Source organism: Archocentrus centrarchus, chromosome 11, assembly GCF_007364275.1.
Source record: "Archocentrus centrarchus isolate MPI-CPG fArcCen1 chromosome 11, fArcCen1, whole genome shotgun sequence".
Taxonomy (NCBI): domain Eukaryota; kingdom Metazoa; phylum Chordata; class Actinopteri; order Cichliformes; family Cichlidae; genus Archocentrus; species Archocentrus centrarchus.
Window position 1 is genome coordinate 4,381,662 of NC_044356.1, and position 72,089 is coordinate 4,453,750.

The 72,089-nt window shown below is 42.4% G+C and overlaps 2 protein-coding genes across 2 annotated transcripts; one reads left to right on the forward strand and one right to left on the reverse strand.

Moving 5' to 3' along the window:
* Positions 1-4,245: 4,245 nt before the first annotated feature.
* Positions 4,246-15,660, reverse strand: LOC115788563 (C3a anaphylatoxin chemotactic receptor-like). Its single transcript, XM_030741634.1, has 3 exons — positions 15,549-15,660; positions 7,015-7,195; positions 4,246-5,561 (listed from the first exon to the last, which is right to left on the reverse strand). Exons 2-3 carry the CDS (start codon positions 7,186-7,188, stop codon positions 4,668-4,670), a joined length of 1,068 nt encoding a protein of 355 aa, XP_030597494.1. The 5' UTR covers positions 7,189-7,195; positions 15,549-15,660; the 3' UTR covers positions 4,246-4,667.
* Positions 15,661-35,136: 19,476 nt separating this feature from the next.
* LOC115788190 (uncharacterized) lies at positions 35,137-36,669 on the forward strand. The gene is made up of 5 exons (XM_030741132.1): positions 35,137-35,340; positions 35,418-35,573; positions 35,655-35,744; positions 36,358-36,417; positions 36,490-36,669. Exons 1-5 carry the CDS (start codon positions 35,194-35,196, stop codon positions 36,667-36,669), a joined length of 633 nt encoding a protein of 210 aa, XP_030596992.1. The 5' UTR covers positions 35,137-35,193.
* The last annotated feature ends 35,420 nt before the right edge of the window (positions 36,670-72,089 follow it).

A 72,089-nucleotide genomic window follows, 5' to 3' on the forward strand; every position in this document is an offset into this window, starting at 1 on the left:
TGTTTATGATGTGCCTACCCAGATGCACGCACGCCTGTGTGCTTATTAGGAGTTAAAGGTTCTTAAAGAAGGGGGAATTTTGAAAATGTATACATTGCATTGCTTGGGATAAGAGTCACATAAATCTGTGATACAATGATGCAAATATGTACTTGATGAAAGGATGTAATGCTGCTTACTTTAATTTATATTTTTACTTGGCATTTATTCACTTTCTGCATTTATTTGGCAGATAGCCATGACTTACTTTTAAAATTAAGGCATCAGTGCCATAGACTTCTATAAGTTCATCCAAAGAAAAGGGTGTAACTCTAGGAACTCATGAGATACTGATGATTTACTCATTCAAGTGAGCCTTTTGTTCATTCATTAATTTGCTAACTCAGATGACAAGTTCACAGTTCCTCCTTTTCACCTTCTTCTTCCTTCCTGCCTCCTGAATGTAATAATGAGCACACAGACAGAGATTTACTGTCCATAACACCGATGAACATGTTAGACACAATAAAACACAGTTTGGGGAAGCAGGTGACTTGTTTCAGCGTGTCTGAGCCAAAGGGGATTTTTGGCCCAGGTGGAAGCCTTTCTTTAACTCAACAGCATCTGAGGAACTCAGCCTGTCATAACTCGATGTGATGAAACCACTGTGGGCACCGCACAGGAAGCCAATGTTACTGTGCAAACGCAGGTGTGTGCGTGTGTGTGATTTCTTGTGTGGGCAGTTACAAGCATTGAAGCAAACTTCTCATAATCTTCTTTTCAGTCTGAATATAAATCTACAATTTTGAAATACAGATATATCTAGAATGTATAAATACCCTCTGTGGCATTAATAAATGGATGATTAATCTTTTAATGTTACAGAGAGAAGGGAGGGTTTTGTTTTTGTTTTTTAGGTTTTACAGTGGTCATTTTTGGAGGAAAACATCTTCTCCAGCAGATTCTACATGAACTTTTCCATCTGTAAGCTGTAAGACTGCAGCTTTTGCTGCTGCCGGCTGCTCTGTTAGCCAACATTAGTGAAACTGTCTTTGAAGGGGTTGTAACTTTGCTGGATACTGAGCGAATAAACTCTGATATGATGTGAGAATGTAATCAAACCATTTATCAGAGGAAAAGTGTGATTTTTAGGACACTCGAGCCCAACATTAGCTAGCATAATGTTAGCTTATAACCAGGTGATGTTGTTTAGCTGGCTCATTGTAAGCTTTTTGGAGTTGGGAAGGTCACATGTCTAATTTGCTGACAATAAGTAATTGCAAAAATGTCAAGAATAAACAAGCATGTTTATACACATTTCTGTGTCTTCAGACAAAATTGTGCTCTGATCCAGCTTTAAATTGCTGCTAAAATCCCAACATATAGTCAAGGATTTGTTAATAAACAGAAGTAAAACATTTTCTGAATTCTTCTCAAAAACATAATTGAACCAACTTAAATCACTGCATTCACCCCAAATTCAGATACTGGCATCAATATACATTTTCCAAATCACTTTACAATTAAACTTCATAATTCATATAATTTTATTCTTAGTTACACATAGGAACTGTGGCTGTGTGTGTTCCTTGTGTGTTTAGAAACTGTAATCTACAATTTCATGCCCAGGTGGCGGTGTGTACATGTACATGTGTATATATAATAAGAAGACATCAAGCACTGTAACATACTGTATGAGTTCTTGTCTTTAATGTTTTCTTCGATGACTGTAGCAGCCAATGAGTATCAAAAGTGGGAACATTGTAATAATGTACATCATGTTATTCTTGTGAAAGCTTCTTCTGAATGACTGTTTTGCAGAAATAATCAGATCACATCCTCTTTCCTTTGTTTTCTATTTCATCTCACATTTTCACTTCTTATATGAAGTTCTGTTTGTAGGTTAAATACTTTGTTTTGTTCCGGTTTAGTCAGTGTGTGTAGGGCTGCGTGTCACTATCGAGGAAGTTGGGCAAAGACAAAATGCCAAGTGGCTCATTTAGAGATTTACTTGAATCACACTGAAATGTGCCACTTTCTTTCAGTTTAAGAGTACGAGCCTGTTCATTAAGAAATGTAACTGAAAGAAGCGACAAATAAATGTTTTCACTTGCACAAGGGGACATTGTACCTCCTTCCAAAACTCCCACAGGGTTCAACACCTTAGAGGAGCCTGAAAACATCTTCTAGTCATAATGAAAAAAGCCAAAGAACAAAGTCAGATGTTAAAGTATTACAGTCTTAATCTATGTTCATGTCACATCATGACCTGACCCACGGATCCCCAAACAAGAACCCAGATACTGGTCAGTTTAACAAAGCCATAAAATATAATGAAAAGTAATGAGTTTCCAAGCTGAACGGTGCTGTTTTTCTCTGTGCCTGTTAGCTTCACTGTGGCCAAAGTTAAGGAAAGCTGATTCGAGGTCTGTGACTCTGCTGCTCTGTGTTAGAGGGAAATATCTCCCTCCACTAACAGCTTTCACATATGTGCTGCCTGCAAAATGTGGCCCTCTGCTTCCTGTGTTTACACTGAGTACTGGAAGGACTGAAATTGGTGGCTGAGCAGTTTATCATAAAAATAAAATATAGAAGAACTGAGTTTTATTTTTCAGTTCAATATAGACTCAGTTATGCTATAACATAAACATGTTGTAGACCTTTGCACAATCACACTCTTCGAACTCACAGTTTATCCCAGGGACAGCACTACTTACAAAGTCATATCATATTTAAATGTTATTTAAAAAGAAAAAACTGTGCACATCTTTGCAGGTTTTATGACATTTTATGGTAGAAATGTCAGAAACATAAGGAACAGTGAGTTCTAGATAAAATATCATATTGTACACAGAGGTATCCAAGTGATGTGTAAGTAGCTTACACAATGCATTCTTCTGAGCTGTGTTTCATGAGCTGGTTGCTAAGTGCTCAGATTCATAATGTTTGTCTCAGCTCACTCTGATGTAACAGACACACACACCGATGGTTCGAAACAAAAACCACAAACCAAGCTGTACAGCTTCCATCTAACCTTCAAAATGACCTCTGACAGAGTGACTGAAGTTTTTACTGGCTTTCTTTTTAATGGTCTCACTTTCCTCTGCTGCCTTTTTATCCCCCCTGCAGTCTTTTTACACTTCCACTTTTCTTCTGTGACTTCAATCACACAAAAACACAACTCAGAACTGTTTAAAGGACATTTTGAATCATATGAACAAATGAAATGTAATTAATTTTCAGTGTATGAACAACAAATTCTCTCTACTGTGCAAAAGCTCTTTTAAGATTAATATTTCCATTATGACTTGCTCATATTGTGGAATTTTTCAGATGCACTTCCTGGAAATAAATGCTGTTTTGAGAAGGAAACAATGTGGTCAGTGGTTTAAAACCTCGAGTGAACAGAGGAGTGTGCCAGGACTTTATTTCCAACTTCAGCTGTTTTAAATCCACAAATCAAGTACAAAGTCACCATTTTTAAAGGTCCATTTTTAATCTGCAGTAATGCAGCTGGGAGCATTTTCAAACACACACACACACACACACACACACACACACACACACACACACACACACACACACACACACACACACACAAAATCCTTTTAAAAAAAACTTTTTAATTAAATACATATTCAATAAAATTTACAGAACATGTGAAACTGTGACACCCTTATTCAGAAGACCACATGGAGACACCATGCAATAAAGGTATTTATGATTAGAGTATATGTTATGTTGTTATGTTGGACCAAAAACTTGAAGAATTATGTTTTAAAACATTCCCAGCACAACTGTATGATCTTGATCATAACTAAATAAAGACTAAAAGAGTTTTGGCATTTAGATTGACAGAGAATTAAGATGAATTTAGATCTTTATCTTTCATATCTTTCCCTCACTTTACTGATAGAAACCATTTCCCAGTAACACTCACCACTCTTTCCCATGATGCTGTTGGCTTTTTTTTTTTTCTACCTTCCCATGAAAAGTTACAGAATATTAACAAGCACTATACACATCAGCAGATAACTATGGGCTCTTTGCTTTGACTTTGCTGTCAGTAAAAAAGAAACAAACAAATATGCCCTTTTAAATAAAAGATCCACATAAACAGAATATTATTGTGTACAAACCAACATGTCCAAACAATGAAATGCCAAAAAAAAAAAAAAAAAACTGCAGTTCTTGCAGTGGCCACAACACTCTATACAGACCACCAACTTTACAGCAGAAATAAACATGTATATATATATACGTATGTAAAATTTGTATTTTTCAAGTTTGAGTTCTCAGTTTCATTTTTTTACTTATTTATTCCACATAAACTTAATCTGGTTAAATTTGATTTGTTAGCTGTGGGTTGTTGGGGCTAATTATACCGTAATATCATAGTAATTTGATATGATGGAGAAATGCCAGTTTGAGATCTAATTTATTCATTTTGTCCTCACCCTCTCTTATGATTAATGAACCCAGCAGTGGGTTTTCAGAGCTCCTTTTTTGTTGAGCCTCTGTTGATCCAGTCATAGGTGAATGTTTATCATTATTATACCCTGAGAACTACTGTTTTGCTCTGAAATACTGGATCTTGTACTGTCATTTAATAATGATAGTATGATATTGTGCTATTCATAGGTTGAAACATGAATGTTCATCTAAGAATCAGGATCAGTGGGAAAAACTTAAACGTCATCTACATCCATTGTTGTCTGGCTCCTTCCTGCCACCACAACAGTGCTGTGCTTCAACCCGGAGCTTTCATCCAAAGAGCGATCATTGGACTGAGTTGTCTGTCCTTCGACATCATCTGCCAGAGCTCTTCTATAAACGCCCATCAGACTCTGTCTGAACCGCCCCCTCACTTCTAGCCCCATGCAGAAGTACAACAGTGGGTTCACGCAGCTGTTAAAGTAGGCAACACCTTTTGCTACAGGGTACCAGATTTTCACTACTGCATTTTTATTGTCCACCATTTTCACCAATAGGAGGCAGTGGTAAGGTGCCCAGCACAGGAAGAAGGCAATGACCAAACTGGCTAGTATACGCAGGGGGCGGGACTTCCCTGACAGACGGGTACGTCGGATGCCCAGGCCAGCCAGGATGTAACAGACGAGAATGACTATGAAGGGAATTATGAAGCCACACAGGAAGCGGATGGAGTAGAGAGCAACTTTGGTGCTGTTGTAGCCCTCCTCCTTCTCCTTCGGGTCCACAGAACACTTACTCAGGTTCTTCTTGTTAAAGTAGACTTGGCGGTGGATGAAGTAGGGAATGCTGAAGAGGATCGCTGCAATCCAGATGCACGCCGCCACCAACCTCGCTGCCCATATGGTGCGTTGGCGCTTTGTGAGGACAGGCTGCCAGATGCAGAGCACTCGATCCAGACTGATGACAGCCAGCAGGAAGACAGAGCAGAACATGTTGGCGTATTTGAAGAAGCCGTTGAACTTGCAGAGAAAGAGGCCAAAAGGCCAGTGGTCAAAGAAGAGCTTCTTAGTGAGAGACAATACTCGTGTGAAGCAGAAGATCAGGTCTGCTATCGCCAGATTCACCAGCCACACATGGGTGACTTTTGGCTGCAGAGAAATAAAATAAAACAACAATGAGAACAGGAAGGCAAAGGAAATGAAATTTATTATTATCATTATTACATGAAGCATTCCAATGGGATCAGACCGCTGAATGGCCATTATCAGTTGCACATTAGAGGAGGGCACTAGTACCTGCCCTCCTCTAACCACAGCCACCCTGTCAGGCCTCCAAGTAGGGATTTGTTGGCCTTGAGCCCAGGAGCCACCCATTACTACTTCTGTCCAGCAGGGTAGAATAAATAGCTCTGAATAGACCCTTTTACTGTTTGTAAACAATGATGACGTAGGCAGCGATGTGCGCATTTTGGAAACAGAGTTATGATGGACTTCAATAACATTTCAGTCTACGAGAAGGGATTATCAATGAAAGATCGTGAAAACTACCTGCAAAAATTAACTTTGCCCATCGTCAGCCGGCTCCAATCCCTGTGGTACGTTAGCAAGTGGCCCAGTACCCAGTGGGCGGATATATACGTGTATTTGGTGGAGAAACCAAGCGAATACACCAGAGAGAAATTATGGGCGTATAAGTCACTGGTTGCTTACAATAATGTTGTTTGTGGCCATGTATCGAAGGCCAAATATCCTGACATGACAGTCTCGGAGTTTTGTGTCTTGAAGGCAGAAGTTCTTCCAAGTCAAAGACAAGGAATCAGGAGCGCTGTGTATGAGGCTCGGGTTGTTCTACTTGCACGACAGCGTGAGTAATTTGTCAAATTGCTTTTCTAACTTGCTAAGAGCTTTCCAGCTGCAGATATTATTGATTTACAATCACAAAAAAATATACTGTTCCAGTCAAAGGTTTGGACACACTCAACCATTCATATGTGAGTCTGCTCAAACTTTTGACTGGCACTGCATATTGTAATCTATAATGCGATTAAATATTAATTTAAAAATCAGGACTCTGAGTCCAGCGATGCCTCACCTGTAAACAGCCACACTACAGTTTAAAAGCCAAATAGCCTACCAGCTAATGCTGTTTACTTTAGATATTAGTATTTATCTAAACCTGACATCTCGGTATAAACAGAGTAGATAAATAACTTTACCTGATCTAATTTGTAAGCAGTGTAGTTGATAAACATTTCCATTATTTTTCATCAATAAGCCCCTCTTTAAACCATCTTACATAAAAAACCATCTTTAGCATAAAAAGTATACATGAGTATATTGGTGTCTTCCATTTATATGCAATCCCTGTGCACAGGAAAATTACACATGGCATTTTCAGAGCTCCCTGCAATGGTTAGAAAAATGGCTTTGGTGACTCCCTGTAACCTGTGAAAAAGTGACATTTCCTTCATGTATCTAAATTACCCAAAACTGTCTTTACTGAAGCTCTCTTGTAGGGAAACGTAAACTATTAAACTGAATTTTGGCAATATTTCTAACAGTTCTCACTGAGCTGAAACATATTATTCACTCTTATTTCCACCTTAAGTTTGAATCCAGCCACCCAGATCACGATGGAGTTTCCAGTGATGCCGAGCACGACGGTCAGTGTGTAGAGGATAATGCTGACGTTGTCCATGATGCCATCAATGTCCACCATAGTTGCCTGGTCATCCTTAGAAGACTGGAGTGTGGGCAGAGAGGTATCGGGAAGCATTGTGTGGCTGGAAAAGAGAGAAATAGAAAAGGGGCAAAATTTCAGGCATGTCACTTATTGTGTAACTCCTGATCTCACAGAGAGTGAGGAAGAAAACACAAGAGTCATATTACTTGACTTTGTATTAAAATAAAAGTTTATTGAAGCATATATATATATATATATATATATATATATATATATATATATATATATATATATATATATATTAGGGGTGGGACTCGATTAAAAAAATTAATCGAATTAATTACAAGCTTTGTAATTAATTAATCGAAATTAATCGCATTTTAATGGCATTTCAATATTTGACATGATAAATATTAATTTAAGTTTAGTTGATGAATGAATCAATATACATGAGCTTAAACTTCAAAATGTTGTTTATTTTCCCACCAGTCTACTACACAGACCAACGAAGGGTGGAAGTGCTCCTGTGATAAGCAAACTCCTGAAATTAAAGTTAAGCATCATAACTGGATAGTTTTATTCAACATTAATGTCTCACTTGTTATAGTTGGAAATTAATCATTAGCTCAGCTGTATTCCTTGATGCTGAAATGTGTTATGCTTGTTTTAACAGCTTATTTTGAATTAAAGACTTAAAATTAAACCACAAAAAGGAGAAAAAGTTCGTTCTCTGTTTAACAGCTGCTTTTACACAGCTGTGCTTCACACTCACGGTTGCTAGGCGACATGAGCTACGCAGAGGTGAGGGCAGCTGATATGAAGGCTAGCCGCTCACTTCCGGCCTTTGTGGTGTTCGTGGGCTGCGAAAGACGTGGGCCGGGTCCTTCGCAGGATGCGGCCCCTAATTTGGACATTGTGCGTCGATATAATCTGTATGCCGGGAACTCGCCTCTGAGTTGAAAAATGCATTTTGAGTTGAGGAACTCTGAGGTCACCAACTCTGAGTGTTCTATTTCAGTGCAAGGAACCTCTGTGAGGGTCTCACAGCTGCATTACTGTCCAAAGTCACACAGTTAAAAATGGAGACTGTAGATTTTATTCTGAGCTTATAGCTGAGCTGATAATAAGTTGATGATGTAATCACTGTCTCCATTCTTAAATCGGTAACTTCACGTTAAAAACGAAAAGTAAAAAATTAACTTCTAATCAGGATTTCAGTGTAAACTTCTTCACATTTGCTCTGATCTGAACTTTGCGAGCAGCTTTATCATTGAGGAAATGTCAGTCAGCTGTTTCGGGTGCAGCGGGAAGGGAGGAGTCAACAAAAAACTCAGTTTGTTGAAGAAATCCTGCCACCAAGCTCTGGCTCTGTTACCCCAGTCACTGACTCAGAGTTTACTGTAAGTTAAATATGGAACAGAAACCCAGAGTTTCCCTCATCTCAGGGTTAACAAACTCAGAGCTGTTAGCTGGAATAAGACTCTGTTCTGATTAATATGAGCATGCACAATTGTAATGTTTTATAAAAGCAGAATATGAGCCACATGTCAAATGTGACAGCTTGCAGATTACCTTCTGCCTGTTAGAAGGAAATGTTCAGCACTGGCCAGTTTCATTTGCTCCATAGTACAGAATATCTGCACAACCATATAAAATATGTCACTTGTTTTCCAAAGTCCATTATTCATCTGTAAGTGAAATGTTTCAGAAGCATACTTTATTTCCTTCCTGAAAGTTATTGGTTAATTACTAGAAGCTGGTCTGTACAGTATGTGCACTAAAGCAATGAGGTTTTGCAAACTCTGTTGTTCTTATGCAACAGTACTTAAACCAGCATATTTAACATCACGTGCAAGAAAAAAAAATCATGTGACATACTCAAAAATCCAGAAATGGTACCACGGTGGGACTGTTTCTGCCGACCTAAGCCTTTGAAGTAGGATGCGACCTACAGACAACTTCCTACATAAAAACACTACTGCAACCTTATGTTACCATTGGTAGCTGTCTGAGGTGTTGAGATCACGGTTTGTTCGCTGTTCCCTCATCCAAGCTCTAAAAAACATTTTATTACTATTATTGTTTTTAGCAGTGGTTATAGAATGGAACTATTGAGGCTTAGATATTAAGATCATATCATTATTTTCATGATACTCCAGGTATATCAGCACAGTTTTTACAAGTATCACAGTTACTTTTTTCAACAACACCCATGTTTGGAAGTGACTCCAGGAAAAAAAGGTCTGGTTGCCTAAGTTTTTTCATAAATGAATAGAATCCCTAAAGACCAGTCAGTTTAGATAAGTTTGCTTTAGATAAGTTCAGCTGTGGTGAAAATACACACAAAACAATCAAACTGTGTTGGCCAAAACCAGCACAAAGCTATGCAGTGCAGCATAGAGGACACAGATCTCCACAAAGGCTCAGCTGACAAAGTAAGATATGTGCAAGGAGGTAGTATCTCATGAATAAAGAGTAATCTTACCAGTGGAAGCAAATAGTAATGAGCTTCAAAGCAAAAGAGACTGACCGTCGAGCACAAAGGTGTTTTCTGCTATTTAAAGAAGCAAATTTGCTGCAGTCAAAGAGGAAATAAACACGGCACTGCAGTGGCTGCGCAGCCTCATGCAACCATAGATAAGAAAATAGAAACAAAACCAGAGAAAGTCCCAGTGATCGATATGATATACAGACGGCTCCCCAGACATCGTTCTTTGGACATCTTTGCAGTGTTCAAATGAAGGTAATGCATGAAACCACTTTATTGTGACTGCTAACCAGTTGACCTGCAGCTTATAGCTGTGTCCTCACTCATACCACAGTCACTGAAGACTTGTGCTCAAGCTAATCTGAAGGTCACATGAAGGTTGGAGGTCTGTAGTGATTGCCTCTGCAGAAAGTTGGTGACCTCTGTGCACTATGACCCTCAGCATCCTCTGACCCCACTCTGTGATTTTACGTGACCTACCACTTCATGTTCCCCCCTGAGTTAGTTCATTCTTGTTAGTTCATTTCATGTCTTCCTGTCTTGCCTGTCTTTTGTCAAGACATTTGTTGTGGACTTTGTGTCTGTTTGGATTTATTTTCAGTGGCTTTACATTTTTCATATTTTTTTGAATGCCTGCATCAGCCTCAGTGAAAGAGCACACCTTTTGTTATTCCATCTGCTTGTGTCCTGCATTGGCTCCATATCTTGACAACTAACAACTGACACAACCAGCAGTTTTAGAATTCACATAATTTGAGAAGTGTTTTTGTTACCAGCCACTGAGATACGCGTGTGTGTGTGTGTGTGTGTGTGTGTGTGTGTGTGTGTGTGTGTGTGTGTGTGTGTGTGTGTGTGTGTGTGTGTGTGTGTGTGTGTTTGTGTGTGTGTGTGTGTGTGTGTGTGTGTTTCTTTTTTGGTGGCTGTGGTGTGTTTACCACCACTGAGCATCTGTTCTGTGATGTTCAGTCATTAAGGTCTTAAATGTTCTGCAGAGGTTCAGCAGAAAGGAGCACAATCGTTTTAATGCAGCACTTTCAGTTAAAGGTGAAATATGTATCTTATATTTCTATTTAAATTAACACTCTCACCAGAACCTTTTAAAGGCTGCTGACACATGCCGGAGTGACGACCTCTGACTTTTTTAAATCACACCTTTCCTCTTCCAGGTGACACACATTTGATGTGGTTTATCAGTATGAAAGACAACACTCAGCCACAGACGTCACAAATGAAAGAGATGAAAAAAGCTCTGAAGGTCGTTTCCTTCACGTTTACGTTCTCTGACACGCAGACAGAGGCAGCTCTACAGTAAACAAACTGCAGACTGAAACTGACTGCATCGAATCATTTATGTGCAAAACTGCAGAAATAAGATCAAACATCGGGAGTGAAAAATCCTCTTTTGGCTTTCAGATTCACTTTGCTTACATTTGCTACATGGACATGCTGCTTTTATTTATGGTTAGATAATAAAATGATTTCATATAGTTAGAGTAAACCCTGTGTAATGAGTGTTTGGGAATGAAAATCACAGGTCATCTGTTCTGCTTGTTGTAAACCTTTAGGGTTTTTCTTTTTCTTTTTTATTCATTTATAGTAATTAAGCTGATTTTGTTTTCATTGTGCCATGATATCCATGATACCGCTGTTTCTCTCAGCAGGACATCTCTGAGAGGACTTTGGCTAATAGATAACACCCAGTTTACAGAAGCCGATGAAGTGAATGATGCCTGTTTCCATTAAACTGCTTCAGTTTCAGGCACAAGGCTGTAGTGTTTTAAACAGTAATTAAGACAAAAATCTCCCCAAAGATGCAAATTTCACATGTGCAAAGCTAAATTAATCACATCATTACATTTATCGTGGAGAATATGTAATGCTCATTATTCTTGTTTTAATTCACTCTGCATGGAAAAGTGTCTCACAGCCACGTGACGACTATCAAAGCGTTCAGCTTGGGTCCAGAGACAGAAAGGTTACTCGGTTGTTTGATCACTTATTCTGCTTCTGCTTTAGCAGCGTGAGCTGCCATCACACTAAGTACAGGCAGACTTGTGGTCTCATCAGGAAACCACAGATTTCGGTGCCTTTTCTCTACTGCCAACAACTTTAAAACACAGTGGGACAGGCATATAGGCAATGACACGTGGGCAATCTAAATATCATGTTTGACCTTTGACCTCAGTTTTATATTTCACACCTGCCTTTCTGTCAAGTTGAACCCGAGAGAGAGAATGTATACTGTAGAATAATATTATATAATAAGCTCAAGTTATTCATGTCCAGTTATTTACAAATCAGCACCTATTATCCATCAGCTGCTCCCACATAATGTTTGTGTAATCAAAGTAAACAAATGTCGTGCTGCCCTCAGCTGGTTTTTACTGCGCTTCAAACACATGAGAAAACAATATATAAAAATATAACTGTATTCTTTGAAGCTGCGGGGGTGGAGGTTTGAGCTCTCAGAGTGCTTCTTGTTATGATGGCGGTGTTCCAGTGCAGCCTGAAGCTTATTTTGTTAACTGATAATTATGCAACAGCTCCTCCATGTTGGGAAGTAATACAAAAATAACACCAGTGTAATGAATTGCTTTTTGGCGATGTGAGTGTGAATGGTTGCCCTGCAGTAGACTCATTTGTTGCACAGGGACAGGCTCCATCACTTCTCCCACCTGCTTTGGATACATTTAAGATAATTGTTTTGATTTCTGATAAAATCAGCTCACTGTGATCATACAGAGTGCTGCAAGCTGGTGGAGTTGCCTTTGAGTCTTTTTTTTTTAGCATTTTAAATAAGGACTTCTTGCGTGTCATAGTCCCTCCTTTTGGTTTTAAATTTGCTCATCTATTGTGACCTACATTTGATCACAATATGTGAGTTTTTTGACATATTTGTGGTTATTTTATAAGGAAGTGCAAAAGTATGGCACTGTTTCATGAGCCTGCTGCTGCTCTTTAAACAGCAGCTCACCACAAAACCTTTCAGATCTGAGTCCTGCTCTACCTCAGAAAGCCACAGGCTGCTGTGTGAGCTGCTCTGCATCACCCTGAGCCGCATGTGTCACTGCACTGGAAACTCATCTGGTTAAAAAGAAAAAATAAGGTTTGAAGCCAGTATGGTTACTACTTTTAACCAGACAGGCAATTAAATGGAAAGATATTTGCTATTTAATATTTCTTCTTCTTCTTCTAACCTTTATTTATACAGGTAATCCCATTGAGACTCAGTGTCTCATTTGCAAGAGAGACCTGTTTCCAAAACATACTAAATTTACAACAATAAAATAATACAATAAATAGTAAATAAAATGCCAAATGTTTACATGGTCATACAAAACAAGAACAGGGTCCCAGTGATGATGTAACAAAATCCTTTACAAGTAGTTTAAAGTCAGTGGGTGAGATCATTTGTGAGAGCTGCAGGTCCTTCTGTAGTCGTTCCATGAAGATGGAGCAGAAAAGGAGAAAGCCTTTTTTCCAAGCTCTGTACAAACTGATGGAACAATAATAAGTTTCTGAGAACGCAGATTGTGACTACTTTGTTTACATAGCATGTAGTTTGATAAATAGGAAGGGACTAAACCAAAAACAGATTTATAGATAAAATGAAACCAAAGAACCATCCTGCGTGAGGTCAATGAGGACCAGTTGACCAGTGAATGTAAGGTACAGTGGTGTGTTAGGGGTTTACAACCAGTTATGAATCTTAATGCCCCGTGATAAACTGAGACCAGCTGGCGGAGAGAACGAACAGGGGCATTCATAGAAATGATGTCACCATAGTCCAGGTGGGGTAAAAAAGTGGCAGCAACAAGTCTTTTCCTTGCAGCAAAAGGGAAACATGGTCTGTTTCTGTACAAGAACCCCAATTTCAGCCTCAGTTTCTTTAACAGATAGTCAATATGTGACTTGAAGCAAAGACTATTATCAGTCACAATACCTAAGTATTTATAAGAGGTCACGGTTTCAATAATAGTACCCTGCATTGATACAAGAGAGGGAAGAACTGCTGGCACCCTCTTTCTGTTTGAGAACAACATGACCTTGGTTTTCTCTGTGTTTAAAACCAACCTGAGCTGAAAGAGCTGCGACTGAATACTGTTAAAAGCCAACTGCAAATTTTCAAAAACCTTGTCAATGGTACGAGCACAGCGATAAATAATTGTGTCGTCTGCTTAAAATGGGTAGACGCATTTAGATTTTGTCCCACACCATTGAGATAAATGGTAAATAATGTAGGTCCTAAGACGGAACCCTGCGGAACTCCATTGGTGACATTTAAAAAATCCAGAAGAGGAACCATTAAACTGCACACACTGCTTATGATCAGAAAGGTCATTAGAAAACCAACCAACTGCTTGATCTGAAAGACCTATTTCCAACAACCTCTGGCATAGGATGCCATGGTCAACAGTGTCGAAGGCCTTTGATAGATCAATAAAAAATAAAGAGCAGCACAGTATTCTTTTGCATCCGGTGCTTCATAAATGTCGTTGAGAACTTTTAATGAAGCAGTTACAGTACTGTGCAGTTTCCGAAAACCTGATTGAAAGGGTGATAAAATATTATTTTAGTATTATTTTAGTATTTAGTGTTTCCTGTGCTGAGCTGTTTTGACATTATCACACCAACAGATTTTGTTCTGAGCAGCTCACAGCTTTGCAAAAACACCAAAAACATGTTGCTCAATATCTCAGTTTAACATACTGTATAACATTAATTTAACTTGAATCTGTGGTTTGTTGGGGTCAGGATCACATATACAATATATGGACCCAATATATCTTAGCTGGCATTTCTTCTTTTTAGTGGTATTTCTGAATAGTGCTCTACATGTACAAAAAAAAAATAACTATGAGATTTTCTAAGAGGTAATCCACGTGCATGAAAACATAACTGCTGTTTCTGTTCCTTATGTCTAAAACACCAGCGTCTTCCCCATCATGATGGAAGTGCTAAAAACTGCAGTTCCTCAAATGGCCATTTGGAGCTGGATTCAAACGCGAGTCAGTCACCAGAGATGTTAAAATGCACTTAATAGGGCACCTGGGTGGCTTAGTGGTGAAGCCGGCAACCACATGCACATGCCACGTTGCAGTGCAGGCGGTGCGGGCTCGAGTCCCGGCCCGTCACCAATTTGCCTGCATATCTTTCCCTCATTTCCTGTCTCTCTCCACTGTTGATAAAAGCTGCTGTGGCCAAAAATGAAAAAAAAAAAATGCACTTAATAAATGGGCACACTGTTTACAGCAGGGGTGGGCAATTCTTTTTCCCAAAGGGTCACACGGGAAACTAGGCTGGTTACAGAGGGCCGCGCCAACGAGCTTCTAAAGAGATCAAATTAATACTGAGCAGAACTGAGTTCAGCTTATTGCCTCTTGAAGCATTTGTCATGCTTGAGTCCCTTCAGAGTACTCTAGCACCCCCCCCACAGTCCACAGACATGTGTTAACTGACAATTTCATATTGACTGTCAGTGGGAATGGTTCTCTGTCTATTCCTGTGATAGACTGGCGACCTGTCCGGGGTGTATCCCTCCTCCTCCTCCCCAATGACAGCTGGATAAGTGGTTATGAAAATAATGGATACATTAATCAAAAATGTTCTGCCTATAAAAACTGCAGAATCAAAAGCATGATTACATTTTTTTTAATCATTTTCTTTATGGGTTGTGGTCTTTATCATAACTTCTTTCTGAAGGTGATTTTTTTCCTATCTTAACCAAACGTTTTAGTGTACTCTCAACCACAACCACCTCCCTGATATGACTTCAATCAAATGCATGCAACTCAAGCTCTTCTCTGATTAAGAAAAGTCTGCAGTGAGCATCAGGTCTGGGCCTCAAAGAGGACTTTGGGGTCAAAACACAAACTGTTAAACTTTGTAGTGATTCACACACAAACACTTAGTGGGAACAGCTAACTCTGAGAAATCTAACCAAGAAACAGTTGTGATTTCTTACCTGCAGATACTGAAGTGATATCACAGAGCTGAGGAGGGCCTCGTCAGTCTTAGAGGTCAGAAGCAGAAATGAAGACACAGCCTCTGATATCTGTCTGTCGCTCTCTCAAGTGGTTTAGTTTGAATCATGTTCATCACACACGCAGACTTCCTCTCTTTCTTATGTCATGTGTCTTCCTTTCTGCATATAGCTGCTTCTCTTTTTCTTACAATCCCACCCTCACTTCGCCTCTGTTTGTCAAACACACACACACACACACACACACACACACACACACACACACACACACACACACACACACACACACACACACACACACACACACACACACACGTACAACTTAATCGGACTTTAGAGCGATTGCTTTCCTCTTCAGCACATTCGGCCAATCAGATTTATCCAAATGGGTTGATTGACCTTGTGTTGTTACAGCAGAGGGATTCATGCACTGTTGTACATGTTGGAGCAGTCCCACGGATTTAAATATATGTCCAAATTTGGAGTAGACATGGTTTAAACTGAGCTGCAGCCTCGACTTCTGTCACAGACTGGTCACAGCTGTTTCCAGGAAATGCTGCATCTTTGGCTCAGATCAAGCATCCAGTAATAGAAAGTAATGAGAAAAATTAAGAAGACCACAGAGATGTGGCTGAGCTACTGATGCAACTCACTTCTCTGAAGTAATAAAACACAGAAAGAAATGAAAGTGATGGAGATTTTATTATAACCAGAATGTAATCAAGCTGAAGTAACAAGACGAACATAAAGACAAAGATGTGGCAAATTTACAATATTAAATACTTAAAAGTAAAACTTTAATGACAATAAATATAAAAAATAATTTTTTATGAGTTCAATCAGGAAATCATTTCTCTGCTGCATCACTGCAGGAACAGGGCCACAGAGAACAACATCACTGATGGTGTGTAAATAATGTCTGGATCAGTCCAAAATAAAGCACTTCAGTAGGTGGAAACCAAAGAACTTTAATGGACAATAAAAGCATGATGAGGGAAGTAAACACTGAAAGCCACATGAGAGAGTAAGCCTCAAAATAAGGAAGGAAGTAAATGGAAAAAAAGTCACCCAGACAGCAGACACTGAAAAAGAAACAAATTAAAAAAGGAAGAACTGAGGACTACAACGAGGATTACAACAAAGTCCAAAGACCAATGTTTAAAGATCATAACTATACCTGCAAATGTTCATATCTATGTCAAAACATAGATATAATAATTTCAGACTGTCAGCCTGCTAAACTATAATAAATAACCTAATTATTGCAGACCATTTCATTTTTTAAAGCAGAGAATGTAACTCACTGATCCACATTTTTAAACTACTCAAAATAATTTCTTATTTCTTGATAATTTTTTCTTGGTGGACATTTTTTGTGTATAATCCTGAATATTTTTTGCTGCTGGTTTCTACAGACTTCAGAAGATCTTTGGGTGAAGAGTGCTGTTAAGTTCTTTGGAATAAGTGCAGAGTTTGAAGCTCCATTCAGTTACATTTAATGAACCACTTTGAGTATTTCTGCAGTTTCCGCTGCGTTTGAGAAATATCTGCATGTGCAATCACTTCCTGTTTTTTTTTTTTTTTTCTGGCTGTCCCTTGAGCCAATCTGGTCACACTAGAGGTCATGACACCCATAGTGTGTCAAAATGTCAGCCAGAAATATAGTGTGAGCAGAGGTTTTGAAACAACAGTTCAAATTTCCTTTAAATGCATCCAGTTCAGACTTCATGCATCTGTGTGAAAAACAAAGCACACCAAGTTTGTAGAACCACCTTTAGCAGCAATAACCTGAAACATTTGTTTCCCGTATGACTTTATCAGTCTGTCGCATTATTGTGGAGGAATTTTTGCCCTTTTTCATTACAACACTGCTTCAGTTCATTGTGGATTGTGAAGGATTGTGGGTATCTGTTCATTCACAGCTCGAATAATGTCGCAGTGCTGCATTTCAATCAGGTGTAGTGATGGGAATTCGCCTCTTTTCAGAGAGCCGTCTCTTTCGGCTCCCAATTAACTCCTTAGATTTTAATTAAAAAAAGGTGTAAAATGAATTACTAATGTAAAAACACACATTAGGCCTATATCAAATGTTTCTTCATATATTCAACATATAATCGAGTGCTCCAAATACAGGTTATAAAACAAAAGATTGAAAATCAGAAACACAAAGGGCCTTTGAGGAGTTGATCCTGTTTCTCCTGCCTGATGACCTGCCCTGTTTTGTTCTTCTAATTGCACTGAGGGATGAACAATTCATATATGCCTGTGCAGGTTGTTTGTGGAGCCTGCTTGATATTAAATTTAAAATTTGCAGTCTACACTCTGTCTATCAGAATAATCTATTAACGCCAGGCGACCGCTGCTGAATTGTAGGTTTCCTGACCTTACAAGCCGCAAACAGCTGATTAAGACGGAGCATCTCACCACAGAGTCAGCTGGTCAAAGGAACTTGATCAGCTGGCTTTTTACCGTAACTCCGCAGCTATCGAAAAACTTCAAACGGTTCCTGAAATCTCAGAAATTACACTTCACAGTCATGTAGTGATATTACGGTATTTGTTGCCGGAAGTCTGCAAACGCAGCACTTTTGAAGTACGCTGTGTCTGCTTCGACATGTTTGGAGGTATAAGGTTAAAATGTGTCCAGTCTTTACTACGTTTTCCGTCACTCATTTTTCTCACCGTTCCCACGTGTACCCTCTATGTAACGCACAACTTCCTTTAGCTCTAAACTGTCATTTTACAGGAGCCCCTCCCTCCCTGGTGTTTGTTTACTCACTGTGCAGTGTGTCCGTGGACCCTCCCCTCCCGCTCAGTGTAGATGATCATATACCATTCATACCATTCATCTTAACCAATCACGTGCGGCTTCCACCAAAAAAAAAAAAAAAAGAAATGAACTTAAGGAAAAAAGAAACAGCTCACTACCAGGAGCCAGCTCCCATCGTTCACTTAAAAGAGCCAGATCGTTTGCAACCGACCCATCACTAATCAGGTGAAGGTCTGGGCTGCAGCACCTTCATACTGTTTCAGCCATTCTGTTGTAGATTTGATGCTGTGCTCGGTATCATAAGCCAGTCTGGGCTGAGCTTTGGCTTTCAGACAGATGGACTCACATATGATTCTAGAATATATGGAATATACAGAGGACTTCATGACCAATTCGAGGACTGCAAAGTGCCCAGGTCCTGTGGCTGTAAAACAAATGTAGCGCTGTGATTTTGGCCAAACATTTTCAGAAGTCTGTGGTTTGTTCAGATGCAGCTTTGCAGACCTAAGCTGTGTGGTCATGTCCAGGCTTTCCCCTGATAATCCTTTCAAACAGTCTTCTTCTAACTGTGCTGTCATAAACTGTCACATTTAACATGCTAACTGAGGTCTGTACAGTCTGGATTTTTTGCACTGTCTGACCTCGAGATTCATTTTGCTCACACTATCTGATGATCAGTGAATCAAGTCCATTTGATTAGCAGCTCCCGCTGACCCTCTTAATAAACACAGTAGGGGTGTACTCAGTTTTTACTGGATGGACTAGCTCTTATCTGAGTCTGAGCACTCAAAGCGCTTATACAACACATTTACCCATGCACACCCATTCATATTAGCACTTCCATGATTAACTAAGCTAAGTGCTTTAATTATCTAACATTCACACACATTCACACTCCAACGGTTGCATCGGAGAGCAACTTGGGGTTAAGTATCTTGCCCAAGGATACATTGGCATGCGCTGACCTTCCAATTAGTAGGTGACCTGCTCTACCTCCTGAGCTATAACCACCCCATGTTCACATGGGGACAGTATGTGTGTGAATGTTAGATAGAAAGAACTTGGCCACAGAAAGATGTGGGTATAAAGCACTTTGTGTGCTCAGAGTAGGAAAGCACTGTATAAGAACCATTTAACAGTTCAGAGCCTCTTTTCTTAAATTTTTAATCTCCTGATGCTCCAGTGAGCGGCAGGTCAGTCCAGTTTATCAATTTGTTGTAAAATGTGTAAATTGTGTGGTTTGCTTTTGCTTTACTAAAATAACTGAAGTCTTCTCAGAAAAAGAGATTGTCTGGAGGCAGTATACGTTACTGCACCAGGCTGAAGATCAAAGCCTGACAATCATGGTTTCAGTCTTATCTGAATTTACTATATTTGCATTTGTGTAAAAGATAAAACACACAAACTGCCTGCAGATTTACACTGAAAACACAAACTGAACTATTTGCCCACCTAGTCTTCACAAAGTGACCCTCTTGAAGCTTCTATAGAAGCTTATTTTATACCACAGGATTTTTTTTGTTTCTTTTTCAACATTTCTTAACTTCACTGTCTCAGGATTTTTGAAAGCTGTTGCTGCATCAAATTCAAAATGAGCTTACAATTATTAAGTAATGAAAACATTGATCCTTCCACAGAATCCTACTGTTTATATACAGAACCTCAGCTGTACAAACAGCAGATCTAAACATCTGAGGATCAGACTGAGTTTAGGGGTAATGACCTCTGTGTGTGTGTGTGTGTGTGTGTGTGTGTGTGTGTGTGTGTGTGTGTGTGTGTGTGTGTGTGTGTGTGTGTGTGTGTGTGTGTGTGTGTGTGTGCGCTTGTGTGGTCTATCCCAGCTAGGGTGAGAGGCAGGGTACACCCTGTACAGGTTGCCAGCCTGTCGCAGGGCTAACACAGAGACAGACAACCATTTAGAATCACCAGTTAGTCTAACCCCAGTAACTGCATGTCTTTGAACTGTGGGAGAAAACCTACGCATACACAAGGAGAACTACTATGGGGAACATTTGTGGTACAGTGAAACATATACTGCATTAAGTTTCTTACATTGGAGGCTGAGTTTTGACAGCTCATCTGCAAGACCACAATACCATTTGCTGTTAGATCCTCTTATTTTGTAAATTCCTGAAAAGTGGAAGATGGTTATTTATGTACAAACTTCCATCCATTTATTTTATTCTGCTTATCTGGGGCTGGGCCAGACTACCCTCTCCCCAGCCACCTCCACCAGCTCATCCAGAGGGACCCCAATGTTTACACAGGCCAGCCAAGAGATATGATCTCTCCAGCATATCCTGGGTCTACCCCGGGTCTGCCCAGAACACCTCACGCAAGAGGCGCCCAGGAGGGATCCTAGTCTGAGCCACCTCAACTGGTTCCTCTCGATGTGGAGGAGCAGTGGCTCTAGTCTGAGAGCACCCCTCCTGAATGGCCGCACTCCTCACCCTATCTCTAAGAGAGTGGCCAGCCACCCTTTGGAGGAAGCTCATTTCTGCCAGTTGTATTCGCAATCTTCTTTCGGACACTACCCAAAGCTCATGACCGTAGGTGAGGGTAGGAACATAGATCGACCGGTAAATCAACAGCTTCGCTTTTCCGCTCATCTCCCTCTTCACCACGACAGACCAGTGCAGAGTCCACATTACAGCACACGTGGTCCCGATCCCTCTGTTGATCTCCCATTACGCTCTCCCGTCACTCATGAACAAGACCCTGAGATACTTGAACTTCTCCACTTGGGGCAAGAATTCATTCCTGAGCTGAAGCTAGCACTCCACCTTTTTCTGGCTGAGGACCATGGCCTCAGACTTAGGGGTGTTGATTCTCATACCAGCCGCTTCACACTTGGCTGTGAACCGTTCCACTGCGAGCTGGAGGCCACCACCTGATGAAGCCAGCAGGACTGCATCATCAGCAGAGACAAGATTCTTTAGCCACCAAGGAAGAAGCCTTCCGCCACATGGCTACGCCTCAAAATCCTGTCCATAGAAATTATGAACAGAATCGGCGACAAAGGGCAGCCCTGACGGAGTCCAACACCCACAGGAAATGAGTCTGACATATTACCATCTATATGGACCAAGCTCTCACTGCAGTTGTACAGGGACTGAATGGCCCATAACAATGGTCCAGACACCCCATACTCCCACAGGACCTCCCACAGGATACCCCGAGGGACGCGGTCAAATGCCTTCTCCAAGTTGCCTTCGCCAATCAGAGGTCATTAAAATTAATATTGACTCGGTGTGTAACTTTGCAAAACAATGTCGGATTCTGTAGTTTTCTCTGGGCCCCTCCCCACTCAGACCAGGAGCGACATGTTTAGCCGCATGTTCTCCTTGAATCGCTGGCTGTCTGAGTGGTGTCCAAAAAATGACGTGGGCTTCATAGATAATTGGCAAAGTTTCTGGGGAAAACCTGGTCTTGTTAGGAGAGACGGCATCCATCCCACTTTGGATGGAGCAGCTCTCATTTCTAGAAATCTGGCCAAATTTATTAACCCTCCTAAAAACTGACTACCCAGGGTTGAGACCAGGAAGCAGAGTTGCAGTCTTACACGCCTCTCTGCAGCTTCTCTCCTCCTGCCATCCCCCCAAAACCCCATCCCCATAGAGTCGGTGCCTGCTCCCAGACCACCAAAAACCAAAGCTAAAATCAGCAAAAAGCTATTTAAGCATAAAAATTCAAAAACAATAAATAATACAGCTTCATCAACTGCACCAAAGAAGAAAACAATTAAATGTCATCTGAATAGTTTTAGTTTTAGTCTAGTTTTAGTCAACAAATTATCATAAGAATATAGTCGACTAAATCTACAGTCGATTTAGTCGACTAAAATATAAAGGGTGTAAAATGTAAATGCTTTTTCTGCAGTTCCCTTGAATTAGTCATTATACACACTTACACAACATTAAACATTTATTAAAAGTTACACTGAAAAAATGGGAAAAGGGGGGTTGTTCATTTTGTAAAACAAATTTATGTTAAAGTATTATGTTTTTATTGTGCTGTTTCCCTAAACATGATTCAATCATGAAACATCCTTGTAAATAGTCTTGTTGTTAGATGGACATGTTTCAATCATGACCACATTACATGAAATAGTTGCAATGTATGGAAAAGCTCCTCCTACTTTTTTGATACTAAATTACCCCTCCCAATCCTTTGCCCGGGAAAAGCAATTATACTGCAGAAGAAGAAGGCCCGATTTTATCAGTGCTGCTTGGAGCTTTAAGGAGGCAAGGTGAGTCTTGTTTTTTTCATTGTTTTAATTTTATAGTTTATAGTATGTAGACTATTAAAGTCGATGCTGTGTTTACAGCGAAAGGTGCACCCCACCACACCACACGCTAACGAATAAACGTGTGGTGTGGTGCACCCCACCACACGTTTATTCGTTAGCGTTAGCATGTAAGCTAGGCTATGGCTAGACTCTATATTAGCGTTACATGGCGCCTCACAATTAATTTCAAGAATGCCTAATTCACTTTTATCATTCCGCCCTGCTTTGACCCACCTTGTGTGTGTGTAAATCAGTTGTATCTGAATTTAAGCAGTGCTTTAAGTTGGTTGGTAATCACCATTACTATACCAGCACTTTAAATATGCCATACTGGGACTTTTTTCCCACCGTGGAGGTTGCACCCACACGTGCTCGCTCTGGCCCATCACGGTGTGCTCTTGTCGCATGAAGATGAACGATTAACACATGGTAGATTGCGCCCTCTTTTAATTTCCTATAGAATAAATAAGTGCAAATATTTTTTTGTTCCAGGTGCTCTGCTAGAATAATGCAATGAATGGCAAGCTTGCCTGTTTCAAAGGCTCTGTAGTGTATGGTACGTATGAGTAGCTGGTTTTAAAAAAGTCAAACACAATAATTTTCTTTAATGAATAGGAAAACAAATGGATTTATACTGGTTTGTGACTCAATTAGCTATCATTAACGCACATTTTAACTAGTTTTGTTCTGTTTATTAAAGAAGAAAGGTAAACACCACCTTAGATTAAACTTTAGTTTAGCCTCTTTTTGAGAACAATGTTAATTTGTAACAACAACAAGCCTTTAATGATTCTTCATTGTTTTTCTCTCTCTCCACAGTGGCAGTGTAAGGGGTGCCGGGTAGAAGTATCAAGTAGGTCTGAACTTCTAAGACACTACAAAGTTAAACATCCTCACTTTGGGCGCACTGCTAGATTTCCATGTACATACTTTTCTTGTCCATGCACATTTAAAACATGGAATGCATTAATTTGCCACCAAAGTAGACTACACAGAAATGTAACACAAAAAAATCACTCAACTTTTACCTGTCAACTTTGTGATTGTAAGAATTTGGCAAACGAAATAGAATATTTTAGTCACATCAACACACATTTAAAAAAACACGAAAATGTAAAATGTATGTTTAATGGTTGTAGTTTCCAAACATGCATTTATGGTACTTTTAAGTCTCACAAAAGTCGCCATGACACCCCACACACACTTGAGGATTTTATTCCAGGTGTTGTAAAAAGCACTCGTTTAGCTACACCTTCATTTCCAGAAATATCTGATTTCCAGGAGGAGGATCAATGTGTAGAAGGTGCTCAGTGTGTGGAAGTGGACACGTTTGACACACAAGAGGGAAAAAGGCTACCTAAAGACCACACTGAGCAGCAACTAGCCACAGCTTTATTACAGCTGGAGTTTTTGGTACAAGTGCCAGGTATTGCAGTTGATGAGTTTTTACAGGAACTTAATTATTTACTCAACTCTGCCTCAGTTCCCACTGGTGTTGTAAGAGATATACTTGAGCGTCATAAGGTCCAATTTACAGATGATTTAGTTAAGGATATTATATCAGCTCTGTTGGGGCAGTCTGCCTCCTCTACACTACTAATGCCAGATTATTGAATTGGGACCCGCAGCAGGTGATCGGTCAGAACCACACGGATGTCTTGCTCGCTTTATTTTGCTTTATTTCCACCACCAAGACAGTTACAGCTGTTCTTAGCTCCACCAGGTTGTGGTCGCATAGGGTCAGTAGTATGGGTCTGCGGGGGTGCAGGTGTGTGGGTATTTGTGTGGTCTGCAACAAGAACCACCAAAACAGGTTTAACTATATGAAAATTACATCATAACAAATGCACATGTGAGTACACCCCGCAGCCTTACAATCTAAACATAACAAATCACATATGTAACAGGTTTAACACAGCAACCATAGCTCAGTAAATAACCTTACTCCCCAGACTTAACATATAATGCACATAACTAGTAGGTATACTCTTTACAACGATCCAGTGGCACCCTCTGCTGGTCTCTGAAGTGAACACAAACATGACCGCTTACAGTCGCACTCGGAGTGGCATTCACTCTGCTAATTACTCTGATTAATGCGCGGCACGGGTGCGTCTCGCGATCACATAAAACGTAGGGAATCTCCGTATAATTACCCCTCTAAACCAGCCACCAGCCCAGTCTAACAGATAACAATACTATACAACACAATATAATACAATACAACCTTAACATGCTGCGCCGGAAATAACGCGCTCCTTGGGCTAGCAGTTAGCAACATCACGGCAGTCCAGGGCGTAGATGCTACACCATCTTAAGCTATTACTCCCAACCCCAGTCCTTACTTGAAATAGACGCACACAGTCCACTGGCCGCTGCACCAATCTCCCTCTGGGTTGACAGTCGATATTCTTCACCCGTTCCGCTCGTAGCCGGCGCAGCTGAACTACCGCGTCCTGTGTAGCTCATGCGCAGGCGGCTCTCAATCCCTCCGCCGTCAGCAGGAAGAGAGCGAGCCAGGTCTCCTGATACTTCCCGTGCTGAATCTCCCCCAGAACAGCCTTTTTTACAGCCGCCCCCAGATTTCGGAAGGAAATCTGTACATCCAAAAAAAAAAGGCCTCCACCGTTCTCCTTGTCAAAGGGTAATATCTATTCCGGGATAGCTGGGAGCTGGATGAGCCGGGCAACAGGGCGAGTGTAGGTCTTATCCCCCACCCTCACTTCCGCTGACCGCACTTTCCCATCACGTCCAGGCGTGACACCGATTACTTTACCCACCGGCCACAGGGCACGTGGGAATTGAGGATCCACAACGAGAACCGTCTTGCCAGGCTGCAAGTTTGGATTCTCTGTATTCCACTTCTGCCGGACTTGAAGACCAGGCAGATAGAAACTGATAAAATGTTTCCAGAAATGATCGACCAGCAGCTGGCTATGGCGCCAACGTTTACTACTCAGGCGCTCTGAGGAAGGGTACACCACCTGCGGGAGCGAAGCGTCCCGACGTCCGACTAACAAGGTATTAGGTGTGACCGGGTCTGGGTCTGCGATGTCTGTTGAAGTGTAGCCTAAGGGTTTGGAGTTAAGGATTCCTTCAATCTCCACTAACAGAGTCCTCAATACCTCTTCAGTGACCGACTGGGCTCCCAGGGTTACTTGAAGCGCTTGCTTCACAGATCGTATCTCACGTTCCCAGCAGCCCCCGAAGTGGGGTGCATTAGGCGGGTTGAACCTCCACCGTATCTGCTGAGGGCCCAGCTGGGTCTGGAGGTCTGGTGCGAGGGCCATGAAAGCCTCCTGCAGTTCTCGATTGCTCCCTCTAAAATTGGTTCCTTGGTCGGAGAGTAGCTCGAAAGGTTTGCCTCTTCTGGCTATGAAACGTCTTAATGCCATCAGGAAGGCGTCTGTATCCAGGTGCGAGAGCAGATCAATATGTACCGCCCTGGTGGTCAGGCATTTAAACAGAACCCCCCAGCGCTTCTCAGTCCTCCTACCGATCTTCACCAAGTAGGGCCCGAAGCAATCAACTCCTGTAGAGTAGAAGGCCGGCTGATACAAGCGAAGTCTCGAGGGGGGCAGGTCAGCCATTCTAGGGACTTGTGGCTTGGCCCTCCATTTCTGACACTCAGAGCACTTCCGTTGGAGATGCCGGATGGCCTCCCTGCCTCCTGGGATCCAATATTTACGACGAATCTCAGCGAAGACTCGCTCCGGTCCTGGATGATGCAATCGTTGGTCATAGTCCTGGATCAGCAAACGGGTGATCGGATGTTTGGCATCCAGTACAACTGGATGCACCGCATCTGGCTCTAGCTGACTACTGTGGCGAAGACGACCCCCTACCCGGATGAGCTGGTCACCAGTTTCAAATTCAGGGGCCAGGGTAATCAGGCGGCTGTTCTTAGCAACCGGCTTACCGGCTTGCAGTTGGGCGTAATCCGTGGGGAAGCAATCCAGCTGCACCTGATGTAGCAAGGATTGCTGAGCTTGGTGGTAATCCTCAGCCGTGGCGCTGGTCAAGGCCGCCCCGTGGAGGCTCTGAATAGCCGTGGCGAGCAGCTCTCTGAAGGTAGAGAACTGGGTTGCTTCAGGCAGGAGACCCCCCCCGGTAGTAAGACCGCAGAAAATCGTTCTTTTGCGTTCCTCGCATTCCTCTGCACTAATCTGAAGAGGCGGAGTTGCCGGCCATACATCCGGGCTACTCCCCAGAAACCCCGGCCCCCGAGCCCACCGACTCTCGGGTGTTAGGGTGGGAAGAGGTTTCCCACGGGTTATATCATCAGCAGGGTTGGAGGCCGACTCTACATACCTCCACGTGTCTCCCTTCGTGAGATCCTGAATTTCGGCCACACGTGTGCCGACGAACACCTTGTACCTGCACGACTCTGACTGAAGCCAGGTTAGGACTGTGGTCGAGTCCGTCCACAGTACCACTCGTTGTACAGGGAACGTGAGCTCAGTCTTGAGGAGCTGGGCCACTTGGGCTCCTGTCAAGGCCGCACATAGTTCTAGACGCGGGATCGATTGCTGCTTCCTGGGAGCAACTCTAGATCTAGCAGTGACAAAGGCTACCTCCACCCCCTGCCCGGGCCTCTCCGACCGGAGGTAGGCTACCGAGCCATAGGCTTGTTCGGAGGCGTCGCAGAACACATGTATCTCCCGCTGACAGTCCATGGTGTCTAATGGTGGACTAGTGTAACACCTGGGAAGGGTTATATTCGGTAAATGCAACAACTCCTTCTCCCACCCTCGCCATGCAGCAATCAGGTGCTCGGGAAGCTCGGGATCGTCCCAGTCTCGCTTCTTCTCCCACAAATGCTGGACGATGACCTTGGCCCTGGTTGTGTAGGGTACAAGGTACCCAAGGGGGTCATATTGGCTCGCTAGCACTCGGTAAATGTAGCGCAGCGTTATGCAATCTGGCCTCGTCAGGGATGCCCGATGTTTGAAGGACAGGATGTCCTGATGGCAGTTCCACTGCAGGCCTAGGGCGGACTCAGCCTGGCCGGGGTGCCCTTGGGCTATCCATCTCTCGGCACCTGCTGATCTCAGCTCCGCTGGGATGTGACGGATGGTGTCCGGATGCGTACTAGCCCATTGGCGCAGCTCGAAGCCCCCCTCAACCAGAAGAGACTGCAACTGTTGGATAATAGACCTCGCCTGGTCCACTGAGGCCACACTATGTAGACAGTTGTCCACATAGAAGTTCCTCAGTACCACGTCCCTCACTGGATCACCGGGCCGCGTGTGATCGGTAACGTGCCTCTGCAGGGCGTAGATTGCACAGCAGGGGCTACAGGTCGTACCGAAGGGAAGCACGGCCCATTGATATACCGTGGGCGGTTCATCCCGTTTGAGGTCTCTCCACACAAAGCGGAGTAAAGGTTGATCTGCTGGTAAGAGTCTAACCTGATGAAACATGCCCTTTATGTCACTGCTAAAGGCCACGCTGTGTTCTCTGAAACGTAGGAGAACAGCGAGTAGGGTAGGGCCGAGTGCTGGGCCAGGAAGCAGAAGCTCATTCAGATCGACCCCTTTGAATTGGAAAGAGCAGTTGAAAACCACTCGATGCTTGCCATTGTGCTCAACCAGGTGATGCGGGATGTACCAACTGTTAACAGTCTGGCCCTGGTCAAGTGGTAGCTTGACGACATAACCGGCCTGCACGAGTCGTTGGATCTCGGCGTTGTAGACTCGGGCTATGTCAGGGTTCTTAGCCAAACGCCTCTCAGTACTCCTGAGCTGAGGCAACACCGCCTCCTTAGGTGCCCACAGGTTCGGGAAGTTTTGGACGCGCAGTAGAGGGGTAGCATAACGGTAAATGCCGTTCACCTCGACCCGCACAGTCCCTTGTTCCAAACTGCTAAGAGCCTCCTGATCCTGTCGCGACCTCATACTAGCCTTCTCATTTCGCCATGGCAGCACATCCAACTGCCACAGTTTCTCGACATGCTGCTGAATGTCGGCTGGTGGGGCTCTATAACTGGTGAACAGGCAATGCTGCTCACGAAGATACGCCTTGATATTATTGGTTGGCCCCTGTAGTGTCCACCCGAGGCGAGTGCGGACTGCCACAGGTGCCCCGGGGGGCCCCAGGACTACCGACTCAACTGGGGTCACCAGGTGGGGGTAGTCTGAGCCAATCAGCAGCAATGGGACAATATCTTTGAATGATGGGATAGGAACCCCTTTCAGATACCGGTACTTGCGCTTCAACGCCTTAACCGGATAGGTGTGCTGCCCTAGGCCCAGCTTCGGTGCCGTGAAGGCCCCTTCTATGCGGTACACCTTATCTGGACAGCCCACTGGTGAGATGGAGAACGCGACCGATGCTCCTGTAAGCACATGCTGCTCCTGTCTCACCGTCCGCAAGGGCAGGTCCTCGGGCTGGCCCTGGAGCCCCAGTTGCTGTACAGCGGGGTCCAGCAGTAAGGTGCGCTCTGACCCGTCGTCAAGCACCGCGTAAGTCTCCATGGTTTGAGTGCCATGCCGCAAAATGACCTTGGTGACTTTAAGTAACACGCGGCTCCCCTGCGGGGGTTTGCCGATGTAGAACACCTCCTCTACCGCTGGGGTAGGTGTGGCCTCACTGGCCTCAGCCGCCCCAATGTCTGACCTCTTATCGCCTCCGTCCCTTTTCCCACTGGCTGGTGCATTAAGATAATGCAGGGCGAGGAGATGCCTATTATTACAGGACTTACAGAGCATCTTCAGGTTGCAGTCTGAGGCTCTGTGCTCCCTACCACACCTCCAGCAACGGTTATTCTCTTGTATCCAACTACGCTTCTGCGCTGTGCTCAGATACTTAAAGTTTGAGCAGTTATTCAGCGAATGCTTGTCATTGTCGCAGAATGGGCAGAATTTCTTCGCACTCTGGCCTAGCCCTTTAGCGGCACCTCCCTCGGTTTTGGTTTCGGTACCTACCATGAGAATGGAAGCCTTGGTAGGTAGCCTCGTAGCAGGCCGGAGGTCTTTGGGCCTGGCATCAATATCTTTCTTGGGGCGGTATTGTGCGATATCATCTTGGATCTGGAGCTCATACTCTAACCAGTGAGCCAGATCCCGAAGCGTGGGGATCGGGATCCGCAGAGGGTGTATATACCGTCTGAACCCAGATCTGAGCTCGTGCGGTAACTTACCCAGCAGGCGGGTGACATGTGAACCACAGTCCAGCTCCACCCATCCTTTCTGCCCCAGCTGCTCTAACATGCTCACCAGCGAGCGGACATTCAAGGCAAACAACCTAAAGGATTTAATGTCCCCACTTAGGATGCTGGGCCCATCCATGAGCTCCGCGATGCGCTGCAGAGGAAGCTGGTGCGCCTGCCCATACTGCCGATTCAAGGCGGCCATAGTGTCCGTGAAGGGGTAATCCGAATTGGTATAGGAATCTGCGACTAGCAGTGCCTCTTCCAATTTCAGATGGTCAACTAATATCTGGAACTTAAAGCGTTCCGAAGCTCCCTCTGGCAGCAGGTTCTCCAGAGCCATTCGGAGTCTCGCAAACTCCCTAGGGTTCGGGCGGCTGAAATCTGGGATGGTAGGCGCCGGCCTCCTATACACGCTCTCTCGCCCACCCGGTGGGCCCATGTATTGGAAGCTGGATTGGTGCCGTTCCAGTCCATGACCCGGACCCCACCCCCGTTCAGGGCTGTAGCCCCGTCTCTGCTCGGGGGAGTCCCTGCGCCACCATTCCTGGCCATCGCTGGTGTAATACTCCCCTCCTGTCCTGGGTACCCTACGTGAAGCGTAGGGCCCCACGCGCCCTGGGTCAGACGGAAAGTCGTGTCTCCCCCAATATTGGTCGGGACCTCTGACCGCATGCTGTGGATATGATACGGCCCCACTAAGAAAACCCTCTGGAGAGCCTGGCCGCAAGGCTGTGGCTCTAAAGCCGGAACCTGTACTGTGCAGTGTCCCCTGGGGAGCCCCCTGCCGATACCCCTCCACCAAGCCGTGGTGCTCAAGCTTGACCCTGAGCTGCTCGTTTTGGAGTCTCAGCTTCTCCACCGATGCTAGAAGGCTGTCCCTCTCCAGTTCGAGATCATGACGTTCTCTCCTCCCCTGCTCTGGGCTATGGGGTTCCTGGCTAATCGGGGAGGCCGAGCGTGTGAAGTATCTGCTGTGGTGGTCTCCATCTCCCAATTTATCCTGCGTTGAGGAAGGAGTCTCCATGCCTGGTGGTGGCCCCGATCTGGCTGGGAACCCAGATCGGTCATCGTTGTCCGGATATGCGGGGAGGGATTGTTGCCTCCTGACACACATACCCACTTCGTCTTCCTGTGCTGTAGACATCCTTATCTGCTGTAGACTCCTCATCCGGCTCGAAGGACCACTTTGTTGGGGCAGTCTGCCTCCTCTACACTACTAATGCCAGATTATTGAATTGGGACCCGCAGCAGGTGATCGGTCAGAACCACACGGATGTCTTGCTCGCTTTATTTTGCTTTATTTCCACCACCAAGACAGTTACAGCTGTTCTTAGCTCCACCAGGTTGTGGTCGCATAGGGTCAGTAGTATGGGTCTGCGGGGGTGCAGGTGTGTGGGTATTTGTGTGGTCTGCAACAAGAACCACCAAAACAGGTTTAACTATATGAAAATTACATCATAACAAATGCACATGTGAGTACACCCCGCAGCCTTACAATCTAAACATAACAAATCACATATGTAACAGGTTTAACACAGCAACCATAGCTCAGTAAATAACCTTACTCCCCAGACTTAACATATAATGCACATAACTAGTAGGTATACTCTTTACAACGATCCAGTGGCACCCTCTGCTGGTCTCTGAAGTGAACACAAACATGACCGCTTACAGTCGCACTCGGAGTGGCATTCACTCTGCTAATTACTCTGATTAATGCGCGGCACGGGTGCGTCCCGCGATCACATAAAACGTAGGGAATCTCCGTATAATTACCCCTCTAAACCAGCCACCAGCCCAGTCTAACAGATAACAATACTATACAACACAATATAATACAATACAACCTTAACATGCTGCGCCGGAAATAACGCGCTCCTTGGGCTAGCAGTTAGCAACATCACGGCAGTCCAGGGCGTAGATGCTACACCATCTTAAGCTATTACTCCCAACCCCAGTCCTTACTTGAAATAGACGCACACAGTCCACTGGCCGCTGCACCAATCTCCCTCTGGGTTGACAGTCGATATTCTTCACCCGTTCCGCTCGTAGCCGGCGCAGCTGAACTACCGCGTCCTGTGTAGCTCATGCGCAGGCGGCTCTCAATCCCTCCGCCGTCAGCAGGAAGAGAGCGAGCCAGGTCTCCTGATACTTCCCGTGCTGAATCTCCCCCGGAACAGCCTTTTTTACAAGCTCTTTGTGCATCCAATCCAGTTTGCAGAGCCATTGAAAAAGGGGGATCTCTTAGCACTGTGCATAGAAGGTTAAAATACTACAGAGAAAAAATTTGTGTTGTTGAACCAGTCACTTACCTTCTTGATAATAAAAAAGCAACCTTTCAGTATGTTCCAATATTAAAATTATTACAACAAATTTTAAATTGCCAAGCTATTCTAGATAAGGTTATTTCAAATCATAGAGGGAAGCGTGAGTTTATTGTTGACTCCTCCTATGAATTTAAATCTCCAGAGGATGGCAAATATTTAATTGAAAACGGGTTATTGAATGCAGATGAAATCAAGATTTCTATTCGCCTGTATGTGGATGAATTTGAGATTTGCAACCCTTTAGGCACTTCTAGAAAAAAGCAAAAACTCTGTGGTGTTTATTGGGTTTTGGGTAACCTGCCACCAGGATCTCATTCAGCTTTGTCCTCCATTTATCTTGCTGTCCTTTTCAAAAGTGTTGACGCAAAAGTCTATGGTTTTGAGCAAGTGTTACAGCCACTCCTGCAAGATCTTAAAACCTTGGAGACTTATGGTGTGTTTGTCCCTTTGTTGGGCACATCTTTTAAAGGTACAGTTCAGTGTATTGTTTCTGATAACTTAGGTGCGCACACTATCGCAGGCTTTGTTGAAAGTTTTTCAGGTGAGTTCTTTTGTCGATTTTGTACAGCTAAGAGATGTGATGTTGAATCTGACACAGTTGCTTGTGGTGCTTTTAATCTGCGGACTAAAGAACTGCACAATGAACATATAAAAATAGCTCTGGAAACAAATAATCATTGTTTCGGAGTTAAAAGAGAGTGCATTTTTACCAAACACCTCACACATTTCCACGTTCTGACTGGTTTTCCTCCTGATGTAGCTCATGATGCATTAGAGGGTGTTGTGCCAGTGGAGTTGGCTTACTGCTTGTCAGCATTAATTTCAAAAAGTTTTTTACTATTGATAATCTAAATAAAGCAATATTGGCCTTACATACAAGTGGTCAGATAAGACAAATAAACCTCATATTGTGCCACAAAATTTGTCTGCTCGCAAAACTGTGGGGGGAAATGCCCACGAAAATTGGAGTTTGTTGAGGTTTCTCCCTTTTTTGATTGGACATTTAGTACCTGAAAATGAACCTTCATGGTTGGTGTTACTGGATTTAAAAGAGATTATTGAACTTCTTGTTGCCCCAACACATACTGATGAATCCATTTCATATCTTGAAAGCAAGATAACTGAACACAGGCAAAGATACAAAGACTTGTTTCCAGCTGCCAGACTTTTACCAAAGCACCACTTTCTTGAACACTACCCTTATTTAATAAAGTGTTTTGGTCCTTTGGTTACACTCTGGACACTTAGGTTTGAAGCTAAACATAGTTACTTTAAAAAAGTTGTGAAACATACTAGTTGTTTTAAAAACATTCCGCTGACTCTAGCTTCAAGGCACCAATTCATGATAGCATTTCACCTTAACTCGCCCTCCTATGGTAAAACCTCTCTTGATGTACCTAGTGTGTCCTCATTTCCAGTGGATCTTTTGAATCCAAATATTGCTTTGGCTTTAACATCAAAATACCCCGATATAACTGAAGTCGATCTGACTAAGAATGCATCTGTGAATGGCATACAGTACAGCACAGGCATGATAGTTGTTCAGGGGTCAACTAGTGTGTCATTAAAAATGAATTGCTCCTTATTGTGAGAATGCTATGCGGATGGTACACTGACCATTACAGAGCCTTTGAAATAACCCCATCACCAACCAGAGAGACAAAGCTTGTGCATTTAACTGATCTGGGAGACATCTATCCACTGGCAGATTATATTGTTGGAGCAAGCCGAATGGTGACCTTAAAAAGGCATATTATTGTTAAAGGTTTGTTACATTGTATTTAACATGTAGGTATGTTATGATAATTACTACATCAAGGCTTAAGTCAAGGCATTGTTAACTCCTTGCACTTAGCACCATTGAAAACTTTAATCAAATACTATAAAATCTGCACAACTCTGTTCACTGCAGGCACACAGCAGTGACATGAATTGGATTGGTTCTTGGCATATTTTTCTCTCCAGATATGTTTTTGAGAATAATGTGAATTTATCAGCAGATCAGATCTTTTGAAAATCTCTAAACACTAAAAAAAATTTATATAAAAATCCTGATATATATATATATATATATATATATATATATATATATATATATATATATATATATATATATATATATATATTTTTTTTTTTTTTTTTTTTTTTTTTTTTTCTCCCCTCCCTTTTTTTAAGATTGTATTTAACACTTTGTTTTATGGTTTGTGCTTTTTCAGACTGAGAATAATGGCTTCACCCTGCATACTGAAAGTCATATTGGTGGACAACACCTGCCAGAGGCTAACACTACCATGTGGACTTCCTCAATCTGTGAGTGAGCTTATGGAAGAAGTACAGCGCCAGTGTGGACTGACCTACACCTTCAACCTACAGTTTATGGATCCACTCTTTAATGATGACTTCATGAATCTGACCTCAGTATCTGAAATACAAAACAGAGGCACTATTAAGGTGGTAAATCTGTCAGATCCAACCATTTTACAGTCACCTGTTTCATCTGCTGGTTGTCGTTCACCGTCAACTTCAAGTTATTCTGGTGTGAGCTGTCCTGATACAGACATTCTTTCTTCAACTGAGTCTCAGTCTGAGCCATCCACTTCAAGGTCATTGTGGCCAGACAAGTTTTGTGTTCCTCAGTTTTCCTTTGACTCTGAATTAAAACTTGACCGAGCCAATGCAGAATATAAAGAAAATGGGACACTTCTGACTCCAGATAACAAACTTTTGTCAAACATTCTCGATGGACTTGTGCAAGAAATTGTTCATTATGGACTTTATATAACCGACAACCAGTTCAACAGTGTGGGTGAGGCGCTCATACTAAAGCATCCCTGTCTGTCAGAGCGAGGCTCAGTAAGTGGGTATGCTGGTTGGAAACATCGCTTAAAAAACAAGCTTTCAATTTACCGAACTCAGTTACGAAAACTTGGTTGTCACGAAGTAATTGTCAATACTTTGAGCCACAAGCCACAAGGCAAAGGCCCTGCTTTTGCCATTAAAAAGCCAAGGCGCTCTGAAGTGAACTATTGCCCCCCCTATCCCACAGGAGAGACTGAGGAAACTTTAGAAACACTTCGAGTGGAACTTAAAATGGATGTAAAAAAGAGGAACGGCAAAGAAACAGTGCATCGAAAAATGGACAAGACGTTCTCATACAGAAGATTAGAGGTAGTTCGGGAAACACCCATGGTACAAGATTTCCAGGAACGGTGGCCTGCGCTCTTTGATGTGTTTGAGGTTTGTAAAATGGTGATGAAATGTACTGAACTGAAGTTGGTTCAGCCAAAAAAAATATTTGTTGTCTATTTTTTCAGATAAACGCTGAATTCAAGAGAATCACCACTCTGCCACTGCAGTCCCGGTTCCTCTCGCAGCTAGACATTCTGTCTTCCAAACTTATTGCTCTCTATAAAAAAAGAGGTGGACTAATAGGCAAACGCCTAAAAAGTATAATGGACCAAATGACTGAAGTAAGATGAAAAAAAAAAAAGATTCATTCATTTTTTGATTAGGAAATGTAGTAATTTCAAATCTGTCCACACATCCTCTAGGAAGATGTCGACCATGGGCGTGAAAGTGTTCTGAAGGGCCTTTGTGTGTACCTCAATGAAGACCCCGAACATCTGATACGTCAGCATGTAGTGAGTATTATGAAACTGCTAGAATTTTTTACATTTCTAATAGTTGCATGACATTTTTAATTATTTATTATACATATGATAATTATCATATCTGGCAACACTGATTACTGCTTCCTATAGACTGCATATATTGCCGAAAGGAAGTTTATCTAATGTAAAAACGTAAATCTGTCAATATGTGTTTGATAACTCTGGCTTTCTCAAGAACCCGGATGTGTGGCACAAAAATCAGAATTTTGTAACTGAAGTTGAATTATTGAACTGAAAGTGAAAGTACTCCATTAAATCGTTAAATTCAGTTTCAAACCAGTGCATTCAATTTCAAATTATGCACATGCAGATTTAATCTGAGCAATTCAAATTCAGTTTCTGCTGGCACAAGTTTTTGTGATTTATCATCTAGATCAATTTTAAGTAGTTTACATACTTTTAGCTTTTCTTAAAATTTGACTAATTATTGGATAAAGTAATTTTTATCAATGCCAACTAAATCTGAAAAAGTTAAATATTGCCTTTTAAGCTAGTAATGTTTATGTGAATGAGTGAATTTTGCATTTAGCTCATGGTCTGGAAGCTTTAAATTTTCTTTAAATCTTTTTTTTTTTTTTGTCAGGGAGTAAGTGATACAGCCTTTGAAGAATCAGTTGAGGAAACTACTGTGGGGATCTTCACGGTGAAACAACATTAGGCGCAGCCTACTCCAGACGATGTAGGAATTATCCTGGAAGGCCAAATTGTTATCCAGGATTTAGACAATGTTCCTCTGGCTGTTGCACTACTGTTTGGCCTCCTGTATGCTCTAAATATGGATTATCCTCATCAACTCAGGTATACCTTTGAAGTGATCCAGAAACTGATCATGGAGCTAGATGGTGGCACACTTTCAAAGAAAGTCCAGGTCCTGAAGAATAGACTCAATGAGTAATGCTGGCCAGTGAGCATGACCAGCTTATTTGAGGACTTGTCCATTTAAGTTGCTTTTCATTGTTCTCATGTTGTTGTAAACAAACTTTTAAATATGCTTAGTTACTTAAAAAAAAAAGGCGTTCTGTAGAAAGAAGGATTTTCATTGTTTAAGATGTGTTTAGCTGCACTCTATATAATTTTCACATTTTACCAACTGAAAACGTTTGTAAGAAATTGTGCAGTAAGGGGTATGGTGTTCCATATAACACCCCAGAAAGTTGGCCCTTTATAAAAGATAGACATAACTTTGATTTGCGGGTCAATCGTTTGTGGAAGTCCATTTGAAATTTTTATTTATTTATTTTTGTCAGACTCACTTTTGTATCGGTATCTGAACAGAGAGGTTATGTGGCATGCACTTTGTTTTTCTACTTTATGTCAGTGATCCTTGGTTTGTCTGAAAACCCTCCTGTAAACTGTTAGGATGTAGACTCATCTGAATGTTGACTATTTTGTATTAAAATGTTTGGCTTATTGGAAAATGTTATCAGCTGTATTTGTTTTATTCTTGCTACAGTGTACTACTTTCAAAAGGTTTAGGCTATGTAAGATGGATTTGATAGATTAACACCAAATCTATATTGTGATACATTTTAGGTTGTTACCACATAACTACATTGTAAGTGAAACATTTAAATTAATTGTAATGTCTAGATAAAAAACTACATAATATATTCAACATGAAGTAAATTTATGTTACAAGTATAAAAGATTCATATACATAAAATGTGACAGAAATGCATGATATAAACACACTTGGATTAGGATATTTCAACATGAAATGATTAAAAGTTTACAACATGAAATGATTAGAAGTTTTCAACATGAAATATTCACAGTCATTTAACATGTATATATTATGCTGGGATTATATAATGAAGTTATAAAATGAAAACATAATCTAATTGCGTGCAACTGATGTACATGTTTCAATTATATAAATCCAACAGACTTTTTTTTTTCAGTGTATGGAATATTATTAATTAATAATTATTAATAATATTAACATTAGCGTTTCACCTGCTTCCCACACACCTGATCATTAACACCTCCTTACTGAGATAATACGACCGTTTTACAGCAGGACGCTCTGAAAGCTGCACTACACACTTTGGCTACACTAAATTGCCCATAGGTATGAATGAGAGCGTGAATGTGAGTGTGAGTGGATGTTTGTCTCTCTGTGTTGGCCTTGCGACAGGCTGCCGACCTGTTCAGGGTGTACCCTGCCTCTCGCCCTTTGACAGCTGGGATAGGCTCCAGCCCCCCCCGCGACCCTGAACAGGATGAGCGGAAGCAAATGGATGGATGGATGGACAGACGCTCTGAAAGGTACAGGGCAGTGTTCAGGACTAAGATTATAAAGGCTAATCCACCGCGGTGTGAAGATATTCTCTAAACACAAACGCTAAACTGGGAAAAACACTTTACCCTGCATGACATTAAAATGCTGACCTTTGCATGGAGATCTGGGTGACTGGTTTGCAGATGTCGTTTAAGATTTTTCGTGTTTTTACCCGAGATAGTCGCCCCACATGGTTTACACATCGTTTTGTTTGTCACAACATCAAAGGACAAATGTGTCCATACATCGGCTCTTCTCTTTCTCCCTGCTGGCATTGTTTACATAACTTAGTTCTATCAGAAGGAACGACCAATCACAGGCTAGTTTGGCCTTCCCGGGTTTAGAGCAAATTTGTGCACCTGTGCGTGTGATTGGATGTTTTCCTAACTTGTCCCGCCCTGTCACAAAATTAAATACGTTCTGATTGGATGTCGTCCCTGCCAAGGATTTTCGTCTCATTTCCATTCGTTGAAGAAAGTGTCAATTAATTTTGTCATCGTTTTTATCCTTTTAGGTAGTTTTTATTTAGTTATCGCCTTGTTATAGTCATGAAAAAAAAGGTTGTTGATGAAAACTATGATGAAAATAATTCATCAACGAACTTAACACTGGTTCCCAGTGCACTCTCATGACACGTTTAGGTGCACCAGCTCTGTCCAGCTTCCTTCCCCGCCACCTGATCCAACTCACCACCAGATGATGATCAGTTCCCAGCTCAGCTCCTCTCTTCACCCGAGTGTCCAGATCATGCGGCCACGGATCTGGTGATACGATTACAAAATTGATCATCGACCTGCAACTTAGGGTGTTCCAGTGCATCCTGCACTTATGGATATCCTTATGTTTGAACATGGTGTTCATTATGGACAAACTGTGGTTTGCACAGAAGTCCAATAACAAAACACCTTTCGGGTTCAGATCAGACATGCCGTTCCTCCCAGTGATGCCCCTCCAGGTCTCACTGTCATTGCCCATGTGAGCGTTGAAGTCCCCCAGCAGGACAATGGCGTCACCGGATGGAGCACCTTCGAGCACCCTGCCCAGCGACTCCATAAAGGGTGGGTACTCTGAACTGTCATCCAGCGCATAAGCGCAAACAACAGTCAGGACTCTTTCCCTGGCCCGAAGGCCTGGGAATGAGTACCAGTGAAAACTCCGACGTACAGGCAGCAAGCTTGGCAATACAAGAATACCCACCCCTGCTTGCCGCCTCACCGAGGGCAACTCCAGACTGGAACAGAGTCCAGCCTCTCTCCAGGAGACTGGTTCCTGATCCCAGGCCGTGTGTTGAGATGAGCCAGACTATATCTAGCTGGTATCTCTCAACCTCACACACTAGCTCAGGCCCCTTCCCCACCAGAGAGGTGACATTCCATGTCCCAATAGCCAGTCTCGATAGTCGGGAATCGGCTAGCCAAGGTTTCCACCCTTGGCCGCCGCCTGACACACACTGCGCCCGACCCCTACAACACCACCCGCAGGTGCTGGGCCTACAGGAGGGCAGGACCATGTCGTCTCTTCAGGCTGCGCCCAGCCGGGCACTACGGGATGATGACCGGCCACCAGATGCTCTCCCTCGAGCCCCCACCACCACCAGGGGGCCCCCACGCTCGCCCACATTTGTCATGAAACTTTTTGGTTTGTTTTAATTTTTTACATATGCCAATTTCCTAAAAGAAAGAAGAGACTATTCTAACTGTCCATATTTGTAGACTTGTAACAACACTATTTTAATGAGTAGGCTACACTCTAATATTTCTGTCTCAGAGTGATGCTGAAAAGCTAATTCATGCATTTATTACTTCTAGGCTGGACTATTGTAACTCATTATTATCAGGCTGTCCTAAAAGCTCCCTGAAAAACCTTCAGCTGATCCAAAATGCTGCAGCTAGAGTACTGACAGGGACTAGAAAGAGAGAGCAGATTTCTCCCATATTGGCTTCTCTTCCTTCATAGTACTCATTCCACCCCAACAGAGCACTTCGCTCTCAGACTGCTGGCTTACTTGTGGTTCCTAGGATACTTAAGAGTAGAATGGGAGGCAGAGCCTTCAGCTTTCAGGCCCCTCTTCTGTGGAACCAGCTCCCAGCTTGGATTCAGGAGACAGACACCCTCTCTATTTTTAAGATTAGGATGACTGTTGGGTCTTTACCTTACAGTGCATTGAGGCGACTGTTTGTTGTGAGTTAGTTCTGTATAAATAAAATTGAATTGAAAAGGCTGAAGCAGTAATGCATCCTAAAAAAAATTAATAATCAACTTTAACCCTCCAGCATTAATAACGGTTATGTTCAGGGGACAATGAAGTGGTATGAAGGGGGCCCCAAATCAAATCTTGCTTATGGCCCTTCAAGGCTTGGTCCGGCTGTGCTGTAGGTGAAGACAGCAGCAGCAGAGAGGGAGAGGAGCAGCCACAGATGCAGGCTTTGGAAACCGAGGGACAGAGTGAGCGGGGAAGTGTAGTATGTAAGCAGGTAGTAACGTTAGGATAATACAGGGACTTTGAGGTGATGGAGGTAACATTAGATCTATTGCATGAGAATGATAAGCAATGGTGATTGATTAGTATCAGTATTTATTGGTATTTGCATACTTCCCCAAATCTGGCAGCCACGGCACCTTAATCTGATAAAATAGCAAACGGTCAAGGCTGAGAATTGTTGGATGAGCAGCAAGTGTCCATTTTAGGCTACGTCATAGCATTTTAGATATTTAGGTTACAGGTCTGCTGAAAGGCTGCACAGTAGTTTGAATTTGTAGCCTCTATGCTGGTTAAACATGTTTTTAAAAAGCACTCAAACAGGTGAAATAACAGATTTTAAAACTGCTAAATGATAAGTAAAAGCTTTGCATTTTAAGCATCACTGAAGTAAGTGTAAAAAGTATAAAAGTATTATTAGGAAAAGGTATGCCCACACTGAATAAGAGTAAGACAGTGTCAAAATGCCAGGGCCGATTTTTTTTGTCCCAGTGCAGCCCTGGATCCAGCTGGTGACCAGCATGAGGTGGCGGGCTGTTGTGTCTGTGTGTGGTTCTTCCACATGCTACTGAGGTGCTTAGCTTCCTGTAGTTCCTTCTCCTTGCTATTTCTTTGCATTGCTTGATTAATCATTGCTTGCACCTCTTGTTTTTTTTCTCTCCATGTCTTGGCAGTTGTAGCACATATCATTTAAACTTGCTCTGTGATGTTGCTTCTCTTGCATCAAACATGTAATGTGTTGCCGTGCTTGACTAAACATTATTTCCCCAATAATCATTTGTGATCGACCACTGGTTGGTTCTTTACAAGCCAACTGTAACCAAATCTTACTAAACATTTCATGAATAGCACTTGAAGATTTGCTAATCCACAGAGAATAAATGCATCATTATCAAATCTGATAGCAAACATGCCAATTTTGAACTGAAAAGACGTCTGCATCCACTTCTGTTCCTGTCTCCTGACAAACCCCGAAGCCTTTGCCCACAAGTGGGATGGAGAACCTAGGGGGAAAGAAAAAAACACAAGCATGGACTCGTTTTAAGTGTTAAAGTCTAACAACCACCCAGAGTACCCACTTTAATCGAGCAACATGAAACAAAAAGTGGTCCCTCGATGCTAAAGCTGTCCATAATACCATCCTTTGCCTCCAGGAGCTTCAGCAGTTAATGAGCAGCAAATATTAGATGTTTTGATCAACAGTAGGAAGAACATGTGTCTGATTTTATAAACATAAGCCATCTGAATACAATTTAAAGCCACTGGACTGTGTTGAGTGTCATGGTCCTGGGCCATGTGCCCAGTGTTCACTGAGTTTCTCAGTTATGTTCCCAGTTTGTTTTTGATTATTCATCATAGTTTCCTGTCCTGTTATTAGTTATTGTTATTTACGTATGGATTTCCTGGTTCCCATTGTTCCTGTCTCCCCGCGTCTCTGTGTTCTAGTGTCTGTCCTGTCCCTCTGTGTCTGCCTCCTTTGTCTCATGTTTTTGTATTCAGTGCAGTGATGAGTCTGCATCTCTGTGCTTATGTGTTTCCTGTTTTACTTTGTCAGTCTTCGTCTCTTATGCTGTGTTTAGTTTTACTTCCTGTTCTTGTCTTTTGTGATTCCCTGCGCCTGTGCCCCCCGCCTGTTGCCTGTTCCCTTGTTGATGGAGTGGCTGTAGCTCAGGAGGTAGAGCAGGTCATCTACTGATCAGAAGGTTGGCGGTTCAATTTCTGGCTACTCCAGGCTACATGCCAATGTATCCTCGGGCAATATACTGAACCCGACGCAACTGTTGGAGTGTGAATGTTCAATAAAAGCTTAGTTAATCATGGAAGTGTGAATGGGGTAAACGTGTTGTATAAGCGCTTTGAGTGCTCAGACAGAGTAGAAAAGTGCTATATAAGAACTAGTCCATTTACCATTTTGTTAGTCCTTGTGTATATACTGTCTGTGTTTTCCCGTCATTGTGGAAGATCCCCCTGCTGTGTCTCTTCCCGTCTGTATTTTCCTTAGTTTTAGTTCTGGCACCTGTCCAGACCCAGTGTAGTTGTTTACTATTTCTTGTCCGATTCTCTCAATAAACCACGTTAAAGTTCAGTTTTGCCTGATGAGTCCTGGATTATGGGTCCAACCTTGCAAGTCTCACAGCTAGGTTAGGTCTCTTAGACTAAACCAAAGAAATAGATTAAAAATAATGTTAATAACAATAACATCTGAAAGGTCTGGGTTCGATTCCACCTTAGCCCAGGCCTCTCCCTCTCTCTGTGTGGAGTTTGCATGTTCTCCCCGTGTCTGCGTGGGTTTCCTCCCACAGTCAAAAGACATGCACTTACTGGGGTTAGGTTAATTGGCCACTCTAAATTGCCCATAGGTGGGAATGAGAGTGTGAAAGGTTGTCTGTCTCTCTGTGTTGGCCCTGCAACAGGCTGGCGACCTCACCAGGGTGTATCCTGCCTGATGAAGCACAATGAATGTAGGTAAGGAGACCAATACGAGAACGAGAATGAACCACAGTGGTTTTGTACTCTGAGGTTCCCTCCTGAAGAAGCAGAGGCAACAGCGCTCCATGCTCCATCCTCGTGTTTCTGGTTACCATGGCAAAATTTTTAGTGTGTTTTTCCCTTTAAAACATGTTCCCTGTGCACTTTCATTTGTTGTCCTGCACCATAAATATGTACAGATAAATACATTTACCATTTTCTTAAATTTCAATACATGTGACCGATCTCAGAGGGAGTGAGATTATTTATTTATGTAACTTCAATTTAAAACAGCAATTGGCTCAAGCCTCTATAATACTGTAGAGTCCCAACAGTATTATAGAGGAGCCCAGTGATCCCCTCTGAGTAAGCACTACTTTACTATTTTAGATTCTTTAAAGTAGCACCTTTAACTTAGGTGACAGCGTTGCACTTTTGACTGTGTGTATGTGTGTGTGTGTGTGTGTGTGTGTGTGTGTATTTTGGAATGCATTTATAAATGACTCCATGCTGTGTGCTGCCCTCTAGTGGCACGTGGTGATGTCTTTTTATAGTGAGTTTTCATATTGAGTTATATTAGTTGTGGAAAAATGTGCTGGTCTTATTATAGACGGGTTTTGATACACGCACAATAGTACTTGGTAGAATCAATTCACTGATATGACTGATCAAAATAACAGCTGAGCCTCATCATTAAGGTGCACGTTTAAGGTCTATTATACAGGGGTTGGACAATGAAACTGAAACACCTGTCATTTTAGTGTGGGAGGTTTCATGGCTAAAGTGGACCAGCCTGGTGGCCAATCTTCATTAATTGCACCAGTAAGAGCAGAGTGTGAAGGTCCAGTTAGCAGGGTAAGAGCACAGTTTTGCTCAAAATATTGCAATGCACACAACATTATGGGTGACATACCAGAGTTCAAAAGAGGACAAATTGTTGGTGCGCGTCTTGCTGGCGCATCTGTGACCTAGACAGCAAGTCTTTGTGATGTATCAAGAGCCACGGTATTCAGGGTAATGTCAGCATACCACCAAGAAGGACGAACCACATCCAACAGGATTAACTGTGGACGCAAGAGGAAGCTGTCTAAAAGGGATGTTCGGGTGCTAACCCGGATTGTATCCAAAAAACATAAAACCACGGCTGCCCAAATCACGGCAGAATTAAATGTGCACCTCAACTCTCCTGTTTCCACCAAAACTGTCCGTCGGGAGCTCCACAGGGTCAATATACACGGCCGGGCTGCTATAGCCAAACCTTTGGTCACTCGTGCCAATGCCAAACATCGGTTTCAATGGTGCAAGGAGCGCAAATCTTGGGCTGTGGACAATATGAAACATGTATTGTTCTCTGATGAGTCCACCTTTACTGTTTTCCCCACATCTGGGAGAGTTACGGTGTGGAGAAGCCCCAAAGAAGCGTACCACCCAGACTGTTGCATGCCCAGAGTGAAGCATGGGGGTGGATCAGTGATGGTTTGGGCTGCCATATCATGGCATTCCCTTGGCCCAATACTTGTGCTAGATGGGCGCGTCACTGCCAAGGACTACCAAACCATTCTGGAGGACCATGTGCATCCAGTGGTTCAAACATTGTATCCTGAGGGCGGTGCCGTGTATCAGGATGACAATGCACCAATACACACAGCAAGATGGTGAAAGATTGGTTTGATGAACATGAAAGTGAAGTTGAACATCTCCCATGGCCTGCACAGTCACCAGATCTAAATATTATTGAGCCACTTTGGGGTGTTTTGGAGGAGCGAGTTAGGAAACGTTTTCCTCCACCAGCATCACGTCGTGACCTTAAAATCCCTCTGACCACTGTGCAGGACTTGTATATGTCATTCCCAAGACGAACTGACGCTATATTGGCTGCAAAAGGAGGCCCTACACCATACTAATAAATTATTGTGGTCTCAAACCAGGTGTTTCAGTTTCATTGTCCAACCCCTGTATATTCCACTACATATCAGAAGGTGCAGAACTTTTCTCTAAACTGTATTCATCTTACATCTTATATTTATTATGCAGAGTTTGGAAATTTTCAAATTTAAAATAGATATTCAGATTTTTAAAAAATGAATTATTTTAGACTATTAATAATACTGTCACTGGCCACTTCATTAGGTGGTTGTTAACTAATCACTTGTTATAGCCAAGGTATGCAGAAAAGCATTTCTGAAACAAAAGCATTTCTGAACCTTGAAGCAGATGGACTACAGCAATTCAATTATATTCAGTTTTATTTATATAGCCCCAAATCACAACAGTCACCTCAAGGTGAATTATACAGTGAGAAGGAAAAACTCCCTTTAACAGGAAGAAACCTCCAGCAGAACCAGGCTCAGGGAGGGGGGGGGTCATCTGCTGAGGGGGGAGAGACAGGACAAAAGACACACTGTGGAACAGAGACAGAGATTAATAATAACTAATGATTAAATGCAGAGTGGGGTATAAACAGAGTAAAAAGAGGTGAATGAAAAGAATCACACATTGCATTATGAAAACCCCCCAGCAGTTTAGGCCTATAGCAGCATAACTAAGGGAGGGTTCAGGGTCACCTGATCCAGCCCTAACTATAAGCTTTATCATAAAGGAAAGTTTTAAGCCTAATCTTAAAAATAGAGAGGGTGTCTGTCTCCTGAATCCAAGCTGGAAGCTGGTTCCACAGAAGAGGCGCCTGAAAGCTGAAGGCTCTGCCTCCCATTCTACTCTTAAGTATCCTAGGAACCACAAGTAAGCCAGCAGTCTGAGTGAAGTGCTCTGTTGGGGTGATATGGTACTATGAGGTCTTTGAGATAAGATGGGGCCTGATTATTCAAGACCTTGTATGTGAGGAGAAGAATTTTAAATTCTATTCTAGATTTAACAGGGAGCCAATGAAGAGAAGCCAATATGGGAGAAAACTGCTCTCTCTTTCTAGTCCCTGTCAGTACTCTAGCTGCAAAATGCAAAAAAGTGGTCCTACATATTTGTTTAATTTAAATTTAGAAGCAGGAAATTAGAGGTCATCCAGGCCTTTATGTCTTTAAGACATTCCTGCAGTTTAACTAATTGATGTGTGTCATGTGGTTTCATGGATTGATAAAGCTGAGTATCATCTGCATAACAATGACAATGTATCCAATGTTGCCTAAGGGAAGCATGTATAATGTAAATAGAATTGGTCCTAGCACAGAACCCTGTGAACCCCATAATTAACCTTAGAAGACTCCCCATTTACATGAACAAATTGGAGTCTATTAGATAAATATGACTCAAACCACTGCAGTGCAGTACCTTTAATACCTATAGTATGCTCTAATCTCTGTAATAAAATGTTATGATCAACAGTGTCAAAGCTGCACTGAGGTCCAACAGGACAAGCACAGAGATGTATTGTGTATTGTATTGCCCGTCCCTTTATGACCACAGTGTAATCATCTTCTGATGACTGTTTCCAGCAGGATAGCATCACAAAGCTGAAATCCAACTGGTTTCTTGAACATCACAATGAGTTCACTGTACTCAAATGGCCTCCAGACTCACCAGATCTCAGCATCTTTGTGATGTGGTGGAACCAGAGATACACATCATAGATGTGCAGCTGACAAATCTGCAGCAGCTGTGATGCTGTCATGTCAGCGTGGACCAAAATCTCAGAGGAATGTTTCCAGCACCTCTTTGAATATGTAGCACAAAGAATTAAAGCAGTTCTGAAGCTAAAATGAGGTCCAACCCACAATTGCAAGGTATAACTAATGAAGTGGTCAGTGAGTCTATATGGCCCTTGAGTTCCTATATAATAACATTACATCTTAATTATAACCTTGGTTTTAAAGGGTCAAACAGAATGTGTCTTGTGTTTTATTTATGTAACAGACTCAAAAGCCATTCAGTACTTTATGTACTTTTTCTTCATTTTTATTAAAAGCAGACATGAATGATCTTTGACCCACTGACAGAAGGGGGCAGCATTGAACTATCTGCAAGATCCCAGAGACAGACTCTATTGCATTGATATTGTCTGCATTAATATGAACCATGTGGAGGCAGGAGTCATGCACCTGTGCTGAAGAAAGTAAAACACTCACATCAGCTATTCATGCTGTGCCTACACGGATGATGCTTGTAACAGTCCTAACATGTGCATTATATTGCATCACTGGTGGTCAGAACCTGAAAGAGTCATAAATCTGCAATGAAAAGATGCAACAACCACATTTAGTTGATGCAAGTATGTAATATTACTCAGTTTAATGCAATATTTTTACATTCTGCATCACCGTGGACTATATATCTATAAGATATGGCCACAAAAACAGTCTGCATAACATTAACTTCATAACTGGGAAATACTGATGATTTACTCATTCAGCTGACCCTTTTGTTCATTCAGAAATCTGCTGACTCAGCTGACAAGTTCACACTTCCTCCTTTTCACCTTCTTCTTCTGTCCTGCCTCCTGAATGTACTGATGAGCACACAGACAGAGATTTACTGTCCATAACTGATGAACATGTTAGACACAATAAAACACAGTTTGGGGGGGGAAAGTCGACTTGTTTCAACGCGGGGATTTTTGCCACGGGCGGAAGCATTTCTTTAGTTAGTCAGCATCTGAGACGCTCAGCCTGTCATAACTCGATGTGATGAAACCACTGAAGTGCACGGCTGCAGGCACTCACAGGCTGCCATTGTTACTGTGGTGCAAGCAGGTGTGTGTGATTACTTATGTCAGCTTATGTTACAAACATTCAGGAAAAGATGAATGGATGGATGGAGTCTATTCCAGCTGTCATAGGGTAAAATGCAGAGCACACCCAGGACAGGTCCCCAGCCTAACACACAGAGCCAGACAACTGCTCATACTCACCAGTTCAGAAGCACCAGTTAACCCGTGCATGCCTCTGGACTGTGGGTGGAAGCCAGAGCACCTGGGGAGAACCTGTGCATCTTCTTGCTGTGAGGTGACAGTGCTCACAAAGCACTGCTGTGCTGCCCTTTTTTTCCTTTTATGTGATTAAAATTAAATGAACTTGTGAAACCTGCATATCATTAGGTCAGAATTAAATGCAGAATGACTGAAGAGTTTATAAATGATATTTTTGTTCTTTTTTTACATTACTTTCATGATCCACTACTATTACAGGTTGGTCACTTCTTATATTCACCTGTGATTCTCGCTGTGCTCCAGATTTTGTGTGAGCTAGAAACAGGTCAGCCTCACCTTTGGGGAAACTTTTCCAGAAACTTCCTGCCATCATTTTTTCCTTGCCCAGGAACCTTTAAGAAACCCAGCATATTCTCTAGATTTGTAAATAAGAATAACAACTTTCAGAGTTAACCCTGGGTTTACTGACCAATCAGTTCTCCAGAGAACGACGTTACCATTCCTCAAAGATCCCTCAGAGCTCTGCAGGGAGCGTCTAAAGTTTTTCAGCAGCATCTAAAGTCTACGTGTTTCCCTGATGAGCATCAGAAAGCATCAGAGATTCTTAGATTCTTGATTTATTTCTTTCGGCAGCAAAAAATTTTGCAATAGTTTTATTCTGTAAACATTTGTATAGGATCCTGAAGCAGGACACTCTGTATGTGAGCTTAGCCTGTTTGAGTTCTGTTTTTATAGTTAATCCTCAAGCAGTGCCAAATCTGCAGCTGAGAGAATAAAAACTAAAGTTGTCAGGATCAGGTTACGTTTAAAGTTTCAGTTTAAAATCAGCTGGAAGTGACACATTTTATTTACAGCATGTTTTACGTGTAATACAGATTCTCTGCTGGGAGAATATATGTGCAGCTTGTTAAGCTGTACTTCACTGCAGCCACTGAATGACAGCAACTGTGTGTTGCAGGGTGTGCATGTATTAATTAGTTGATTTATAAATAAATAAAATGCTGTTATAACTGATTCTGATCTGCTGCTGAGTCTCTTTATCGCTGCTGGAACTGCAGCTACTACAACACTGAACCCACCAAGAATATCTGTTAAATCAGTCACATTAATGTCTCTGTGATCTCAGTATCAGGCTGTGGGTCAGTAACCTTAAATGTTTAAATGGATCCAGTTTAGAGCAGCTCTGATGTGCAGAGCAGCACAGAGAGCACACCCAGCAATACAATTATTAACTGAAATTGAAATGTTTATTTTACCACCCCGTGTGCTGAATCACCAGATTAATGATTATTAATGTTCTCTGCACATTATTAATCACCTCTGAAGTAGGTGGATTAGGGATCATTTTAGTGGCATATGACCCACACTGTAAACCCAGATTTTGATTCCACTTAAAAATATTGAGTTCGTGGATATCATTCTTTGATTATTCTTTTCTCACCTTTGTTTTGTTTTTGTTTTTCTTTCTCACTCCTTTTTGTACCCTTTCCTTTCTGCCTGTCACGCCTGGTATAAATAAATGAAATAAAATCAAAATACAAACTAAATACATGCTAACAAGAGTAGCCTATTGTAAAACTTAAAGAGCTATTCTTGGAAAAGCAAATATGTTTGGTACACCAGCGTATTCGGATCATATTCTGAGTGCGAAAACTGCCAGACATGACAGGCTAAAAAAAAATATTGAGTTCATATTACTTAAAATTGCCTAGAATGTGAACATTACTTGTTAATGCTGAGTAGACTGTACTTCTTGATGGTCTATCTTATTGTAATCATGTGTTTGAGTTCAAACAACTTAATATCATCAAGTTTTGCACCTGCTAAAAATCTAGTTTATACCAGTTTTAAGAGAGTGGATTAATACGCCGCTGCATGGTGGCACGATGGTTAGCAGTGCTACCTCACAGATAGAATACTATCTAGAAGGTCTGGGTTCAATTCCGGCTTGGCCCAGGCCTCTCGCTGTTTGGAGTAGTAGACATTTGGTGTTTTTGCTCACAACGCTCTTTCGTATAGTTTTTTATTGTTCCATGAACAAATTTGTAAATGTTAATGTACCAGCATTCAGCAGGGCTGAGTTTTATCATGTTTATTTACCAAATTTAAACAGACACAGTTCAACACTGTAAAAAATATTTGTGTTACTGGGCAGCATGGTGGTGTGGTGGATAGCACTGCTGCCTCACAGCTGGAATAGCTATCTGATAGTCTGGGTTCAATTCCACCTTAGCCCTCTCTGTGTGGGTTTCCTCCCACAATCTGAAGACATGCAGTTACTTGGGTTAGGTTAATTGGTCTCTCTAAATTGCCCACAGGTGTGAATGGTTGTCTGTGTCAGCCCTGCAACAGGCTGGTGACCTGTATGGGGTGTACCCTGCATCTTACTGCCTTGTCAGCTGGGATAGGCTCCAGCCCCCACCACCCCCACACAACCATGAAAAGGATAGGGGGGATGGATTGATCAAAAGACATTTTATTTTTTCATGAACTATAAAAGATAAGTTTGGTCAATTAGAACATGCAATTTAGTTCAATTGGAAATGGAGTAGTGCTTACTTAACAGGCTGAGTTAAATGAACTGTTTCATTACTTAAAAAATTTAAGGCAAAGAGTTACCTTGGTTTTTTTAAGTAGATTCAACTTATCTGGGTTTACAGTGCATGAAAGGCCCCTTTGAGACTGGTTAGATGCTGCCAACACTGCACCAATAATGGGAGCGTGTGGGGGGGGAACGCTGGATTAGCTTAACCAGCTTTGTGTAACCGTTTATCCTGATTGCCGAAGTTGGGATAAGTGAATCCAGATAACAGACAGATACACTGGGATGTTGAAGGCCCTGGTTCAGATCATAACATTTATCATTTCTCACAGTTTCCTAACTAAACATTTCAGAGGGATGTTGGTTTATATTTGTGTGAAGCTCAAAGCCTGAGAGGCTTCCAGAGGTCCAAACCCATGTCTCCAGGATTCAGTTCATCTGTTTACACTACGAAGCTCCATCGTGACAGGGATCCTTTAAAGTTGCACAATTGCATTTCATGGCTGGTGATTCACAGACAGTCACTGAACCAGTGAACTTCATGAACACTAATAAGTGAAAGAAACTCTGAGTGATGATTCATCTCCTGGTGATGTCGGCAGACTCTTGTATCTGAGACAGAAATCTACAGGAAATTACACAAACCAACAATATCTGCTTTTAAGACTCTTTGATTTTTGATGATGACATGAGTTGAGATGTTCCTTTCACTGGCCCCAATATCACCGCACTCAGGTCTGAGTTTGAGCCTGTATTGAGTCATTTGGACTGAAAGTAGCAGGAAAAATAGGCACATGTCTGATGCACACTGTCAAAACAGCAAAGCCTGACCCAAAATCAAAGCTGAGGTGCACTTTTTGCAGTGCGTGTCAGTACCCGCAGAGCTTCTGTGCGTGCTGTTGCTACACGTCTGCAGCGAGCTGTGTATTTTTGAAACAAGACGCAAGAATGTGTGAATGTGTGATAACATGACCAGACTGTTAGCTGAGTCACTGAAATCTAATTAACTGCTGTGTGAATAAGAAACCTAGACAGTGCAGTTTAATACAAACTCATTCATGTGCCACATACTGTACAGCACATTTGGCTCACAGATGAACTCTGACATTAGCCTTCAAAAATCTAGCATAAATAAATGTCATGCTCCCACAGATATGATTTTGAATTTTGGATTATTTCCTGTTACTGAGTTTCCATTAATTGATTCTTGTTTTGGCTTCATTGCTGTTCTGCTGTTGTTGAAGAGGCTGTACTGGACAAAGGATGCTGAACATGGAGCTGCAGGCAGGAGGAAAAGAGGAAGACCTCAGAGGAGGTTCATGGATGCAGTGAAGGAGGACATGCAAAGGTTTGGTGTGATGGAGGCAGAGGAGCCGCTGTGGCGCCCCCTAAAGGAAGCCAAAACAAGACAGTTTGGGGTTCATGCTTAACTTTATCGTTACTCTAACAATATTTTTAGTTTTTGTGATATTAATTGTTCCTTTTGTCTCATTAAGGTGTCCACGTCCACCGTCTATCATCTAGTTTAGTGCTACCCTTGTGTTAGCTGTCTTTGGGTTATTTCCAGTCTTTCTTTGAAGGTTATCTTTCTTAATGTCTTGTTTTACTTGCTGCTGCTCCTGATGGCCTTCGCCTCTGGTTGCTCTTCTCCCAGCTGTGCCTGCTTGTGTATTTAGAGCCCCGTCATCCTCTCTGACATGTTTGTTTGTGTTGTTCTTGGTTTTTCGGTGGATCTCCTCCTGTTAAAAGGAGTTCTTCTTCCTTATTGTTCATAGAGGTTATCATAGAGATCAATGGAGTTTTATCAATAACATCCTTACATTATAAACTTAAGATGATGGTTTGCTGGGATTTGGTGCCACGTAAAGAACGGTAAAGAAAAGGGAAGTGTGGTGAGTTAAGATAAGCAGAGGTACAAAACAGTCAAAGTAAAGCAAACGTATGGTTGTAAATTAAGATTTAGTGAAGTCAGAGGAAGTGAAGCTGTAAAAACAGGAAAAAGCGATCACGGCATATTTATAATCTTTCAACCCACATCATCATAAAACACCAAAATTCGAAAAATGAGACAAAACCTGAATCTTAACAAAGGGCTGACAGTTTGAAAAATTTCAGAAGGAATTTATTCATTTGCCTCAACTGTTCAGATTTTCATGAAAAAGTAGTGAGTCTGTGAAATGAAGGAAATCGTTGACTTGAGTAATAATTATGGGAAAGTGAATACACCAAAAAAGTACTTGATTGCAAAAGAAGTTGGGAAGATGCCTCAGACAACAAAGAACAGAAAAGAAATTGTCCCAGTAATGTTTATCATTTTTCATGAACTGTCTGAAAGCCTGACGTCTGGCCTTCTGTCACGCTTCCATTCTGTTACTCAGACTTCCTGTAGTGGTCCTCTACACCTTCACTCAAAATCATGCTGTATTTTTTTTTTTAGATATAATGTAATCACTGTACAAACTGACTTTTTTGAAAACCTGCCTGTTGCTGTTATGCAACATCTACTCTGTTTTGCTTAGTAATCCTTCCTCATATTTTTTCAATAACATTCCTCTCTGTTCGCTTTACTTCTTCCAAGTTATTCCAGGAGGCTTAAGGATTTTCATTTTACCCTCTTGGCAGGCAGCTCAACAAAAGACACCATGAAAACTGCCCCTCTGCATGATCTGAAGAGGATTTTTGACGTCCTCGACACGTCTGGATTTCCTGCAGTCTTTGACGTCTCCAACAGACTGAAGCAGGAAGTCGGGATGAGTAATGTTTAAATGGGTGAGTATTCTTACTAAGGAGACACTATTTTCTATGTAATAACTGCTTAGTAAATACACTAAAAATGTGCTCTGTGCAAGACAAATGATATATGACATGTTAAGAGATAAAGTTGTTAGTGGTTGAATGTCAGAGTGTTGCTCACTGAAGTTTTTTTAAATTCATGAAATCTTTTCCATTTACTGCTGTATTCATCACTGCAACTGTAAACCCTCCACATGCTGCATCACACAAATCCTTTCCTTTACTTCCTTTCTTTGTGCCTCCACAGAGGAATAAAATGAAGCTGTCATATCTAATATTAGGCTCATATTCTGAAATACGGAAATAGGTTGAATATCTCATGTTTCAGAGTTTGTCTGTTTGACCTTTTTGTCAATACAAATCAATGTGATGTATGTCTTTAGCCACTCCCAGTTTAAATGTATGAAATGAGGAAGGATGTCAGTAACAGATATTGGTCCGTCAGTCTAGAATTCATGAGACGTATTTATTTTGTAGCCTGAGCTGGAGGGGGGCAGCACATCAAGCCTGATCTGGGGCCTGTAGTTTGGCCTCTGACTGTGACCAGCTGCGGGTGTGTTATTCCTGTTCACACACGCTGGAACATGTACTAACAAGTCTGAACGTGTGCAGCTCAGTTTGGATGTTTGAGGCAGGATTCGTTTGTCTTTCATTTCTGGACTGTGGGAATAAATGGCCAGTTGTAATCTGCCAACTCTTATGGAATAAAGAATTCTACAGTTGGTAGCTGCTGTGTACTTTTGGACCTGTTTCCAATCATTATTAAATGATTCATGAATATGAGAACTTAGCTGCTTTACCTATTAGCATATGCTGAGTACCTGCATGCAAGTAAAAATGAATCAAGGGCCCAGTGCTGTATAATCTGAACATCCCCACAGGTACACGTGAGAGCACAAGTCTCCGATGGAGTCAGAGCAGACAAAAGCATTTCATATCTCAACTAAACTGAACATGTCCACTAGTAATAACACAAGTCACGTACATACATTAGACTATATTTTTAATATAATTTATTGCCCATTTATTGCTTGTTGTAATGATGCCAGCTGTTGCTTTGGCATCCTCTTGACAACACTTGACATGTATACATAAAATTGCATAAGAAATGGATGTAGACACTTTAACATCGCCTCCACTTTGTGACACCTCAGTGTTGTTAGCCTTTGATTGGGCCTGCTGAACCTGTTTTCAGTGTTTATCAAAAGAAAAATTGGATGATTTATCATCGTCGGCAAGATGCCGACCTTGGTATCCTTTCCATTAATCCACAAGTACTGAAAAACCTTATTTTATATCACTGAAGTGGATCTAAAAGTAATATAAGTTCATTAAAAAAGTGTTTGGCAATGTTTTGAGATGAGTGTGAGAGTCGTTTTGCTGTAATTTGTCTTAATGAGCATCAGTATATCATCACCAGCTCATCAGTATGATAACTACTTTTACAAGTGTATTACTGAGTGAAGTAACATGAAACTTCAGAAATGTATTGTAGAGTTTGTTGTTATGTTAACCAGACAGTATTTAGTACATGGTTAGGAGAAATGCCAGTGTTTTGGTGAGCACAGCACTCGTGGTAGCCGGGTGCCATGTTGTACTTATGTTTTGGTAACGCCATGTTCAAGTTTAACGGCATCCTGGGCCTGAATGTTGTGGGAATTTATGCAGATGTTACTTGTCTGTAAATGTATGTTGAAAACATTTGCATTGTTTGTTGTTGCTTTTGAAAAGGTAAACAGACTGTTTCTTACACTATACTGCCAAAAGTATTCCCTCACCATCAAAATCACTAAATCCAGGTGTTCCAGTCACTTCCACAGGTGTATAAAGCAGCACCTCAGCATGCAGACTGCTTCTGCAAACATCAGTGAAAGAATGGGTCGCTCTCAGGAGCTCAGTGAGTTCCAGCGTGGTACCGTGATAGGATGATACCTGTGCAACAAGTCCAGTCACTGCTAAATATTCCACAGTCAGCTGTTAGTGGGATCATAACAAAGTGGAAGTGATTGGGAAGGACAGCAACTCAGCCATGAAGTGGTAGGCCACGTAAAATCACAGTGGGGGGGTCAGAGGATTAGTGTTGTAGTACTTGAGACCGGTCTTGGTCTCAAGACTGGTCCTGAGACCACTTTTTGATGGTCTCGGTCTTGTCATGGACTTAACCACATTTGTACTCGGTCTTGTCTCAGTCTCAAACATTGAGGACTCAGGATTTTATTTCAAGACCAGCCAAGAGCACAACTGTGGAAATATCACCAAATTGCCAGAATATTGTCCAATTTATTTGTTAACATCTTTGCTTTTATTGCATGTAAACTGTACTGATTCAAATCCAATAAAGACTGTGCTGCTCTGCCTTCGCCCAGGAGCACACCCCGCCCACTCCACCCCGGCTAGGTCACTGCTATTATCGCCACTTGTGCCTTTATCATTTCACCACAATTTGCAATCTACCACAGAGATTTCGCTTGTTTTCGCGGGCTACAGAAATCAAAAGGACAACATGAACGCGAGGAGAACTAAGAGGAAAAAATTCAGGCTTCCAATTCCACAAAAAAATACCAGCATGAAAGGTAAATACCAGCTTTCATGTATTTTGATACACAAACTGAAAATTTAATGCAAATTTTAGGGCTGCAATGATTCCGTGAGTAACTCAATTCAATTATTAAAAATCCTCGACACAAATTTGTTGCTTCAATGTTTCATTTTAACTCTGTAGCTCAGGTGTCTCGGTGTAAAATTTGTGGCTAGAACTCTGTAGTTAGCATGGCCACCAATGACAGCAGATAAGTAAGTTGTTTCGCCAGTATTAGTATACGAGGAGTGATTGACAGTGCTAAGACCCTCCTCATGGCTCTGATTGGCTGTTTCTGACTGGGAGCGGTGCATTTCTGCAGATGGCAATAGTAGCTCAGGGAGGAGGTGGAGGTGCGTGATTTTTTTTCACTGATTATCAGTCTCATACTGTCGCGACATGGTGACAGTTTTATCTAGGTGTTTTTATGGGAATGTGGATCATTCAGATCAATTTGAGAAGTGATTTTGATCATGTTTCACATTTTATCGTGCCATGTAGCATGGAGCACTGGTCTTGGTCTTGTCTCGGGTTAGGTGGTCGAACCAGCAACCTTCCAAGTAGTAGATGATTAGCAGATGACCAGCTAGTTCTTTATTTTGAAAGAATTCTTTATGTAACCTGATTTATTTTTGTTTATAAAATGTATTGTTTTATTTGTGAAGTGTTTTGGTATAATGTGATTTGTTTTGTGTTTGTGTTGAGTGAATGGATTAATTGCAGCTCAGAAATAAATCAGCTTCAGTCTCGGCGAGACGTTAATCTCTATAATCCAGGGTTTTTGTATAATTGGCCGCACGGTGCTCCTTAGCCTGTGTGTCGCTTGGTCCAGATTTCCCCCGAGACCTGGCGCCAGTAACATTGTCAGTGACTTCACTTCACTGTAGCCCCTCCCATACATTTATATTACACATGTGGTGTTCAGGTCGACTGGACCCATCGGTCACCGAGTGTAGAGGTGCTGTGTCCCTTCCCTCTGTCTGCCCACATGGTCTGCTTTTAGCATCTGGGTATGTGTGGGTGGGGTGGGGTGTATTTGTTGCATGTGTGTGTGTGTGTGTGTGCGTGTTTTATCTTTCTGCTCCTGCTTTTTCCACACAAGGTTCCAATGTGGTTATATTTCAAGCACCTACACCTGTCTGTTCCCACATTCCTGCATATTTTACCCTCAGACCAGCTGCAAATAGAGGGTGGGAAACAATAAATAAACAGCTTTGCCTGTGTAGTTGCTTATCGATGAAGATGATGAAAAGATTCTCTCTTCAGAGAAACTTAGTGATTTTAGATGAGAGGCGATTCGGAGAGGGAGAGGAACGTTTTTCAGAACTCAGGCCTTTTTGTCTTTATTGGATTGGACAAGAAGGTGGGGGAGAGAGTGGGGGGGGATGACACACAGGAAAGGGTCGTGACCAGCACTCAGCTCCAAAACAAGCTCATTAACAGCCAGCATGGGAGAAATATAGTTATGTAAGCTGGTGCAACCAGGGCCAACAAAAAGGGCATTTATTCTTGTGCTGGACATCAAATCTTATTTTTAACTTCTCATCCTAGATGCCATTAATGACTGGTAACTCAGGATAAGAAACCCAAAAGCAGGACTCCAAAGATAGACTCCAAAGTTCAAGGTCTTCACTACGGTAGAAAGTTTGGTACATAGAAAATCAGGCCAAAAAAAGAGCAAAGGAAGTAGATTGAGGTAAACCAGGAAACTAAACTATATTAAAATGCCAGGGAAAACCCGAGAAAACATTCTACAACAGTACAACAATGATAGTCAATCTGGCAGTTAACTGAGGCTTAAATACACAGCGGAGACAAGTAGATGCAGGTAATCACAAAGGACAGAAACACAAGCATGTGGGGAAGAGGCGGCCCTGAAACAAGAGACAAAGGTGAGCAAAACAAAAACAAGAAAATCAATGACAAATGTTTAAAACAAAGACACCTAACATAACTTACAGAGTCTGCTGACCTCACAGCAACCAAAAGAAGAGCTGTGTGTCCAAAATGGACACACTCGAGCAAAACTCTGCACCTCGTGTTTTAGAGGCTAGCATAAAAAGGCTGTTGTTTCAGTGGTGCAGAGCTATAGACTGACATGAATCTGTTTAATTTCTTATTTAGTCCAAAGTAAACATCAATAGTGATGAAAAATCTTGCTTCACTTATATTTGTTGAAGATAAACATGTTTTTTCCACCCTTATCTTTATGGATTTTTTTATAATGGTACAAAAACAAATACTTATTCATAAATGGGAATTGAGATAAACATCTGTTAAGTATTTCTGCACAAATACAAAAACATGCGGTGGGTCCACAAACATTCAGTTCAATCCATCCATCCATTTTCTTCTCCAGGGCCGGGTCATGGGGGGCAGCAGCCTGAGGAGAGAAACCCAGACCTCCCTCTCCCCAGCCACCTCCTCCAGTTTATCCAGGGGAATACTAAAACGTTCCCAGGCCAGTCGATAGATACTGTCATGGTCCCTGAATCTTCCTGTCTGGCCTGACTCTTTTCTTCTCTTTTGTGTGTATTTGTCGAGGGTGTGAATTGTTCAGGAGTTTCCTCAGGTCAGTGTTAAGGAGTAGCGGCTCTACTCTGAGTCCCTCTCAAATGACTCCACTCTTCACTCTATCTCTAAGGAAGAGGCCAGCAATCCTTCAGAGGAAGTTCATTTCCACCACTTGAATCCATGATCTCATTCTTTCGGTCACAACCCAAAGCTTGTGACCAGAGGTGAGGGTGAGGATAGGGACGTAGATCAACTGGTAAATTGACAGCGTTGCTTTCACTGTAAACCCAGATTTTGATTTGACTTAAAAATATTAAATTCATATTACTTAAAATGACCTAGTATGTGAACATTACTTGTTAATGCTGAGTAAGCTGAACTGTTTCATGTCCTTTTTTATTGTAATCATGTTTTTAAATCCAATCAACAGCTCCTACTGAAATAAACTGAGTTTATATTACTTAAATATCTGTCATTTTGCAACATTACTTATTAATGCTTAGTGTACTTTTTGATGGTCTATCTTATTGTAATTTACTTGATACTGGTTTTAACAGACAGGCTTAATGAGCAGCGGCAGGGTGGTGTGGTGGTTAGCTGCCTCACAGCTGGAATGATACCTAAAAGGTCTGGGTTTGATTCCACCTTGGCCCCAGCCTGTTCCTGTGTGGAGTGTGAAAGAGTAGATATTTGGTCTTTTTGTTTATTTTTTGTTCACCCTCTGGGTCTCTACTTGTACAGTTTTTTGTAAATGTTAATGTACCAGTGTTCAGCAGGGCTGAGTTTTATCATGTTTGTTTGTCTATAAATTTAAACAGACACAGCTCAACATCGTAAAAAATATCTTTGCTGCGGGCAGCACGGTGGCCTGGTGGTTAGCAGTGCTGCCTCACAGCTAGAATAGCTTTCTGATAATCCAGGTTTGATTCCACCTTTGCCCGGGCCTCCTGGTGTGCAGAGTTTGCATGTTTGCCCTGTGTCTGTGTGGATCTGAAGCCATGGAGTTTAGGTTAATTGGTCACTCTCAATTGTCTGTAGGTGTGAATGGTTGGCTGTCTCTCTCTCTGTCAGCCCTGCAACAGGCTAGCTTTACAGCGCTGCCAGAGCCAACCTGAAGAGGGGCATCAGGGAGGCCAAGGCTGTGTATAAGAGGAGGACTGAGGACTGTTTCCAGAGCCACGACTTCAGGCAGGTGTGGCAAGGGGTTCGGCATATTTTGAACTACAAACCCAGCCTGTTAGTTGATCAGCGTAACATCAATCTGGCAGAGGAGCTGAACAGCTTCTTTGCACGCTTTGAGGTACAGCAATCAGAGACAGCCATCCAACATCCCTCAGCAGGCAGCAGCAGCATCCTCAGGCTGCAAGAGCAAGAGGTGAGGCGTATGCTGGAAACTGTGAACCCCAGGAAAGCTGTGGGGCCCGATGGTGTCTCTGGACGGATACTGAAGGTCTGTGCGGCTCAGTTGGCTGGTATTTTTACCAGCATTTTTAACCAGTCCCTGAGCCAGGCTGCTGTCCCTTCCTGCCTGAAGTCCTCCATTATCGTCCCCATCCCCAAGAAGAACACTATCAGAGGTTTGAATGACTACAGGCCAGTAGCACTAACACCAATTGTTATGAAGTGCTTTGAAAAGCTTGTCCGGGCTCACGTCATCTCCAGTCTCTCTCCCAGACTAGACCCCCACCAGTTTGCCTACAGAGCAAACCGGTCCACAGAGGACGCCATTGCCACGGCCCTCCACTCTGCCTTCTCTCACCTGGAGCAGGGGGGGGAACTACGCTCGGCTGCTCTTTGTGGACTTCAGCTCGGCGTTTAACACCATCCTTCCTGGCAGACTGGTGACTAAACTGTCAGATCTGGGGATACCACGCTCCACCTGTCTTTGGATCAAGGACTTCCTGACAGACCGTTCCCAGAGGGTAAGAGTAGGTCCCCACCTCTCTTCAGCCATCAGCCTCAGCACCGGCTCTCCACAGGGCTGTGTGCTGAGTCCCCTACTCTTCACCCTCTACACACATGACTGCACCTCCATACATGCCAGTAACTGCATCATTAAGTTTGCGGATGACACCACTGTGGTGGGGCTCATATCAGGCGGGGATGAGTCAGCATACCGGGACGAGGTGCAGCGGCTGTCAAGGTGGTGCAGTGAGAATAACTTGATCCTGAACACCACTAAGACAAAGGAGATGGTAGTAGACTTTAGGAGGACAACACATGTCATTCAACCTCTGTTCATCGAGGGGGATGAAGTGGAGCTGGTTTCAGATTTTAGGTTCCTGGGAGTACATCTGCAGGATGATTTGACCTGGAGTATCAATACGACCAGCAATGTCAGGAAGGCCCAACAGAGACTGCATTTCCTGAGGGTTCTTAGGAGCAACTATCTGACCCAGAATCTGCTGGTGTCCTTCTACCGTTGCTGTGTAGAGAGCATCCTGACCTACTGTCTGTGCGTGTGGTTCAACAGCTGCACAGCAGCAGACAGGAAAACACTCCAGCGAATCATCAACACGGCTCAAAAGATCATAGGCTGTCCCCTGCCCTCCCTCCAGGAACTGTTCAATGGCCGCTGCCAGAGGAGGGCACAGAACATCCTCCAGGACCCCTCACACCCTGGACACTCCTTGTTTCAGCTACTGCCATCAGGCAGACGTTTCAGGACAATGAAGGCCAGAACAAACAGACTGAGGAACAGCTTTTATGCCAGGGCTATCATTGAACTGAACTCTGTGTGGTTTGGACAGTGATGTGGGGTGGTAGTGCTGACTGTGTGCGTGCGTTGGTGTGTGTATTGGGGCTAGATTCATCTTAATTTACTATTGTGCACTGTATTTTAGTAATCATTTTTATCACTCATATTTTTATTATTTTATTATTTATTGTCTGAGGCACCTAGAAAGGAATGCATTTTAAATTTCGTTGTGCAACTTCTGTGTACAATGACAATAAAGATTCTGATTCTGATTCTGAACCTGCATGGGGTGTACCCTGCATCTTGCCTTATGTCAGCTGGGATGACATAAGCCCCCCCACCCCACCCCCAAAAAGGATAGGGGTTGAGGTTGGATGGAAATATATGTGTGATGATTGATTAAAGGCTATATTTGTCCGAACTATAAAAGATAAGTTTGGTCAATTAGAAATACAATTTAGTTCAATTGGTAATGGAGTAGTGCTTACTTACCAAGCTGAGTTAAATAAATGGGTGGTGAATGATTGCTTTAACTAAGTATCTTCAGTTACTGAAACTCTGACATTAGTACATTCAACTTTCATTCCATTCCAAAAGGGCCTCAAATACATTGAACATAGTCCACTGCACTTATTCAACTGATGCTCATTACTTAAAAAATTTAAGGCAACGAGTTACCTTGGTTTTTTTAAGTAGATTTAACTTATCCGGGTTTACAGTGTTGACGCTCAGCTCTCTCTTCGCCATGACAGACTGGTACAGCATCCCAGACTCTGCTTCCTCCACAGAAGGCATGTCAGTGAGATCAAGGAGGTCCTCGAATTATTCTTTCTGCTGTCTGGCTACATATATCCTTGGTTAAGGTCAGCGGCGCCCCACTTGCACTATACACAGTGTGAGTAGATCACTGCTTTCTCCTCCTGAGTTGCCTGACATTTTGCAGAATCACTTTGAGGCAGTCTGAAAGTCTTTTTTCTATGGCCTTCATGTCCCAGACCCAAGTTTTTGCTTAAGCCACTGTCCAAGCCGTGTTCCGCTTGGTCTGTCGATATCCATTAGCTGCCTCCAGAGTCCCACAGGCCAACCAAACCTGGTAGGACTCCTTCAGCTTGATGGCTCCCTTCACCACCAGTGTCCACCATCTCGTTCAGGGATTACCACCACAACAGACACCAACCACCTTGCAGCCACAGCTCTGAGCAGTAGACTCAATAATGGAGATGTGGAACATGGTCCATTTGTTCAATTCTTGGAATGCTGTCAAAGTTCTGCTGGAGGTGGGAGTTGAAGATCTTGCAGACTGCGCCCTCTGCCAGTCATTCCCAGCGTTCCCTCACTATATGTTTAGGTGCACCAGGTCTGTCCAGCATCTTCCCCCACCACCTGATCCAACTCACCACCAGGTGGTGATCCTCTCTTTACCTGAGTGTCCAGAACATACGGCCGCAACTCCAGACTGGAACAAAGGCCAGCCCCTTTCCAGGAGACTAATTCCAGAGCCCAAATCGTGCATTGATGTGAGCCCAAGTATATCTAGCCAGTACACTGTAAACCCAGATAAGTTGAATCTACTTAAAAAAACCAAGGTAACTCTTTGCCTTAAATTTTTTAAGTAATGAAACAGTTCATTTAACTCAGCCTGTTAAGTAAGCACTACTCCATTTCCAATTGAACTAAATTGCATGTTCTAATTGACCAAACTTATCTTTTATAGTTCATGAAAAAATAAAATGTCTTTTGATCAATCCATCCCCCCTATCCTTTTCATGGTTGTGTGGGGGTGGTGGGGGCTGGAGCCTATCCCAGCTGACAAGGCAGTAAGATGCAGGGTACACCCCATACAGGTCACCAGCCTGTTGCAGGGCTGACACAGACAACCATTCACACCGGTGGGCAATTTAGAGAGACCAATTAACCTAACCCAAGTAACTGCATGTCTTCAGATTGTGGGAGGAAACCCACACAGAGAGGGCTAAGGTGGAATTGAACCCAGACTATCAGATAGCTATTCCAGCTGTGAGGCAGCAGTGCTATCCACCACACCACCATGCTGCCCAGTAACATAAATATTTTTTACAGTGTTGAACTGTGTCTGTTTAAATTTGGTAAATAAACATGATAAAACTCAGCCCTGCTGAATGCTGGTACATTAACATTTACAAATTTGTTCATGGAACAATAAAAAACTATACGAAAGAGCGTTGTGAGCAAAAACACCAAATGTCTACTACTCCAAACAGCGAGAGGCCTGGGCCAAGCCGGAATTGAACCCAGACCTTCTAGATAGTATTCTATCTGTGAGGTAGCACTGCTAACCATCTTGCCTCCATGCAGCGGCGTATTAATCCACTCTCTTAAAACTGGTATAAACTAGATTTTTAGCAGGTGCAAAACTTGATGATATTAAGTTGTTTGAACTCAAACACATGATTACAATAAGATAGACCATCAAGAAGTACAGTCTACTCAGCATTAACAAGTAATGTTCACATTCTAGGCAATTTTAAGTAATATGAACTCAATATTTTTAAGTGGAATCAAAATCTGGGTTTACAGTGTATCGTTCAATCTCAAACACTAGTTCAGCTTCCTTCCCCTCCAGAGAGATGACAATCTACCTCCCAAAAGGCAGAAGATCAGTCCACGAAGGCCTCTGCTCTTGCCTGGAGCCCAGCACATATTGCACCTGACCCCTACAATGACTCCTGTGGGTGGTGGGCCTACAGAAGAGTGGGTCTCCTCTATGGGTCAGGCCCCACAGGCTAAGGCACAGCCACCAGGCAAGCACCCTCCCCAGGCCTTGCTCCAGGGTGGGGCCCTGTAGGTCAAGGCCATAAAGATTCAAAGGTCTATGAGATTTTTAGTAGATGCATCTACTGTTTGAATTTTAACATCCTTGGTCACATCGTTCTCGAGTGATGGCATCGTTAAAGTTTTTGTAGAACAGAAGCCCGTGACAAGGCGATGGCAATAACTTGACAACAGCCGAACTAAAAATGCTTCGAAAGGCAAGAACGTCACAATAACGGTGGGGAGATCTAGTTCAGTTGCCTGTTTCTATACACCTGTCAGTCAAAGTGGCTACATCCCTAACTTTAATCTTTAGCCAAATCTAAACAAGGAAATCATAAACAATTCTAAAAAAAACACAGCATTAAGTGTATATTTGGTAAGCATGGGGTTAGATCAATAGGTGCATTGATGTAAACCTTAAAGGTGAAGAGACCAGGAACATGCTTGTGCTAGCATAATGGTCACATTTATTTTCCACTGGTTTCCATGCAAGATTTAAGCCAGTGAAACTGCTTCAAAGGATTTTTTGTGACACAGCAAACAGTGATGTCACTTTGGCCTAATTATTTCCTTTGAAAGGGAAAAAGCTGAGACCGGCAGGCTCCTTGATCTGTGCGGTGACACAGGTTGGGGGAATTTACTGTTGTGCATGATGGTTAATTAGTTGTTAGTGATGGTAAGCAGTCAGCATAAATACTTCAGAGTAGCCACTGAGGCACCTGCCGGATGCACTGATTCATTTTTACTGTTCCTGTCCTATATGAAATGTGCAAATGATGATGCTGAAATATGCAAAAATGCATTGTAAACTATTTCTAGCTTGCTAGCTTTCACTTCAGGTTGGCCCAGATCTTTTAGAGCATCTAAGAGAGAAAAAAGGAGAAACAGAAACAAAAAAGAAACAGAGCTGGGTTAGAACAGAGGAACTCGGGAACTAAACCTTCAAGCCTAATGTTAATTTAAATTTCTTAAGGATAGTTTTAGAGCCCTGCATTACAGGTTTGTGAGGTAAATTTCAATCTTGATAGTGGTTCAATTCATGCCCTGCTCATTAGTGTATGAAAAATAATGCCTGCTTTAATGACAGAGAGACAGAGACAGTACATGTACAGCCTGAAAGAAGTTTTGGTAAAATATGAAATAAAAGCATCATTGGTAATTTGATGCATAAAAGTCTTAATTCATTTATTTATTTTCACTCTGTATTTAGTTTAATCTCACTTCAGCGCAGCAGTGAAACATGAAAGGCTTACAAGTGCTCAGCCTTCATTTTCAGCCTTAATAAATCATAGAAATCATGTGGAGCCTGTGACCGTGCTGCTGTGATTAGAGCACTTCTATGGTTAGTCTGGCATTCTGTGAAGCAGGAATCTGATCAGGTGTAAATACGCAGGCTCAAAATTGTAAGAGCATAAGAACAGTGTCAAATGACTTTGAGATAGAGAAGCACTTTTACTGTACCTCCATCTTTCCAATTCATTACCTTCCCAAAGAAGCTGTACTTTTTACTTGATTACTACATGTGTTTAACTGCTGTAGCTATAAGCTGCTCACTGCTCTTCAACACAAAGTGATATTTTTAATCATTTTAAGACAGCTTTTGTTTCTGTCTCTTACGATATGCATAATATACATATCACCCTGAGAACTGAGGAAAAGAGCATCTTTCAATTTAACTTTTTTTCTATGTGAGTACCACAGAGGACATGAGGTCTGAGGAGGTCTGTTAACAGAGGCGCGTATCGGTCACAGTGTGCTCCTCGGTTCCTGATCTGAAAAGAACACAAATATAATATCAGCACTCACATTCAAGAGTCAAGAATCCTTCCAAAGCATGAGGTGGCCTGAGAGAGGACCAAACTTACCTGTGTAAAAAGAAAAATTCAAAGTTCAGGTGCATCCATTGAAGTAAGCAGTGATGTTCATTAAAGCTTTGCCTCTAATTTCCCAAAGCACCATATGAAGCCATATTCAGTTCATTTTTATTTATGTAGTGCCAAATCACAACAAACAGTCACCATAATGGTTTTTTGTTTGGTTTGTTTTTTTTGCATGTGAAACATTTTGAATCCATTTACTTTTACAAGGTGTATAAAAGTCACTTATCTCTTAGAAATAAAAAAGAAATGATCAAGTTAGGTTGGAATAATTACAATTTTAAAAAACATATGGTACCTGCATTTTTTACATCAGAACTGTACACTTACCACCTGTTCGCTTAATGTTAGCCTTACATTACTGGGAGCACGTCAGTGTGGAGGCTTCACTTTGATACTGCTCTTGTGTTTTTGGGTTCTGTGCCCAGTGTGGTCACAGAAAACCCACACGGGCCGATGTAGACTCACCCACACCGGCCCTACAGTAGTTTTATCCCTTTTAACCCTAACCCATGGCGGTTTTCTGTGGGCAACCCATAGTGGGCTTGGAAAACTGTGGACCCTGTGTGGCCACACCCACTTAGGGCCCACGAGGGATAGTCATGTGGGACAAAATTACAAAAAATAAAATGACAGTATCATCACCAACTGCAGCTGCCTTTGAGTCAGGATGGCTGAGGGTTTCCTATCAAGTCCACTTGCAGCTCAACTGAATGAATGATATTTAAAATTCAAATCCCCTGTAGAAGAAGGTCCAATAAATGCATGTTTATCATCATTAAATACTGTCTATATATTGGCTTCTCTTCATTGGCTCCCTGTTAAATCTAGAATAAAATTTAAAATCCTTCTCCTCACCTACACGGCCTTGAATAATCAGGTCCCATCTTATCTCAAAGACCTCATAGTACCATATCACCCCAATAGAGCACTTCGCTCTCAGACTGCTGGCTTACTTGTGGTTCCTAGGATACTTAAGAGTAGAATGGGAGGCAGAGCCTTCAGCTTTCAGGCGCCTCTTCTGTGGAACCAGCTCCCAGCTTGGATTCAGGAGACAGACACCCTCTCTATTTTTAAGATTAGGCTTAAAACTTTCCATTATGATCAAGATTATAGTTAGGGCTGGATCAGGTGACCCTAAAACATCCCTTAGTTATGCTGCTATAGGCCTAGGCTGCTGGGGGGGGGGTTCCCATAATGCACTGAGTGTTTCTTTTCATTCACCTATTTCACGCTGTTTATACTCAACTCTACATTTAATCATTAGTTATTATTAATCTCTCTTCCACAGTGTGTTTTTTGTCCTGGCTCTCCCCCCTCACAGCAGATGACCCCCCCTCCCTGAGCCTGGTTCTGCTGGAGGTTTCTTCCTGTTAAAGGGAGTTTTTCCTTCCCACTGTCACCAAGTGCTGCCCATAGGGGGTCGTTTTGACTGTTGGGTTTTCTCTGTATTATTGTAGGGTCTTTACCTACAATATAAAGTGATTTCAGGCAACATTGTTATAATTTGGCGCTATATAGTTGAGTTGAGTTGAGGGCAGCACGGTGGTGCAGCAGTTAGCACTACTGCCTCACAGTTAGAATACCATCTGGAAGGCCTGGGTTCGATTCCAACTTGGCCCAGGCCTCTTCCTCTCTCTGTGTGGAGTTTGCGTGGGTTTTGTCCCACATTCCAAAGACATGCACTTACTGGGGTTAGGTTAATTGGCTGCACTAAATTGCCCATAGGTGTGAATGTGTGTGTGAAAGGTTGTTTGTCTCTCTGTGTTGGCCCTGCGACAGGCTTGCGACCTGTTCAGGATGTACCCTGCCTCTCGCCCTGTGTCAGCTGGGATAGGCTCCAGCCCCTCCGCAACCCTGAACACGATTTAAGCGGATGAATTGAATTGATTTGAACTGAATTGAATGTATCCTAGCAAACATGGACATGATGGCACTCAACAAACAGATAACACAAAAAATAAATCAAATTGCTATTTGATATGAACACCGTTAGTATTTAAAAGAGCACCATTTCCGTTACTTGGCAGGCAGGTCGTTCCCACAGTTCTTTTTTGGGTTCCGATGTCTGTCTTCCATTTCAACATGTACTTTCTCTAAATGATGTTGAGATCAGGGCCCCATGGGGGCCATAACATGTGCACTGGCACAGGAATCCTTATTCTGTTTATTTTGGAAGCAAATATAGTTCCTTGTCTTCCTGCAAAATTGATTTGGGACCAGTCAGACTAAACCTTTTGGCTATTTTTTTTACATCAGTTATTAAATGTGTGTCTGAGACCATAAAAATATTTTAGCATTACGGAAATCAGTGGCAGATGGGCCACATTCTTCCATTTTTATGCTATGAAACACCATGACATTCTTCTCTTTTAGTTGGGAAAAGTTACCACTTCATAACAGATGTATTATCTGCATGTAATAATATACACCCCCAGAGAAGACCCTAGAATGAGATCAGAGTTCTGTTGGGGGTCTCAGACAGAACACCGAAGCCAGACGTGCTCAAAGAATTCCACTAGAAGCACTGACACACTTCAGTCTTTGCTTTGATGTCATGCTTCATTTGTTTTCTATAGGGATATCTGGCTGTCATCTGTCTGCCAAGCTGAATTCCTTCCTAATGTGATGTTTAAATTGGTCCCGGTTGGGTCTGTGGGTTACAAACCAGGCTGCAAAGCGTTTGATTCCTAAAAATAGCGAGTGTGTGTCAAAGCATGAGCGGGCAAAATGCCAAAATGTGTCCGCATTGTCTGCATTACGTTGTTTTGTGGGTGGAGGCTTGCATTTTTTCATGCTTGGATTTTTTTTTATCTGACTGAGGCTGAGCATGTTGTTGCAAGTAATAAATTTAATCGCATACCGTCAGCGTGTTTTTTAAGCTTTGTGTGTTTCTATTAGAGCCATTGAACAGAGGAAAAACCTGGACCCGTGAGTGATTTGCATTGCTGCCTCCCCCAGTTGCCCATTCACTGCTGCATTCTTCACATTCCTTCATTCAGCAGAGGTCATAAGCACATGAGAGCGGCATGAATTGAAGTAAATGATATCCGGAACGTGGGTGGCTGGGGAAATGATGAAACAAGTGAAAATCACTATTGAGGATGAGCCCCCTCGTCCACTCGACACACTCACTGAAACATGCAGCCGCTCCATTACCCCATATGGCATCAGCTTTGATGATAAAAGGGAGAGTTAGCGAGTCATCCTGCAACCGTTATGACGTGGTTTCCACTGTTCCTGTGCATCACTTTCTCTGGCACAAAGTTCATTAGCTCAGCATTTCATGAAAAACACTATCCAATAATTACAGTACCATGTAAATAAAAAAAGAGGGGGGCGGGTAAAGCTCTTATGCACATATCAAATTTATATTCTGGTGGGTGGAGTTTTTAACTATCAAACATATTTCATAAGAACCAGGAAACTACTGGCTTCTGGGAAACTCTGTAACGTCATTCCTCAGACGCAGTGCCCCCGACAAAGCAGCTTTTACGCAATCCAGACCTCTTGTTAATGAATAAAGTGGGATAAAAATGCCACAGTTACTTAATATTCATATTTTTTTAGCTTCAGGTTCAGAGTGACTTAACCTGAGTAAGCTGAGCAAAAGTTTAACCTGCTCTCACTGTGCCGTGCTCTGAAATTTCCATGTTTGCACCCAATCTGGTGGACATTACGGCCATCGCATCACAGCGAGGTTCTCAGTCATACAGGTCCTGTGTCACTTCTCATCCAAGGGGCTTCTTCAGTTCTAAGCAACTGGCCCCTTTGGAGGTGGTCCTGAGGTTCATTAACCCACTTTTTATCATGTGAGCAAGGTGCGGAAAAAAAGGCATGGGGCATTATTGTCAGTGGGGCTAACAGGTGATATCACCCTGAGACACTGCTCCACCTCATGGGTGTTATTGAGGTAAAGGTGTGAGTGGGGTCGAAATACCGGGGAAGCGATCTCAGGACTGTACTGTAGGTGGCTGATAGCTGGTGTTCTAAGGTTCAATGATAACTGTTCCCAGTGCACGTACTGTAGGTGGCCTCCTTTATTCCTCCCTCAAACCATCTGCCCTCTGGGAATAAAATGTGTGCACTGGCATCCTCGAGGATGCACAAAATCGGAGGCCTTTGTAAAGTTTGTGTGTTCTCTCTGTGCCTGTGTGGGTTCCCTCTAGATTCTCAGGGTTCTAAAAACTTACTTGTTGGGTTAATTGGTGATTCTAAATTGGCTGCAGTTCTGGATGGATTGGCTAACTAAGTATACCCTGCCTCTCACCCTGTCAGCCAGGATAGGGTTCAGCCCCTGTGCAACCCTCAGCTGGATAAGCAGTGAAGAAAATGGGTGGATATTTAGTCAAAGTATCTGCAATGACACTTGGCATAGACAAATGGGAAAAGGGCAAACATTGTTCCACTTGAAGCATATTGCATCAAGAACAACAGATAAGACACAGCAGCGAGATCAGTTTACACACAGTTACCAGATACAACAGTTAACAACTTGAGATAGGATCACAGACTATGGGCACAGAGGGACATCATTCATAGTTCAAAACTTTCTGTTACACAGACTGACGTCATGATCTTTCCACAATGACAAACTATCCAACATTGTGTTTGAGGGTGTGAAGCTTGAGACTCAAAGATCAACTGTGTTTCATTCTGTGCCACTCTGGGACCAAACTGTCCTCCGATGAAAATGTAAATTCCCAAGCCATGAAAACGAGCCTGAGATTTGAACACTTCAGGTTTTTTGCAGAGAAGTGCCGCACCCTCCACTTTACCACAGTTATGCACGGGCACTGAAATAGCAATTTTTCACAGAGTAGCACAATTGATCTCGTCATCACAGTGCTTATTTGCTTGCACCTCCTCTGGCCACAATCCATCTGAAATGCTAGCATATGTGTGTAAGAAAGAACAAGACAGATGGGATTTCATTTGCAAAAGATCATCTAGCAGATGATCACAGCAGATTTTGGAGACCAACCGGCTGGCACTAAGGTGAGACGCAAAGGTGTGAAAAAGCCTAATCTGACACTGTTGAGCTGATTTCGACAGCATCATTTTAATGTTGCTCCAGTCATTTTTTCTGAGTTTGTTTTGCAACTCTGAAAAACAGAAGAAAATTTTAAAGCATGACTGGTCTGGGAGTGAGAGAAGCAGCACAGAAATCAACAGAGGCTGAGCAGGGCTGAGGTCACCATGGATAAGTTGGTAAAAAACAGAGGACGTTCACCCAGGAGAATGTGATTTGTCTCTAGAGTGAAAATAATTTTTTTCCTTACAGTGATACCATTGCTCATCATTGTGAAGGAGCTGAAGTTTTGCTGGCTGAAACATGCAGAAGACACATGCCACAGCTACAAATTACACAGTCTGGTCGTTTCTGTGCTCAGACTCAACAGTTTGACAGCAGCCCAAAGAAAGAAGGTTGTGATGAAATATTGTTGCTTCAAATGAAGAGAAACGTGAACACAACATAAATCTGTAAGCAAAGAATGTATATTAGATCCATGCACACATCTCCTAATATAAATGTTCCATGACTGCTGAATATGTCAATAAGCGAGAGTTATTATCACCTTTATAATGCAAAGGGCACCCAGAGAGCACAGTCCTGTATCAAGGCAAAGTGAATAAATCACTTTCTTTGCCTCAGTTTTCACTGGTTTTCAGGAAAGTTAGTCTGAGATTTCTCTACTTAAAACTGCTGATGGACAAACAAACCAATGAACAGCATTTACCAAATGGTCCATTTTGTTGGTCCCAAGATTGCTAAAAATGTAGGAAAAGCACTTTCATAGCATAAGCTGTGCACAACAATAGACATAGCCGCGATGACATGACCCACTGGTTAGTGAAATCCTGTCTTGAACTCTTGAGCTGAGCATTTGAACATGCTTCTTTAGGCTAACTTAAAAGCACTGCTAACTGTATGAGATCACACAGAAACTGGGCCACAAGGGCCTGCAAACATTTTAACATGAGACAATCACCAGTTCAAGTCCATCCATCCATCCATTCGCTCATCCTGTTCAGGGTCGCGGGTGGGGGGGGTGGGGGGTCTGGAGCCTATCCCAGCTGTCATAGGACGAGAGGCAGGGTACGCCCTGAACAGGTCACCAGCCTGTCGCAGGGCCAACACAGAGAGACAGACAACCTTTCACACACCTTTCTCATCCACACCTACGGGCAATTTAGAGTAGCCAATTAACCTAACCCCAGTAAGTGCATGTCTTTGGAATGTGAGAGGAAACCCACACAAGCACGGGGAGAACATGCAAACTCCACACAGAGAGAGGGAGGGAGAGGTGGAATCGAACCCAGACCTTTCAGATGTTGTTCTGTGAGTTAGCAGTGCTAACCACTGCGCCACCATGCAGTTCAAGTCTTGGTTCAAAAATCACAAACGTCACTA

Excerpts from the sequence above, each read along its gene's own strand:
- LOC115788563 (XM_030741634.1), bottom strand. The coding sequence starts at position 7,188 with ATGCTTCCCGATACCTCTCTGCCCACACTCCAGTCTTCTAAGGATGAC. Across the intron at positions 5,562-7,014 it reads TGGCTGGATTCAAACTTAAG|CCAAAAGTCACCCATGTGTG; the intron begins GTGGAAATAAGA and ends ATTTCTCTGCAG.
- LOC115788190 (XM_030741132.1), top strand. The coding sequence starts at position 35,194 with ATGGATGTAAAAAAGAGGAACGGCAAAGAAACAGTGCATCGAAAAATG. Across the intron at positions 35,574-35,654 it reads TAATGGACCAAATGACTGAA|GAAGATGTCGACCATGGGCG; the intron begins GTAAGATGAAAA and ends CACATCCTCTAG. Across the intron at positions 35,745-36,357 it reads ATCTGATACGTCAGCATGTA|GGAGTAAGTGATACAGCCTT; the intron begins GTGAGTATTATG and ends TTTTTTTGTCAG.